The sequence below is a fragment of the Schistocerca nitens genome, chromosome 11, assembly GCF_023898315.1.
Source record: "Schistocerca nitens isolate TAMUIC-IGC-003100 chromosome 11, iqSchNite1.1, whole genome shotgun sequence".
Classification (NCBI taxonomy): domain Eukaryota; kingdom Metazoa; phylum Arthropoda; class Insecta; order Orthoptera; family Acrididae; genus Schistocerca; species Schistocerca nitens.
Window position 1 is genome coordinate 60,655,805 of NC_064624.1, and position 72,089 is coordinate 60,727,893.

Here is a 72,089-nt window from a genome sequence, read left to right on the forward strand (position 1 = left end):
AACGATGTATTATTCAGCAGCAAAATGTCTTTATTGAAACGATTTTCAATGAGTAGGCTGCAATAATTTTTAGCTGACATGTATACTACATGCTGCACAAATACGATACGAAGTAGTTGTCCATATATATGAAATATTGTCAATGAAGTTGGTATGTAAATTACATGTGACAATTTTTAAAGGGCATTGCTATTCATTAAGTTATATGCACAGTCTTATAAACAAATAAAAATAATGAAAATGGAAGGAATTTAAAATTATAATATTATGAGCCATAGTGTCAAAAATAAAAGGATGTGAATTAGCAATATACAGTCTAAAAGCATATAAGCAAAAATTCTAAAAGAGATCGTCAGTCGTAAAATAATGTTTGGTGAAATAAAATTACAATGTAAAGATATAATATTTCCCAAAAGTCTTAATAATCTTAAAAAACCAAGGACAGAAGAGTAAACAGAATAAAGGCAGATCATCGAAAAGCTCAAAGAAATGTTTGTCTTTGAACTGAAGTTGTTCGTTTAAAACAGATAATGGATTACTTTTGTGAAGTGAAAAGATTTCAATTTCTTCTAAAGTATTTAGCAGTGGTCCTTTTGGCACAGTATGTAATATTTTCAAATTGTTAGAAATGCAACCCTCAGAATGATTGTATCCATCAAGATGTTGACCAAATATTGATTTGGTACGTTCTTTGAAACATGTTAGAAAGTTATGGCCACTTTGGCCAATATACTGTTTCTCACAGTCATTACATATTATTTTGTAAGCGCCTGACTTTTGGTATATATTTCAGTCCCCAATTGTGTGTTTCAGCTTCATCTGCAGGGAGTTATTAGTTTTAAATGTTATTGTCACGCTTTGGTTCTTAAATAATTTATTTATTTTATCTGAAATAGGTCCCATGTATGTCATTTTTGTAAATCTCTTCTTCGAATTTATAACAGCATCATTTGTTTCTTGTAATTTTAGATATACCAGATCAACCTGATGTGAATTATAATTGTTAGCAACTGCTATCTGTTTTAATGTATCAATTTCCTCCTGGATTGCATCAGGTTGAAGAAGTAATTTCAGTATCCTATGTATCATAGTTTTAAAAATGCCATTTTGTATCTTAATGGATGGCATGATGTAGCATTTATTGTTATTTCGGTTGATGTGGGTTTTCTATAAATAGAAATATTATGTTTTCCATTCTTGTTTGTAATTGCGAAGTCCAGTAAATTAATACTATTGTTACTTTCGTGTTCTACTGAAAATACAAGTTTTGGGTGTAAAGTATTTAAGTTGTTAGCGAAAGCATCAATTTCTTCCTTAGAACGGTTACATAATAGCAATGTATCATCAACGCATCTTTTGTAGTATATAATTTTATTTGTTATTTCTGGATTATTTTTGAAAAATTGAATTTCAAAATAATTGACGAAGATCTCCGCTATAGTGCTAGCCAGTGAATTCCCCATTGCAAGTCCATCTTCCTGTGTGTATATTTTAATATTATATGAAAAATAATTAAAATCTAGAGTAATTCTTAACAGTTCAATGAATTCTACTATTTCTTTGGGGCTCATGATTTTGTGATACGTTAAGTTAATATAGTATGTTGAATAGGTATATTCGTGTAAAGATTTGTGATGTGTTACATAATTAGGAATCACATGATTCATTAGGCATTGTTTGTTAAAAGAAATTTTGGAATTAAGTTTCATAATTTTAGTGCATAACCCTGTAAACTTCTTGCAATCTCCCAATAGCTGACTTGGCAATAAATTAATTACTTTTGAATACATTATGGGAGAGGCAGTGATCAATGTCTTACAAATATTTACTATTAAAAACAGTCTTGATCACGATTTATTTATCAAGGTGACCAGTTTCGACCACTATTGTGGTCATCTTCAGACCTACAAGTTGTATACAAAGCTTTAATTAGAGGGCTACATACATTAAAGAAAATACATAAAGTTATAAAGCTATAAAACGATGCCTCCATTATATATAGTAATACGTGCATTGGTTTCTCCAGTAGTGATTCTCCAACAGAAAGAGGTTCCTACTCAGTGGTAATTCATCGTTTTATAGCTTTATAACTTTCTGTATTTTCTTTAATGCATGTAGCCCACTAATTAAAGCTTTGTATACAACTTGTAGGTCTGAAGATGACCACAGTAGTGGTCGAAACCGGTCTCCTTGATAAATAAATCGTGATCAAGACTGTTTTTAAAAGTAAAAAATTAACGAATTGTGTTACAGATGTTAAGATGAGTATAATGAATTTTATGATCATAAGATAAAAGTATGTCTTACATTGGTATCTCACACAGACCAGTGAAGTCAAACTTCAAATGATTAATGAAAATTGCTTCATAAATTTTTGTCCATATTTATGTGCAATTACACACACACACACACACACACACACACACACACACACACACACACAGAGGTTATCTCCTCTGTGCTGGTCTTGAAACTCCTAACTCATATTGCACTTCCAGACACTTAGCTAGCTGGAATAAGCAGAAGATGTGCTTTGTTGGTGCTGCACATTTTTCTATATTTAGACTCATCAGCACATTCTGCAATGTTCTTCTGTAGCACGCTAGGGTAGAAGTTGGCACAGAAACAGCTAACTTAAAAACCTGTGCAGTTAGCATGTTTGTTTATATGTAAAAGTAGACATCGGAATTTTCCTTTCTGTGACACTGAAGTGCCGAGTTGAAATTCTAGATTCACATATTTTACTGATCACGTCAGTTAAGCATAATCTATTATTAATTGTATTAATATCCGTTTGTATTTTGGTCTATTGTGAAATTCGAACATTGGCGAGTGTCACAATGAACACCTACTGTTATTGTTAATTCTAGGCTTAAACTCCATTTTGCTCTTATAAGAATTTTGAGAAGAGTAGGCCTATCCTTTTGAAAACAATCTTTCTCTAATTGCATTGTATAATTACTTGAGTAATACTTTACTTATGAGAAATTTCAGTCGCTTACAAAACTATATTTTCGCAATTCACCTGTGCGAGTGTTTTTGGACAACTTATTTCGTAGAAAATCAATGTTTGTTATTCACAGTTACTGCCAAAGAGTAGATCACCCCAAATTTCACTGTATATGGAAGCAAATAAATGCGCATTTTTGAGAATTTTCAGAAGCCACTTGTCCTGTGCATAATCTACCTTGTTGTAAATCAAAGTTTGTGATTTAGGTACTGTAGCAGATATATAATTTTCCATTAAAGAATGTACATATTACCTACATTTTTCATAAATTAACTCCATTTTCAAATTTCCAAGTAGCTATAACTAACCTTAAAAGGTTTACTCTCGTCTTAACAGAAATATCGCTTTCTGTATTTGCTTCAGTTCTTATGGGAAATAGTAGCTTTTTAGCTCAATGGACATAAAAGACAACCAGCTGGCTTAATTTGAAGTTATTTGTTCACTTTCCTGCAATACATTGCGCCAGCCAAAATTGAGCCCTGGAGTGAATGCAGTTCTCAAAAATGGGATGAGCTGGTTGACTTCTGTAGGCAGTTGGAAATCGCCTTCACTACTGTCAAAGGACTGTTAGCTGCTGCGAATCAGTGTGGTGAAGAGTTCCCGAGAGTCATGTACCTGTGGTACCAGTATCAATGGTGACTCAAGTATTGTCCACTCCTGTGGACCCTGTCTCCTCTGAAGAGAGTACGGAATCTCTCATTACTCGTGCACTAGACTAACTGGCGTTTCTGAGGTAGATCCAGGCATCCTCCACAGTGTCAAAAGGGACCATGGAGGTTTAGGGTGCTGTACTGATACCCTAAATATCAATTTCTAGGTGCTGACATTCACTGAAATTGAAACTGAAACTAAGCCAGTGGGACTCACTTCACCTGTTTTTGGGAAACCTGTTTTGTCCGGTGTCAGTAGAAGGTAAACGCAAAAAGGCAGAGGTGTATTAACTGTTGGCGGTTCAATTGTACAGGGAATGATGGTTCCCCTTAGGGAAATGGCAGCAAGGACAGGAAAGGGCACCCTGTGTGTATATCTGGAGGCCTCATTCAACATGTTGAAGAGGCTATTCCAACAGCCATTGAGGGAATGAGGTACAAGCAACTGCAAGCAACCATGTTGGAATAAATGAAGCCTGTTATCTGGGCTAAGAGGTTATACTGGGATCGTTCCAGCAACTGATAGAGAAGGCTGAGAAGACCAGCCTTGTGTACGGTTTCAGCAGACCTCACAATCTGCAGCATTGTCTCCAGAATTCATTGTAGATCATTGGTTCTGCACTGAGTGGAAGCACTGAACCAGAGACTTCGAAAGTTCTGTGACAAGCTAGACTGCTACTTCCTGGACTTGCGCCATTTTGTTGAGAACTGTAGGGTGCCTCTAGATGGGTCAAGTGTGCACTACACATCAGAGGCTGCTGTCCAGGTAGCTGATTGTATGTGGGAGCAAACAAAAGTTTTTTTAGACTAGGCGACCTACTATGCAATCCTGGGAACAAGAGTTGTAGTAAATCCAGAAGTAGTATCAGTGTAACATCGAAACAAATGCCTCCCACAGGTGAGAGCATTAAAATCCTAGTGGTTAACTGCTGAAGCATTCGCAACAAAGTGCCAGACTTCAAAGCACTCGTGAAAAGCAATTAAGCCTCCATAATACTGAAAGCCATTTGAAACCTGACATTAATAGCAATGAGGTTTTGGGGGAAAATTTAAGTGTACATCGAAAGGATAGGCTAATGGGAAATGTAACCAATGTATTTGTCACAGTACACAAAAACTGAAATCCATTGAGATAGAAACTGAAGCTGGATGAGAGACTGATTGGGCAAGACTCTGTATCATTGGTGGACATGAAATGGTAATTGGATCCTCTACTGTCTTCCAAACTCATCTCCTGATGTAACCAGAAACTTCAGAGACATTCTGTGGACTTGAAGTACTCAAAGTAGGTGTCTATGATGCAGTTTGATGTTACAGCAACGGAAATAATGGCAGAACTGAAGTGATGAATAGAGCTGGTATAGATCCTGGTGTGTTTAAAACAAAAGCTTTTTACACCATCGACGAGAGCTGGGTCAAGAAAGCTAATGGATCCATGTCTGACCTGCAAATTTGGGCCAGGGAAATGTAAAGAGACAAGAGAAATCTGGAGGATGTATCAGTATGGACGATTTTAAAACTGAGGTAAGCTTATTATATCTAGAAGTATGAGCAGAAAATTTTGGAACCTCATTTTCTCTGTTTTAGGTTTCTCACGTTATTATGAACATTCAAATTTCTGGCAAAATAATATTCCTGCATATTTTATAATATTTTTCCGTTAAAACACAGCTCCTTTTTTTACACATGCAAGATTTTAGATTTGTACATTAATAAATATGGCTGTAATGATTTTTTAAATAAATGTTTATAGTTTCCATTATATCTCTCCTAAGGTACAGTAAGTATTTTAGAGCCCATGTCTCCTACGCAGTTTTTCTTGTTATGGTACGTACTACTGCCTCTCAAAATATGAAATACTAGTTTCTAAAACACTGTACACATTTGTTTCTGAATTTGTCCCCTTTACTGTATTTTCTTCTTTCATTTAATTCTCTTGTGGACTAACAACTGGCTAATAAATTTTCAAATTTCTACCATTTTTAAACATATTCTAATTTTTGCACAGTATCAGTCTACTCATGGTAAATGTATTGGCACTTTGTACTTCTAATAAATTTTGGTTCACACAGTTAAAATAATTATTGCTTACCACATTTATCCTCAGTATCAACACAGCCTTTTTGTGTTATTATTACTACAGTATTTCTGAAGACTCCTTCCATTACGATTGTCCAAGTGTTTCCAATATTTTCTTTTTCTGAGCATGTTACTTCAACAGTTCTGCCAGATATGGAATATGACAACAACTACCCTAGGTAACCTAATGGCCAGCAAACCTTTTCTTATGGATAGAGATTTTTTTTTATTTCGTTACTGTAATACACTCCTGGAAATGGAAAAAAGAACACATTGACACCGGTGTGTCAGACCCACCATACTTGCTCCGGACACTGCGAGAGGGCTGTACAAGCCATGATCACACGCACGGCACAGCGGACACACCAGGAACCGCGGTGTTGGCCGTCGAATGGCACTAGCTGCGCAGCATTTGTGTACCGCCGCCGTCAGTGTCAGCCAGTTTCCCGTGGCATACGGAGCTCCATCGCAGCCTTTAACACTGGTAGCATGCCGCGACAGCGTGGACGTGAACCGTATGTGCAGTTGACGGACTTAGAGCGAGGGCGTATAGTGGGCATGCGGGAGGCCGGGTGGACGTACCACCGAATTGCTCAACACGTGGGGCGTGAGGTCTCCACAGTACATCGATGTTGTCGCCAGTGGTCGGCGGAAGGTGCACGTGCCCGTCGACCTGGGACCGGACCGCAGCGGCACACGGATGCACGCCAAGACCGTAGGATCCTACGCAGTGCCGTAGGGGACCGCACCACCACTTCCCAGCAAATTAGGGACACTGTTGCTCCTGGGGTATCGGCGAGGACCATTCGCAACCGTCTCCATGAAGCTGGGCTACGGTCCCGCACACCGTTAGGCCGTCTTCCGCTCACGCCCCAACATCGTGCAGCCCGCCTCCAGTGGTGTCGCGACAGGCGTGAATGGAGGGACGAATGGAGATGTGTCGTCTTCAGCGATGAGAGTCGCTTCTGCCTTGGTGCCAATGATGGTCTTATGCATGTTTGGCGCCGTGCAGGTGAGCGCCACAATCAGGACTGCATACGACCGAGGCACACAGGGCCAACACCTGGCATCATGGTGTGGGGAGCGATCTCCTACACTGGCCGTACACCACTGGTGATCGTCGAGGGGACACTGAATAGTGCACGGTACATCCAAACCGTCATCGAACGCATCGTTCTACCATTCCTAGACTGGCAAGGGAACTTGCTGTTCCAACAGGACAATGCACGTCCGCATGTATCCCGTGCCACTCAACGTGCTCTAGAAGGTGTAAGTCACCTACCCTGGCCAGCAAGATCTCCGGATCTGTCCCCCATTGAGCATGTTTGGGACTGGATGAGGCGTCGTCTCACGCGGTCTGCACGTCCAGCACGAATGCTGGTCCAACTGAGGCGCCAGGTGGAAATGGCATGGCAAGCCGTTCCACAGGACTACATCCAGCATCTCTACGATCGTCTCCATGGGAGAATAGCAGCCTGCATTGCTGCGAAAGGTGGATATACACTGTACTAGTGCCGACATTGTGCATGCTCTGTTGCCTGTGTCTACGTGCCTGTGGTTCTGTCAGTGTGATCATGTGATGTATCTGACCTCAAGAATGTGTCAATAAAGTTTCCCCTTCCTGGGACAATGAGTTCACGGTGTTCTTATTTCAATTTCCAGGAGTGTATAAACCAACCTCAGATCTGAACAAATTCTGCTGCCCTGTAATTTTATGTCCATAACAATATCCCTTCACCTATACCCTGGCCTATTCAAAAGGGTGAAAGGTTAAGAATGTACAAATCGGTGTGCTAGTCCAAACAAGGATCCCTAGATAATAATTTTTGTCTTTTCTTTTTTCGTTACAGTTCTACCTTCTGTGCTCAATCATAGCTCGGTGCAAATGCTAGTACAGTGGAGTTGATTTAGTCTGATATGCTTGTGATTTTTTTTATTTACTTGTGGTAAATCAGGCATGGTTTGTGCCATCTACAACAGCCTCACTTGTGTTTTATCTCTGTCAAAAGAGCAGGCAACCCATCCCTGTTGTTATCGAGACTGGTAACTTAATCTTTCCTGGAGGGCCCAATATAAACTAGCACTGCAATAACTGCAGACTTCTCTGACTATGTTCATGACTCTTAATTGGCCCTCAAACAATCATGCAGCCATCAGCTCTATCTTGCCCACAATCCAGCTGGTGTTCTGCACTGCAGCAGCTCCTATATTCCCAGAAATGATGCTGATACAGTTTCATGCTAGGATTTCATTCGTTTCTCTTTTTGCTTAAGCACAACTCTTAGCTGCTACTATCAATCATCCTTTTAGTGTTAGCTAAATTTTCTTACACTGAGTACTAATATTTTCCACCATATCCTTACTTTCCCTGTTCTTGTCAGAAGGAATATCAAACTGTGTTTCTATTAAGTAGGTTGTGCATCTTCGTGCCTGCAAAATGATGAGAGCTAATGCTATGATTGTGGCATTCCATCTAGTTAACCATAAAAAGGATGCAGTGCTGGGTTTAGTTCATTGCTAATATCACTGTACCAAAAGCTGTCTTGTCATGTTTCCTCCACTAACATATGAATAATCTTCTTTTCTCTGGACATTAAAAACAAATGATACAGCTTCTCTTACTGATACTTTTATTATATTACTTATTTATTTGTCATTTCAAAAGTACCGAAATGTCAAAAATATATATAAGTGTTGACACAATTTTACACAACAGAGGACAAAAAATTGGACACTTCAAGTGCATTTGGTGTATCTCTCATGAGGTCTTGCATGGTGCAGGTGGTTGGTGATGAACACAGCAGATTGGTCTTGCATCTCGTTGTTTGTGACCGTAATCTATTGATAGACCTCCATATTGACCACTCCTCCGAATATCCAGAAGGAAGTTCTTCCTTTGGAGCGATCCATTCTCCCAAATACCGACATTTCTCCCGCCATCGCGAGATCCTTGCCACATATGGATTCTCGATGAGAGCCTCAGTAGTTGTCAAGAAGCTCTTTCTTGATTTCTGCCTCATATAGTGGATGGGCGTTCTTCGTTGTGGCCTTACTTTTCTCATATCTCGCAGCTACCTGACGTCTCATTTCAGGAGGATCTTTGCCAGCGAGCCAATGGAGTTTGTCCACAGGAATAGGTCTTAAGCAACCCGTGATACTCTGCCAAGACTCATTTAGAGCCTCATCTGCGTTCCTGGCATGACTGGACTTGTACCATACTGAACATGCATATTCAGCAGTGGAACAACATAGAGCAGGCGTGCTTGAGCTCAAAGTGCATGGATTAGCACACATGACATATGTCTCAATTGTCGCACTGTTTTATTTCTGGCTGCCACTTTCTGTTTGGTGTTTAGGCAATGCTTTTTATATGTTAGCGCGCGATCCAGTGTTACTACAAGATATTTGGGAGTAGGATTATGTTCGAGAGAAATACCTCCCAAGGATATATTTAAGGATCTATTTGCCTGTTTATTCTTGAGGTGGAAAGCGCAGATATGAGTCTTGGCAGGATTAGGTATCAAGTAAGTCCCATAATAGTAAACAGTGAATTCTTCCAAAGATTTTGATGGCGCATCTTCTACAGTCTCAAAACAGTCAGCCTGAGTAGTGATAGTGCAGTCATCAGCATAAATAAAGCTTTGAGCTCCTTCCGGGATAGGTTGATCGTTGGTATAGATGTTGAATAATAGCAGTGCAAGCACATTGCCTTGTCGAAGCCCATTTTTCTGAGTTCTCCACCTACTTTTCTTACCCTAAAATTCCACAAAAAATCTGGAATTGTGGGGAAGGTTTCTAATATTGCACATGCATGTGAAGTCTTTGGTTATGTCATAAACTTTATTCAGAAGGAGCCGATGGATGATCGCATTACAAGCTGTGGATAGATGGATAAATACAGCACCAGTAATGTGCCATTTCTCATATCCATCTTCGATATGTTGCGTTAAGTTTAATATCTGAGATGTGCAGCTCTTCCTTTCTCTGAAAGCTGTTTGCTGTGGTATTAGAAGAGGCTCCGCCTTTTTAATCATTCTCTGGAGAATGAGCCTCTCCAGTATTTTGTGGAGGTGACAGAGTAAAGAGATTGGTCTATAATTTTTGGGATCTTTCTATCCTTTCCATGTTTCAGTATGGCAATTACTCTTGATTTTTCGCCATACTTTAGCGATCTTGCACTCTCGAATACAGTTGCCCATAAATTGCAGTAACCAAAGCATTTTAGCGGAACCAAAATTCTTGATTTGTTCAGCTTTAATGTCATCCAGTCCTGCTGCTTTTCCCTATTTACATTTATTCAGGGCCTAATTCAATTCTTCAACAGAGAAATAAGGAGATAACATACTATTCTCTTGGTCTGTTTGCCTGAATAATTGTTTCCTCTCTATATTTCTGGATTTTGTTGATCTGCCATTAATGGGGAGTTGTTGAGCAATTTGGTCTGGTTTAATATTAAAATATGTGTTGACCTGAGTGTTATCATTACTCAGGCGATGTAATAGCTTCCAGGCCTTTTGACTACTTTTACTCATGTCACAGTGCCATTAATTGTATCCATTCTTCTCTGTTTGCCTCAGATATTGAAGAGAGGGCATTCTGTGCATGAATTGATGTGGCTGCACTAAAAGGATCTTCTTCAAACTTTCTGTAAAGAAGAGTGGTCGTTTCAGGTGTTATACCCTTGATATAGTTCATTCTGCATCCCCTTCGAATTTATGCTCAGGAGGCGGCATTAACGACGTTAACAAAATTTTTATATTGATCTATCACAGGATCTATAGTTACAATTTTCTCATGTAATAACTTCCATAATTTCTGCCAATCAGCCGTTTTGAAGTTGTACCTTCATCTGAAAGTGATTTCTTGAGGGCTTACTTGTGAGAGAACTTGACACATAGTAGGTCGATGTGTATTCGGTATGGGCTTACAGACGGATTTATTGCAGGTATGAAAAATATTTTCACTAATAAAAAGCAGATATGGATTATAGGCAGCGTCCACTGAAGAAATAATGAGGTAGTTGTCATGAAGGAGTGAGAGATGGAAAGTTTCATCCCACAGGAGGACAGCCTCACCATTTTGATCCTCTTGAGTGTACCCCCCAAACATGGCTGTGAATGTTGAAATCACATACCACAATAGAAGCTTTCCCTGTAATAAAATGTTCAGTAGGGGTGAAGAAAAAATCTGTTGCTGGAGGTTTATATGCTGATGTGACTACTGTTACTTACCAATAATAATTTCAATATTGTTATCCTCTGACTGACGAACAATACAGACTTAAAGGTCAGGTCTTATAAGGATGGCGCTTCCATACTGTGCATGTTGTGTTTCAGCAACCAGTTTTATTCCAGGAACTGAAGAACGTCTCTGCTGGGTGTATGTGTGTATTTCTTGAACACACAAAATATCACAGTGCTTAGTGCGGCACGTCTTGCAAGAGTTGTTGCTTGCAGGGATGTATTCCGTCAATATTCATGGATATTATAGACAACACTGGTCCAAAAACGACCACTGACTTAATGTCTCTAATACTTCTGATGTGAAAGGATCAGTCTACTCGTAATTATTCGTAGTAATGCAAATACGTACGAAATGTCTCATAACATGCTTTATGGCAATATTTGTTGAAAATCAACTAACCTGAGTATAACTGAATAGAGTTAGCTAAAGCAACCACCACAGGGGGATACTGGTGTGTCTCAATCTGTTCTTTATGAGACAATGTATGAATTACATATATCTATCTCATATGCCATGTGCTGTAACCTAAGATATGAAACTATGTCGATGTGCAAGTGCATAGCTACAAGTCTTACAAATTTATGGGTATAAATGTATGAGAGAGTTACACCTGCAGTCGCATGTGGCACACTAGTTAACTTCCCCTTAGTAAACGTAGCCACATTAATCTTAAACAATAAAAAATTTTAATAGCACAAATAATTACACACACAAATCCAAATAAGTAGCATCAACCTGCAAACTATTTCCACAATTTTATATTTTAGTGAAAAGTAGCTTTTTTTAGCGTTATATGAAAGCTGTATCGTCTTCCAACAACCTCCATTCAGTCAAGTAATTTCAAACAAAAAGTACTCTAATTCTTCTTATAACAATATTTAGAATCACACTTTCTTGATTTACGTTTCAGTTCGGCCTCAAGTGAACACTAATGTTAGTCTTTTGACAGATGACTAACGGTATAGGTTTTGAAAAGAACCATTTTGGACAGGAGTGGAAGGTAACAATTATCGTTTCAACTGATTTTCCTTAGAACTTTTTGGTTGGCCAATACCACCCGTATTAGCTTGAAGTGATTGGTAATATAATGGCGTGTGACAAGGGCCTCCCGTCGGGTAGACCGCTCACCTGGTGCAAGTCTTTCGAGTTGACGTTACTTCAGCAACTTGTGCGTTGATGGGTATGAAATGATGATGATTAGGACAACAAAACACCCAGTCCCTGAGCGGGGAAAATCTCTCACCCAGGAGGGAACCGAACTCAGGCCCTTAGGATTGACAGTCTGTTGCGCTGACCACTCAGGTACCGGGGGCAGAGCAATGGTGATAATGTGAAGAAAGTCCTTGCAGCCTTTATGGCATTTACCAGATATATTTCAGTACAAAACGTCTGAAAGTGGTCAGGAACATGATATGATGATGGCAGTAATAACCAGTTACTAATAATGACATTTGTTTTGGTGTTATCATATAAATACCACATTATAACAATTAAAATAAAGTACTATTGTCAATATCTCTCGTTCCCTTTGTCATTTGAAATCCGATTTTAACATATCACTGTGGGTTACTTTACTTAATTTCTGTACAGAATCTTCAGAATCAACAAGCTTATTTTCAGTGATGAGACTATTAAAATAGGACAGTTTCAAGTCAGGATTTAAGCTTCATGAGAGTAGCAGTATTGTAAGTTTGTGAATTCAGAGCTCTGTTATTACTTGAATAAAAATAGTAATTATTTTTGTCTCAGCAAGCGTTACTGAGAGAACAAAATATTTTCTGTTATGATTAAAGTAGACCATCCACAAAGAGCACAGTACCAACAGGAACTGTAGTAGAAATATGTAACTAAGTAGCTGGAGAGAATAGTGTAACAACATTACTATAAGGAGAACAACACAATTTAAAATCCATGCAATTTCATTCCAAGTCACAACCAAAATATCTCATCAAGTGTGTGAAGAATGGGAGCCCACAAACTGCAACTAGATCAGCATTCCCTAAATATTTAAAAGCCACTGCAGTATTATAGCCCAGATAGCAGCACACTATTATGTTGCAAGAACCATAATGACAGATACATTCTCATTTCGGTAAAAAGCCGCACAGCTTAAAGTGTTGCAAAACTCAAAAATGCCTATCACTTAAAAACAACTGTCTCAAGTTATTTAAAGTATGACAAAACTTAATAAGCAAACTACCTTACACCAATAAGAAATTGGTGGTAAATCGAAAAAAACTGACCAAAAACAAACATTATTAAGCATAAAGCAAAGCATTAGTAAAGATTTCTGAAAACCTCACATTTACTCAGAGAAATTAAGGAAAATACACACTATGAAATCATGTTTAAAGGAGATAAAAGACAACTAAAAAATCAAATTGAAACAAAGCAATTGGAAAGAAAGTACATTTGATAAATTAACTTATTACAATAAAAATTATGCATTTGGATTAAATTCATAACCTATAAATCACACTGAGCTCTTTCAACTGTCCTTGTGTTTCTCAAACAACTGGAATTATAATCTGATGTTTGTACAGTAGTTACATGATATTTAAAAACAGACAAATAATTAAAAGATTTCATGCATAAAATTAATCTTCATTAACTTAGAATTATGTACAGAGCTTTGTAATACAAAACTTTTTCACAAGAAATACAGCACTTGAACTGGCTATAGTGTATTGACATAAAATTTAACAAAGCAGAAACATTGAATTACTACACAATTTACCAAAAGGCCCTTTTTTGTGAAGATACACTGTTGATCCAAATCATTATACGCACTTCTGTAGGAGGAGTGTTTGCTACCCAGCGGCATTGTGGTTATGTCACGTAGTAATGAATCTATACAAACAGAAATGCGTGGTTATCATTCTAGTGACAGTATGTGAAAAAATGGCATAAATAACTTTGCCAAAGAGCAGATGGTTTTGCCTGGTGCTGGGTAAGTGCATCTCAGAAGCAGCGAATGTGGTTGGCTGTGCAGATGCTTCTATTGTGAGCCTCAATGAAACATTGTTGAAATATGGTGAAACAACAAGTTGATGAAGGTTGTAGGATGCCCATGCAATATCAAGAACAAGCAAATCAGAACCTAGCTGCTCTGTAAAGTGGGATAGATGACAATCTGTGGAGACAGGAGAAAATTCTTGAGCAGGCTCGAGAGTTTCAAGCTAGTAAGCAGACACTTTTGAACATGAGGCCCCAAGTTATATAACAGCTCTGTATTCCCATGTTGATCTAACGATGTTGTCAGTTACAATAGCAATACAAATAGGATAATCGAGATTGGACTGCATACCTAAAAGGAAGTGTCACATGTTGGGATTAATGACATTTCTTTCAGACCAGGTCAATGGTTGTGCTCAGATATGTCATTATCCAGATGAGTAGTAGTTTCATACATGCACCACACAACAGGTGCTGGAAGATGGAGGCAGTGTCATGCTATGGGGGATATTCATATGAGATGGCAAGAAAACAGCTGGTCATAACTGAAAGCACCATGACAGATGTGGAGAACATGAACATTATTGCAAACTTATCACTTAATGCTTGATGTATTTACAGAGAGTGACAACACCTTACAGCATGATAACTGTCCAAATTACAAGGTAAGAATCACACTGTAATGGTTTGAGCAGCATGATGGTTCACACTGTTGTCTTTCCCACCCAGCTCACCTCATTAGATCATGATGAAATGAATCTGGGGTGCTATTGCACACCAACTAGACAGCAACAAACCGATAGCCTACAGTTAATGGGAAAGGAGTGACATGTGTGTAGACTTATAGTGCAATTTGCAACTGAAAAACAAACGAAGAACTAATGAGTCCATACCATAGAGATGCACTGTTGTATTGTGGTCTGTAGGTGAATCAAAACGCTACTAGGCAGATGATTATAATTTTTCCCTTATCTCTGCATACTTGCCACCATCAGTTATTTCCTAATGGATGCAGGTTATTGATCACACAAATAGCATTACTATTAAGGAGGCATACCTCAATAATAGGTTTGCATATTCAAGAGATTTTTGTATCTTTGTCCATTCTTGAGATAAATATCCTACATTATGAATGTGTAATAAACACATTTCTGCTGTCGCCTGGGTAGTGGATACAGCTTCATGAAGATTGAAATGGCAGTTTCTTTCAAATAATTAGCAGCATTCTGGTACATTCTCTTGAAGAATATGGGGTCCTGATAACTGCACAGAACTTCTACTCAAACGAGTAAAAGATATCTCTCAATGCACAAATTTTGGGTAGCCCAATCATTAAAGCATGGACCATTTGCAACAAAAAATCACAATTGTGCGCTGTATATGTTGTATTTAGTATCTAACGTCTTCGAATGTGAAACTGCGGAAATGGATTTGTCATATTTTTTGTGACCTCTCTGTAGCACATGTGAACTATTTTCATAAAACACGTGTGGTCTTCTATGAACATGTGTAGGTCTACAGACCTCAACAATACTTTGAGTGGTGTCTATGTAGTGTGTATTAATTTGTGTTTCCTGTGACTGCCCCAATTAGTAAAAGATTTTCCACAAATACTACATTTGTAGGGTTTCTTTCCACTGTGTATTAACTTGTGGGCCTTGAGATAACTCAATACATTAAATAATTTACCACAAGTAACACATTTGTGGGGTCTCTCTCCTGTGTGTATTAATATGGGGTCTTCAGTTTGCACGACTGAGTAAATGATTTTCCACAGACATCGCAATTGTGTGGTCTCTGTCCAGTGTGTATTAATTCGTGTTTCTTGAGATTGCCCGACAGAGTAAATGATTTTCCACAGACATCGCATTTGTGTGGTCTCTGTCCAGTGTGTAGTAATTTGTGTTTGTTGAGACTGCCCCTTTCAGTAAACGATTTTGCACACACATCGCATTTGTGTGGTCTCTTTCCTGTGTGTTTTAAAATATGGGTCTTGAGACTGCCCGACTGAGTAAATGATTTTCCACAGACATCGCAATTGTGTGGTCTCTGTCCAGTGTGTATTAATTCATGTTGCTTGAGATTGCCGGACTGAGTAAACGATTTTCCACAAACATCGCATTTGTGTGGTCTCTGTCCAGTGTGTATTAATTCGTGTTTCTTAAGACTGCCCCTTTCAGTAAACGATTTTGCACACATATCGCATTTGTGTGGTCTCTTTCCTGTGTGTTTTAAAATATGGGTCTTGAGACTGCCCGACTGAGTAAATGATTTTCCACAGACACCGCATTTGTGTGGTCTCTGTCCAGTGTGTATTAATTCATGTTGCTTGAGATTGCACTTTACAGCAAATGATTTTCCACAAACATCGCATTCGTGGGGTCTTTCTCCCGTGTGTATTAAACCGTGTTTCTTAAGATTGCGTAACTGAGTAAACATTTTACCACAAACATCACATTTGTGATTTCTCTTTGCACTTAGCACAGTGTGGACATGAACATGGTCACTTTTACATAAAATTCCACAGTTATTACATCTTCCGAGTTTCTCTTCAGCTTCTTTCACAGTATGTGTATTACATATGTCTTTAAAGGATTTTTTAAAAGTTTTCCTGGGTACCTTGCACGAAGGGGGCTCCTCAGTCTGTTCCACAATTCCTTCTTGTACACATTCGAAGGAGATATTGTTTTCATGATCACTGCATTCAAGTTTCTCACTGTTGGTAGCAGATAATGCTTGGTCACCCTCCTTCATTCTCAAATGTTCTTTTAAGCAGTCATCAGTGGGCAATACCTCACCACATGACTTACACACAAATGCAGGTGCCTGCACACCATCAATGTGGATGAAAATATGCATTATGAGTCTGTATTTTGAAGGGAAGCTCTGTAGGCAGAAACTACAGTTAAACTTGTGGAATTCCTTTTCCTTGATGCTACAACTTAATCTTGTGCCACATAAGCCATCTTCTTGTGAAGTCTGTATTTTGGTATAGTTGTGAGACACACTGAAATCTGTTGACTTCTCTGCATATATCTCCAGCTTGTCATTGACTACTCCTTGATGTAATGTTTCTTGATATGAAATGTCACAGCTGTCACCAGCACTTTGAATGAAACTGAGGAAGGAGGAAAGACGTGTGAAATGTTGATTTACACAATACAAAATAATATTTCACCATCCACAAAATCGGGGCTTATAAACCAAAAGATAAAAATGTATGGCCATCACAGATAACTTATTCAGTAAATGTAAGTGATTTAAAATTGTCATGACATTCTACCAGAATGATAGAATTTTCCTAATATGAAACATTTTTATACAGCAAATGATCACAGGAAATTGAATAACGCCCTGTCTCATAAAGTGCTGACGAGGTTCCCTTATTCTCTAGTAGATTCTATTATTAAAAGTCTTGCAGTGTTTTTAAAATACTGTTCTACAATCTTTTACACCAAATTATTACATTTATTAGAAATAATATCCTCTAGTTTTGACATAAGAAAATCCACCAAAAGATAAAGGAAAACAAAAAATAAGAGTAATCTATGATTTTAAAATAAAAACCAATCACTCTTTCCATGTGGATTTTTCTTTGTTTTGGAGGACAGTTTAGGCTTTGGGTAGAAATTCTTAAAACCACCAATGATCAATCTATTTCTGAAAGCAATAAAGCATGGCATTTTATTTGACTCCAAATTATTCACCAACTACCACCAACATCACATTTCTTATTGGCTAGGTGGTATGGCCATCAACCATGTGGCCAACACCTGTACATATATAAGAAATAATGTCAGGTCAATAAATGAAGGAACACATACATAAATTTCCAGACTGATGAACAAATGTGAATGACACACACAAATTATTCCAACATTACATGTGTATTGTTAGCAGCACAGTTTACGTGTAGCCCTTTCTAATTGACATACTGTCTGGCAGGGAGGATGCCAATGCAGTTACAGCCTCCCATTCAAAATTATCTTTACAACTACTCAATATCTGGTCCCCTGGAGTTCCAAAACATCCTTGACTGAATCAAACAAATGTATCAATGGTGACATCAGCACGAATCATGTACAGCGAATCCTACCATAGTCTTCTGAGAGCAAGTAATTGCAGTAGGTGCATGGTCCATCCGTGTGATATCTGGGTCCAATCATTCCACCTGCAGCTACCCCATTCCATCACAATGAAAATGGACATCTTTGAGCTTCCCGATGAGGTCATTTGAGTGTGGATATGGCTGTGGGTGGGTAGGAGCATGCACATACTTCTGTGCTATTATTCTATCCTAATTGCTGCTTTTGACTGTTTTGCTTTTTGATGGATATATGGTTTCAAGTAACCAATGACAGTGAGAAATTTCAGTTTGCTTTCATCAAAAACTGTAACTTTGCTGCAGAAGATGTCTGTGCAAAGAAACATACTAAGAAATATTTCAGTCATCAGTTCGGTCATACAGGTTACCCTTAAAAGCTCTGAACAAAATGATCATGATCTCAATTGTGCTGCAGATTGTTGATTGCTGTTTTCTCAGATATACTGCAGATCACATGGTTGTGGTAAGGTTAGTACACGAGTTTGTTTCAATGCTACAAAACGTGTCATCTGCCACATTTTAGTCATAGGTCACTTAAAATCAGCTGTGTTTGTGTGTTGCCTATAACCAAGCAATGTAGCTGGTAGTGGATGTAGCAATATTGCAGTGGCAAGTGACACACATCAGCTATCAAGTAGTTTTAATCAGACTACAGTAAAAGCTATTTTCTATGTGATTAATAAACACCTTTGCAGTTAATCACTACATTGCGTAGAACAGTTATACGCTGTGTCAATAATGCCATACACCAGAAAACGTTCTGTAAGAGAAACTCTCAGTAAAATGGGCTTCTGTCTAAAATCTCCAGACACTAAGTTAATGTAGAATATTATGTCCCACTGACTACAGTACTGTATGCTGATTTTTTTTTTTAAAAAAAAACACCTTTTTGGTATGCCCTATGTAGGTATATTACTTACACAGTTGCTTCCACATAGGCCATATTATAAGAGTAGATGCCTGGTGTGCCCATTATTAAAGTGGCTGGAAACACCTCCCGCTTTCAAAGCTTACAGATGACATAGATTGCAGGCACTGCCTTTGCCCAAACACTCCTATCAACACATATACAAGGAGGACACAGCCAAAATCACACACTGTTCCAACATATTATCTGATTAGGGAAAAGCAGCGTATTCCAGCCATTCACATTCTCAGGATGGAGCAATATCCTTCAAATATACACTGGATGTGAGTGCTCAGTTTCTTGGATTCTACAGACCAGGTATGGCACATGCTGATACAATTTTTCTTGTCATTTGGCTTACTGTTGGTGAGGGCCACCTTACAGTAATTATTGTGCAATGTATCATTTTCCCCTGGGTTCAGTAGAAGAGGCACGATTGCTTTCTCACATAAAGCTGAAATTTTCCTACTAATTCAGCTGTTATGTAGCACTACTTGAAAATAATAAGTCATATCTAGGTTTCTTGTGGCATTACATCAACACTGTCTGAGCTACCTCCTTTTCTTCCCTCTACTGTTTAGGTTTGTTCCTGCCTGATACAGGAGTTTTATGGGCTATTACAACAATAATAAATCCTCCTCATTGTTACTCATATTTTTGTTGAGCCACATTACAAAAGAAACTATGTAGACAGCTGTTCTGTGCTAAACATTCACTGTAGACGAGCAACATTGGAACTATCACCAAGCTTTGCAGATGGTGAATACCGTGGGTTGACACTTACTTCCACAACAGGGCAAGTGCACCAACAGTGTGGTGAATCTACCTTACAATAATCATGGTCTGGCAAGATGTAAGCATTTTTGAGTATCAGCAGATGGTAAGACAATCCTCGGTTTGCTCTATGTGGTACCCACCTCAGTGACCTCCTTTTGACATGCGTATGTGTGTAGGTTACAATTATAATTAAGCAGGATTAGAGATTAGTTGTGAGAAAACAAATAACTGTGCTGAAGTAAATTCTAGCACTTGTATTTAGAAGACATAGCTCATCTCACAACCCACCAGGAGATGCTGGCATTACACCTGCATATCACGGACATTAATATCTCCTACAAATGAAATGGCTGGCAAAATTTTAGGATAATATTAGCAATGCTTCTTGCAAAGATGATCTTGGCAAATCAAAACAAAATCTAATGTTATCATTGAGTAACTCCCCTAAGAATTCATACAGCTAGGGTCTGATCTCAGTCCTCACTTAGCCTCACTTATGCCTCACACACAGCAAAAACACAGGTTGTCCATTCAGCAATCCTTACCCACAGTGGCAACCAGTCAGATACTGTGCCCTGACAGCATGTGAGTATTGAAACATTTACAGAGTGACCCACGTGAAATACTGTGGCCATCTACAAATAAAAAGTTTCATTTACTTCACATGTGCTATCAAACTATGAATGTTCCATTGCAGTATACGAGTAATTAAATCAATGATAAGCTTTTGTGTCATTACTACAATTGATTAGGGAGATGACAATTTTAGGGTTTTCACTGTGGAACTTGGTGGTTCCAACACAAAACCATCAATGTTTGCATCTAGGGGCTGAGTCCACTTGTGATTCATGGGATAGGGTATTTGTACCTGATGCTCTGGAAGCATCAAGTCTCATTATTTTGACAGTTGTTATTTCTTTTTTTTTCTCCAGTGAGTATGGTGGTGGCTTTAGGTTTCAAATATTTTCTATCTTGTTCTGTTGGGATAGAGTAGAACATCAAGAAACACCCCCATCAGCTGCCACAACCCCCTAGTCACCATCAAATGTGTTCTTGAAAACTTTGCTAGTGAAAGCTCCAACACTGAATATACCAAGATGTCTCATTGGAACCACCTTCCCATAACAAAAGTGAGTGACATGCAGGTATCCTAGTCTATTGCTGGACAGTTATGGTTCAAGTTGGTACAACTGTTCCAACACGTATGTTCCTGATTCATATGCAGCTTTCTGGTATTTCTCATGGAGTTCTTGTACCTTAAATGACACAGTACAAAAAAGCTTGTGATATTTGGGACTTGTGGCATCATCTCAAAGCTGATTACATGAGCAGTTACGCATACTGTTAACCCTTATGAATTTAGTTCAATATTATATCTTTTAACTCCAGCTTACCATTTAAGTTATTCATAATTTTCCTCAAGTATGTGTTGCCTCATTTCTACCAGCCAATCCTAATTCCTGTGTAACTTCCAAACAATAACTTATGATAAACAATAACTTACTGAAGTATGTAGTGAGAATATATGATATTAAGTGTACAATTAAAAATTCTATCAGCATCTACATGGCACAATGTCATGATTTCCTAATTTTGTGACTTTTTGGTAATAGGTAAATTATTTCACATGTTTCAGATGTGTGGCACCCACTTACCATATCAAACATTTATCTTGGCAAAGTGAAGTGACATGCATGCCGTTACAAAACAGACAGACACATAAATTACATAAAACTGCAATGGAAGGATATCTAGGGAGGGTCCACACACTAACATGTGGTTAATGAAGATGGATGGCAGGTCTTTCTAGTAGTAAAGGTACCAGCCACCCCCATACCATATGCTAGCTTGCAGAGTATCTATGTAGATGTAAATGCAGAATGGTTTGGATGATTATACAATTTGGTCTTGTACCATTAGCCAACATGACCTTGCTATGTTTGTACTGTGAACAGCTAAAAGCAAGGGGAACTACACCTGTTATAATCACATGCTGCTCTGCTGTATAGTTTAATTATCATGACATCCAAGTGCGTAAAATATTCCAGAAGCAATATAGCCTCCCAATAAGATCTCTGGAAGAGGGCTACACTCGTGGATATCATCAGGTGAAATAAACAATATCACTACAAGTCAGAGTGTGGAATGTGAAGTCCCTTGACTGATTCGGTGAGTCAGAGAACATGAAATGAGAAATAGGTAAGTTGAAGTTTGATATGGTGGGAATTCGTGTGGTGCATGGGAGGAAAAACAACATTTCTAGTCAGGTGAATACAGAGAAAAGAAGGGTAATGCACCAGTAGAAGTTATTATAAATAAGAATATAGAAATGTAGGTAAACTATAATGAACAGTATTGTTGACTCAGATTCATAGCCAAGACAGATAAAAGGCAAAACTATCCACAAATGTACAGGCACATATAATTACTAGCTCTGTCAATTCTAAATAACTTAAAAGAATGTATCAGCCTTTACCTAGATAAAATTTAGAAGTGGTGCAAGGATTGCCCGCTAGCTTCAAACATTACGACTAAAAATAGTGTATTTCACAAAAGGGAGAAATGTAGTATCCTATCACTGCTCTCATATATTCTTGAGTGTAGCAATATGTGGAGATACCAAATGGAATCATCACATTGGTTCAATTGTAGGTACAGCACTCGGTCCATTGCTACGATACCAGAGAATCCATTGCAAGGATACCGCAGAAATCCAATGTTTTCGAAACAACTGTGTGACACCTCAGAACATTGCTGAAGGGTGTGTGATGCTTATCATATAGGCCTAACCAGAGATATTTATCTCTTATTTCACAGTGCTTCGTAAGGAACAGGTTTAGATCTAGACACAGCAGTCACACTCATCTGTGAGCATTTACTAGGTGAAAAACGGTCAATGTTTACCATGGATATACACAGTAAATGCAGAATTGAATTTTTTCCTAAAAATGATTTTGCAACCTCATCAGTCCAGCCTTCCTACACAACAGGTCAAGTGGCTACTACAGTTCAAACACCAAAAAGGCATAGCTACAATTTGGGATGAGAATATCTTGTGACAGGAAAAAAGAGCTTTACTGAGCACAAAGGAAGATCTGATTGTGCACTACAGACAGTATAGCAGAATATTTCACAATCACAGTTTGTTGTCTTCTGAAGTAGATAGAGATCTCTCTACCTTGCACAAGATAATTAAGTCCAAGGAGTTATTCATCTCTTGCTCTTACTTCCAGGCAGTATTGTGGTGGTTTACAGAATAAGAATACTAGGAAAATTATTAACACAAAGTTTAACTGTCCATCCACACTGTGCCCCTTATATACCTACTGATAACATTTGTCCTGTAATTTCCCTCTAATTCTGTGATAACAATAGTTTCCTCCAATGATCTGAGCACAACTGGTCAATATTCATTTTACTGTCATGGTCAGATAAATCACTATCAGTTTTGCTCCCATATCAGCCAAATTTGCAATGTGTGCACTAAGTCCTTTTGGGCAATTGTACTGTGTTAGATTTCCCATATTCAGACATAGGGGATTCTAGGTATCCTTGGTTAGTAGCTTCTCACAAGTCACAAAAGATGACTCACCAGTAAAGTCTTCATGGCCTTACTAAAGCTGACTACAGCTGCTTTATGAAATTTAAGAACATGATGGTGGCCTGTAAACTGTGAATACAACAAGCTTGTTTCCCAATCCACATTGCTGACACAGTAATCAAAGAGTTGTTCACCCCAACATTCATTAAACTGAAGGGGCTGAAACTTGACTCCAGGTTTTGGATATATAAGCACTCACCCTTTCCTCTTACTTGTTCTACATGGTAGGACATTAGCCTGTACCCATCACATTGAATTTGTATGACTTCCATGTCATTTTCAATTACAACAGTAAGCACTATACAGCTGCTGACATCTCACCTGCACTTTTTTATAAAAGAAGTACACTCTTTTATTGAAGAACAGACACACAAACCAGCTGTTTTATGGAATGTGTTACTAACATAACTGCTTTGTAATATTTTTACTTATCAATAATAATGAACCATCATGTATATTTCAAACATCAGGCTTAACATGAACTCACTTAAGGTGAACACTTGCTTAACACCAACAGAATATCAGTAGTGGCAGTGATGTACATGATATTGTACAATGTTTTACTGGTTAACAAATTTCAGTCAGCATGAATTACAAACTGTGTTTTAGTCTGTAGCACCATTACATTTTTCATTAAACCTGAATTGTCAATGCTTTTCTTTTTTCCTAATGTTTCTCTAGCTGACCTTTGTGCATAACATTGCTCAACAATCACCATCAACAAGGAAAACAATTGCGACACAAACAGCGTGGAAAACTAGATTCCATCGACAAGTGCAATTCCATGGTGAGATGTGCTTTTATATTCTTTAAATAGAGCCAGTAGTAGTAACACTGAGTTCCAAGAAGTGAAAGGGTTGTCATGCTGTAGGAAGCACAAAGCATAGATAAGCAAGTGAAACTAAAAATACTGCAGGAAGCAGAATATGGTGTATTGAAAAACAGCACAATTGGAAGAAGGTTTAGACTCAGCAAACCTACATTATCTACACTACTTAAATGAAATGTTCTTAATTCTGCTGCTCTGTGTTCCAGGTGCATGCTGAAGTGTCTTCACAGTGTTATTGGTTGGTTGGTTTGGGGGATCAAAGGGACCAGACTGCTACGGTCATCGGTCCCTTTTTCCAAAGACAAAGAACACTCACAGAGAATAAAAACGAGGAACAGAATAGAACACAGACGATACACAAGAGAAACTGAGACAAAGACAAGACAAAACGAACTAAAACCACACAGAGTGTGAGGGTGGTTGGCCGACCAGAGAAACAAAAAAAAAGGAAAAGCCAACCACTTAGAAACACGTTAAAAAATCAGTTTAAAACCGGAGGCCAAAGGCCAGAATCAACACAAAACAATAAGATAAAATAGAAACACTCAGATTAAATGATAAAAGCCCCCTGCCCGAATAAAACTTAAAACTAAGTCAGCCATAGCCGAGTCATCTGTTAAAAGGGCAGGGAGCGTGTCAGGCAGTGCGAACGACTGCCTGAGCACAGCTAAAAGTGGACAGTCCAATAAAATGTGGACCGCCGTCAAAATGGAGCCGCAGCGACATAAAGGTGGGTCCTCTCGTCGCAATAAGTGTCCGTGCGTCAGCCACGTGTGCCCAATGCGCAGCCGGCAGAGGACAACAGACTCCTTGCGAGAGACCCGCAAGGAGGAGCGCCACACACCGGTAGCCCCCTTGATGGCCCGAAGTTTGTTGGGCATGGGCAGGGCGCGCCATTCAGTGTCCCAAAGGTCCAGAATTTTGCGGCGTAGGAACGCTCGCAAATCTGTCTCCGGGAGGCCAACGTCCAGAGATGGTGCAGTAATCGCCTCTTTCGCCAGCCGGTCAACATTTTCGTTGCCGGGGATCCCAACATGGCCTGGGGTCCACACGAAGACCGCGGAGCGGCCGCAACGCGCAAGAGTATGCAGGGACTCATGGATAGCCATCACCAGACGGGAACGAGGAAAACACTGGTCGAGAGCTCGTAAACTGCTCAGGGAATCGCTACAGATAACGAAGGACTCACCTGAGCAGGAGCGGATATACTCTAGGGCACGAAAGATGGCGACCAGCTCAGCAGTGTAAACGCTGCAGCCATCCGGCAAGGAACGTTGTTCGGAATGGTCCCCTAGAGTTAGCGCATACCCGACACGACCAGCAACCATCGAACCGTCGGTGTAAACAATTCCAGAGCCCTGATACGTGGCCAGGATGGAAGAAAAGCGGCGGCGGAAGGCCTCTGGAGGGACCGAGTCCTTCGAGCCCTGTGACAAGTCGAGCCGAAGGCAAGGGCGAGGACAACACCATGGGGGTGTACGCGAAGTGGCCCGGAAAGGAGGGGGAACAGGGAAAAATCCAAGCCCGGAGAGAAGCTCCTTAACGCGTACGGCGATCGGACAACCCGACCGGGGCCGACGCTCTGGCAGATGGACGACCGACTGTGGGAACAGCACACGGTAATTTGGATGCCCGGGCAAGCTAAAAACATGGGCAGCATAAGCAGCCAGTAATTGTTGACGTCGGAACCGCAGTGGAGGGACACCTGCCTCCACTAGTAAGCTGTCCACAGGGCTGGTGCGGAAAGCACCAGTGGCAAGGCGTATCCCGCTGTGGAGAATTGGGTCCAACACCCGTAACGCAGATGGGGATGCTGAGCCATAAGCCAGGCACCCATAATCCAGGCGGGACTGGATTAACGCCTGGTAGAGCCGTAACAGGGTAGAGCGGTCGGCGCCCCAGCGGGTGTGGCTCAAACAGCGCAGAGCATTGAGATGCCGCCAACACGCCTGTTTGAGCTGCCGGATATGTGGCAGCCAAGTCAACCGGGCATCGAAAACCACCCCCAAAAACCTGTGGGTCTCCACCACAGCAAGCAGTTCGTCGGCAAGATAAAGCTGCGGGTCAGGATGGACTGTTCGGCGCCGGCAGAAATGCATAACGCGGGTCTTGGCTGCCGAAAACTGAAACCCATGCGCTACAGCCCAAGACTGCGCCTTGCGGATAGCGCCCTGTAGCTGACGTTCAACTGCTCTAATGCCAGTAGAGCTGTAATAAAGGCAGAAGTCGTCAGCATACAGGGAAGCGGAGACAGAATTTCCCACGGCCGCAGCAAGCCCGTTAACGGCTATTAAAAACAGACAGACAGTTAAAACAGAACCCTGTGGCACACCGTTCTCCTGGACGTGGGAGGAACTACACGAGGCCGCGACTTGCACGCGGAACGTACGACACGACAGAAAATTGCGGATAAAAATCGGCAGAGGACCCCGAAGACCCCATCCATGAAGCGTAGAAAGGATGTGATGACGCCATGTCGTATCGTACGCCTTCCGCATGTCGAAAAAGACAGCGACCAGGTGCTGACGGCGGGAAAAGGCAGTACGGATGGCCGACTCCAGGCTCACCAGATTGTCGGTGGCGGAGCGGCCTTTACGGAACCCACCCTGAGACGGAGCAAGAAGGCCCCGAGACTCCAGTACCCAATTCAAGCGCCGGCTCACCATCCGTTCAAGCAACTTGCAAAGAACGTTGGTGAGGCTAATGGGACGGTAGCTGTCCACCTCCAGAGGGTTCTTTCCAGGTTTCAAGACGGGGATGACAACGCCGTCCCGCCATTGCGACGGAAACTCCCCCTCGACCCAAAGACGGTTGTAAAGATCGAGAAGGCGCCGCTGGCAGACCACTGAAAGGTGTTTCAGCATCTGACAGTGGATGCCATCCGGCCCAGGAGCGGTATCAGGGCAAGCAGCTAGGGCACTGCGAAATTCCCACTCACTAAATGGAGCATTGTAAGATTCTAGGTGGTTGGTGCGAAACGAAAGGCTCCGACGTTCCATCCGCTCTTTAATGGAGCGGAAGGCCTGGGGGTAATTCGCAGAGGCGGAACTCATAGCAAAATGCTCTGCTAAGCGATTTGCAATGACGTCGGAGTCAGTACAAACTGCTCCATTCAGTGAGAGCGCAGGGACGCTGGCAGGGGTCCGATGGCCGTAGACGCGTCGAATCTTGGCCCAGACCTGCGATGGAGTGACATGGAGGCCAATGGTGGATACATACCGCTCCCAGCACTCCTTCTTGCCTTGGCGGATAAGGAGGCGTGCCCGCGCACGCAGCCGTTTGAAGGCGATAAGGTGGTCGATGGAGGGATGTCGCTTGTGACGCTGGAGCGCCCGCCGGCGATCTTTAATCGCTTCAGCGATCGCAGGCGACCACCAAGGCACAGCCTTCCGCCGAGGGGACCCAGAAGAACGGGGAATGGCAGATTCGGCGGCAGTAACGATGCCGGTGGTGACCGATTGAACCACCGCATCAATGTCATCAGTAGGGAGAGGCTCAAAAGCGGCAGTGGAGGAGAACAAGTCCCAGTCAGCCTTATTCATAGCCCATCTGCTAGGGCGCCCAGAAGAGTGGCGCTGTGGTAGTGACAAAAAGATCGGAAAGTGGTCACTACCACACAGGTCGTCATGCACACTCCATTGGACAGACGGTAAGAGGCTATGGCTACAGAGTGAAAGGTCAATGGCGGAGTAGGTGCCATGCGCCACACTGAAGTGTGTGAAGGCACCATCATTTAACAGCGAGAGATCGAGCTGCGACAATAAACGCTCAACGATGGCGCCTCGACCTGTTGCCACTGACCCACCCCACAGAGGGTTATGGGCGTTGAAGTCGCCCAAGAGCAAGAAAGGTGGCGGCAATTGGGCGACTAGTGCAGCCAGGACATGCTGCGAGACATCACCATCCGGTGGAATGTAAAGGCTGCAGACGGTAACAGCCTGTGGCGTCCACACGCGTACAGCGACAGCCTCTAAAGGCGTCTGGAGAGGGACAGACTCGCTGTGCAGAGTGTGAAGGACATATATGCAGACGCCACCAGACACCCTTTCATAAGCTGCTCGGTTCTTATAGTAACCCCGATAGCCACGGAGGGCGGGGGTTCGCATTGCTGGAAACCAAGTTTCCTGGAGAGCAATGCAGAAGAAAGGGTGAAGGCTGATAAGTTGGCGGAGCTCAGCTAGATGGTGGAAGAAACCGCTGCAGTTCCACTGGAGGATGGTGTGGTCCATGGCTGGGAAAGGCGTGACGGGACTGGGAAGGCAGATTACGCCGCCGGATCACCTGCTGCCTCCGACTGAGCACCCGCGCTAGTGCCATGCATGGCGTCTGAGGGACCGCCGAGATCGAGGTCCTCAGCGGACGCCAGAATCTCCACCTCATCTTCGGACGCAGAGGGAGAAGGTCGCGGTGGGACAGGTGCCACCGCAATTTCAGGATTCTTGGGAGCCTTTTTCTTTGACTGCTTTGCTCGCTGTGCCTTTGGGGGATCTGGCTGGGAGGGCGTCACTGGGTCAGTCTCAGGGACTGAAGACGACCGCGACGCCCGACAACCAGCGACCGGTGGTTTTTTGGCAGACTGGCGAGTGTCCGCTTTGGCACTGGGCAAAGCCTGGGATGGGAGGGCCCCAAGGGACCCCTTCCGGGCGAGAGGAGCCGAAGAAGGCCCACGCTTCTCCGGCTGTGAAGGGGGAACAGATGTCCCCGGTGGTTGGGGTGGTGTTGCTCCTGAAGTAGATGGAGCAGGAGCAACAGGGAGTGAAGTGCCCCCCACAACCGAGGGGGCCGGTGATGGCTGACAGAGCTGAGTTCGAACTGTTGGGGACGACACTGAAGAAGTTCGAACAGGTGTTGCAGCAGCAGCATAGGTGGACGGCATGGGCACAGGATGTAGCCTTTCAAACTTCCGCCGTGCCTCGGTGTAGGTCAGGCGGTCCAGGGTCTTATATTCCATTATCTTCCTTTCCTTCTGGAAGATCCGACAGTCCGGCGAGCAGGGGGAATGGTGTTCTCCGCAGTTAACACAGATAGGAGGCGGGGCACATGGAGTATCGGGATGAGATGGGCGTCCGCAATCTCGACATGTGAGGCTGGAAGTGCAGCGGGAAGACATATGGCCGAACTTCCAGCACTTGAAGCACCGCATCGGGGGAGGGATATAGGGCTTGACGTCACATCGGTAGACCATCACCTTGACCTTTTCCGGTAACGTATCACCCTCGAAGGCCAAGATGAAGGCACCGGTAGCAACCTGGTTGTCCCTCGGACCCCGATGAACGCGCCGGACGAAATGAACGCCTCGTCGTTCGAGGTTGGCGCGCAGCTCGTCATCAGACTGCAAAAGGAGGTCCCTATGGAAAATAACACCCTGGACCATATTTAAACTCTTATGCGGTGTGATCGTAACAGCAACATCCCCCAACTTGTCACAAGCAAGTAACCGCCGTGACTGGGCAGAGGATGCCGTTTGTATCAGGACCGATCCAGAGCGCATTTTTGACAAACCCTCCACCTCCCCAAACTTGTCCTCTAAATGCTCGACGAAGAACTGAGGCTTTGTGGAGAGAAAAGACTCCCCATCAGCCCTCGTACAAACTAAGAATCGGGGCGAATATTTGCTACTGCCATCCTGAGATTTACGTTCCTCCCACGGCGTGGCCAGAGAGGGGAACGTTTTCGGATTGTACTTTTCAGCATTAAATTGAGCCCGAGAACGCTTAGAGACTGCTGGCGGCTGGCCGCCAGCGAGAGAAGAAGTGCCACGCTTCATTGCGTGTCATCCACCCTGATGCCACCTACTCCGACCAAGGGCCCTCCCCACGGGCGCCACCCAGCCACAGCAAAGGCCACCTGGCAGGATGGCCATTGCCGGGAGTCCCGATGCCCCAAGGAGATGGGCATCTACTCCTTGGCATACGTGGGGAGTGAACGGCGCAGGCATCAGTAGAGCGATCCCTGTGTAGTCAGGGGGCTACAACCAAGAGGGTACATGGCGGCCCCACCACAACGGACTGGCTACCGTGCTGGATGTTAGGTGACAAGTGGTCCATGGTCGCCGTCAGTGCAGAAAATGGCCCTGCACAGTGTTTGGCAGAGAGTGTACGCAGGAGCGTATCCATGCCCAAGCGATGGAAAGCGGGCAGGACTGCAACGCAACGACGAAGAAGATGGCGAAAGTTCGGAACACAACATGGACACAAGGCACCAAGTAAGGCGCCCTTCCCCAATTGGCTCGCTCTTCGGAAGAATTTTGAAATATGGAGGTCAAACCCAACAGGGGACCAAAACATAAGGCCGAAACGTGTGAGACTCCTTTTAGTCGCCTCTTACGACAGGCAGGAATACCGCGGGCCTATTCTAACCCCCGAACCCGCAGGGGGGCACAGTGTTATATATGAAGATGCTGAACTTATACTTTTACAGTGCTTCAGCTATATGTGCACCTCCAATGTACCTATAAGTGGAAATATAATTCAGTGAACAACAAATGAGACTGCAGAAAATTTACACATTCAAAACAGACTTCAATTCTTTTGTTTGTTGGCTGTGTAAGTTCCAAAACAAAGGCCTAATTTCATGCTCAGTGATAGGCAATGAAATGAATAAAGTTGACGAAGAAGGGGCAAGCATAGGTTGCATGAATTTGACCAAGTGAGAGAAAAGTTTGCTGTATCTTATGCCAGCAATGTGGACAAAACTAGTATTTCTTTACAACTTCTGCCAAGTCAAACCCACAAAACAAAAGGTGACATGCGGCATCATGGGGCCAGCAGTAAACAACATTCTTGGGTGATCAGTAAATCTGAGAAACTGATATGTTTTAAGAACATAAAATTAATTTTTCACCTTGCATCTACTCTCATTATTGGAAAGCTTGGATTGACAATTAATCATAAATGGCTTTTTTGTTCTGTTTGTGCAGTTATTGCAAACCACTGTTATAAATGGGACTGCTATACCTTGTAATATTTTAAAGCATCTTTTTAATCTGCTGCAATAACAGAATAGTAGATATAGTAGTGTTTTCTCTGATAACATGCATAATTTTGCTGTAGTCAGTATATACTGTATGTATATACTGCAAATGGTTAATATATAGAAAAAATATAACTTTTTAAAAATAACTTATGGCATTTTGGTCCCTAGGGGTTATTGTTTGTTTTCCTTTCACATGGAGTAACTAAAAATTTATACTGCTCAAAAAATTCTGCAGTGCATAATAAAAACGTACCTTAAACTATCAGATGCTTTTCTTATTGAGGCTGCCACCTGAAATAGTACAAAGAATTACTGGTGATCTAAAACTGATGAAACAGTAAATAAATAAAATTGTATTAACACCCACTAACATCTGAATGTTCCAAACAATACTTGGAAATAGTATTATCAAAAAGAGACACTACATAAATGTAACAGTTATTGAAGAAAATTATAGGTAAAAATTAACACTTCATTTCAGCACTTTGTTTTTAGCTGTGTAAGTAACTATAGAAACATTGATTTATTTGAAAACAAATTTCCTACTTGATACTTCAAAATTAAATGCTTGAAATATCTTTCACCTCTCTGGCACACAGTTAGGCAAAGTACCAGAGAAAAATGTAAAAAATCGTCCGATTTTTACTGATGAAACTGGCAAAGGAAAGAACTGAAGAAATATCTATCTGAACTGCTATTAAATGTATTTTTTTCACAACTGCAGCATTCAATATTATGCCATTCTCTTGAGATAGCTCACTGCATGGAACATCAGTTTCATCTACAGAGTAAATTCAGGAGTACAGCTTGACATGAAAGCTATAGGAATTATTACATGAAGTGGTTTTATTTTATAGGCATATAAATGACAAATATTTGTGTAGTATCATAAATAGGAAATAAACAACATGGTCAGCATGAGGACAGTGTTCTCTCCAAATGAAAGAATGTACTTTCATACATTTCACAGCAGGGGACGGATTAATACAACTGCAGATAAATTCAGGTGGCCAGTTATAAACAGCCAGTATACAATGAATAAATATGAAGAAGCAATCAGAATGTGGACAGCTACAATAGCACTAAAACAAGTTTGTTACTGGAGCCTAGCAGAAAACCTTTAACATAAAGGATAATCCAGAAATTCAGTCAGCAAACCCGAAGATGATCACCTAATAAGAAATGTGTCAGAGTAAACAAACTATTTCACAATAACAAGAAAGACCGAGTCATCTCTGACAGTAAGTTGAATTAAGGTAACTATATCAATTAATTGATTTTTAAGAAATAACTGCATTGAAAATGAGTAATAACAAAGACAAGGAAAATGTATTGTGAATTGGAAAAAGAAACCATTTCTTGGTGGTGGTCATGATTTGTTATTCAAATTATGTAATTTAATAAAGCAACACTTTCATGTCATTAATGAGGAATATAATCAGTACAGCAAGGAACTCCACAACACATGAAATTTTGACATAAATAGAAATAACAGAAGGTTTCAAGATAGATGCAAAGGAAACTATCCAGAGAAAAAAATCATTTTTCACCAGGATGGAGCATCACCACACTGGCACCTGCAGGAAAGAGCACTTCTTAACAATAAGCTGCCTTATTGATGTATCAGCCATAAGGGGCATACACATCTCACATTCACCTGCCAACCTTGAGTTATGTCTAATCTCACAGTATGTCATTCTTTTGTCGGGGTTTGTGGAAGGCCCAATCTATTTGCCTTGCCATGCAGTAACTTAAGGTTCACTAAATAAAAAAAAACTTTGAGCACAAGAACTCCAAATGTGTTTCAATAAGTATGGGACAAGTCTATTGCCTCAATGTTTGTTGCGTGTCCAGTTGAAGGAATAGTGAACTTTTGTCAAAAGTGAATGAAAACACTGAACTTAAACCAAATTGTGAAAAGTACCCCATTACACATGCATGCATACAGAAGATGTACTCATGATAAATTGAATGGTTCTTCTGCAAATAAAAGCTTTATAGCTATACATCTGAACATAAAGTTATCCTACATTTGTATATTTATTCGTGTCCAGGATATAACCTTTTTGGAACCGACGCACGATCTGGTTACACAGCTATCACTTCCCTGTCAGTAAAATAGGGTAATATTACTCTGTTTTCTTGTGCTGAATTTATTTCTTCATTTTTTTTATTTCATTAATAAATTTAATTTCTCTTTCAGTGTGAAATCATACTGTAGCCTATATCCTGGTCAGAGAGAGGGTGGGAAGGGTAGTTATTCATTCATTCATTCACTCATTCATTCTTGGATCTACACATTGTTTTCCACAAATCATATTGTCTAGAGGGTTGCAGAATGTGACACATAGCATATTAAAAAGCAGAAGCTGCTACTGCAGATTACTTCTGTGAAGTCTACTGACAATCAGATACCTATGACTATTGCTAATCTCCTCACACTGATAATTATGGGAGATGTTTCCAGATTACTTTATCATTATTACTATTTCATACATTAACTTTTAAGAGATAGATTTTTTTCCTATTCCTACATCCTTCCAAATTTCTTTACATACACAATGTGGATACTTTTGATCAAACACCCCCTAAAACATTGGTTTTTCATATGAGGTGCACTGTGCTGTTACCTACTGCCAGGTACTCCATATCAGTGAACTCGGTAGTCATCAGACATCATGAGAGAGCAGAATGGGGCACTCTGCAGAACCCAAAGACTTCGAACTTGGTCAGGTGATTGGGTATCACTTATGCCAGATTTCCACACTACTAAACGTACTTAGGTCCACTGTTTCCAAAGTGATAGTGAAGTGGAAACGTGGAGGGACACATACAGCACACAAGAGTACAGGCTGATCTTGTTTGTTGACTTACAGAAACTGCTGACCGTTGGAGGGGGCCGTAATGTGTAACAGGGAGACATCTATACAGACCATCACACAGGAATTCCAGACTTCATCATTATTCACTGCAGGTATTATGATTGTTAGGTGGGAGGTGAGAAAACTTATATTTCACCGTCGAGCACCTGCTCATAAGCCACACATGATGCAGGTTAATTCCAAACGATGCCTCGCCTGGTGTAAGGAGCGAAACCACTGCACAATTGAACAGTGGAAAATTGTTCTGTGGAATGAAGAATCACAGTACACGATGTGGTGACCTAATGGCAGGATGTGGGTATAGCAAATACCTGGTGAACATCATCTGCCAGTGTGTGTAGTGCCAACAGTAAAATTCGGAGGTCGTTCTGGTGTTATGGTGTCAATGTTTTTCATGGAGGACGTTTTCACCCCTTGTTGTTTTGTGTGGTGCTATCAGAGCACATGCCTACATTGATGTTTTAAGCACCTTTTTGCTTCCCAATGTTGAAGACCAATTTGGGGATGGCAATTGCAGCTGTCAACAGAATTGAGCACCTGTTCATAATGCATGGGCAATGGCGGAGTGGTTACACGACAATAACATCCCTGTAATGGACTGGCCTGCACAGAGACCTGACCTGAATCCTTTAGAATACCTCTGGGATGTTTTGGAATGCTGACTTCGTGCCAGGCATTACTGACTGACATCGATACCTCTCCTCAGTGCAACACCTGTTAAGAATCGGCTGCCATTCCCCAAGAAACATTCCAGCACCTGATGGAACATATGCTTGCGAGAATGACACCTGTCGCCATGGATAAGGATGGGCCAACACCATATTCAATTTCAGCATTACTGATGGAGGGCGCCACGAATTTTTATGCCATTTTTGAGGCAGTTGTCTGGATACTTTTGATCACATAATGTATGTCCTCTGATCTCTCTTGTGGTCTTCCAACTATTTATATCCATTTCTGTTTTCCAAGTGTTGCTGTTTAAGTATGTTTCATGGTCCTTAACTCATTTCGATTTATTATGTTATCTTGTGAGAGTCCTACTTCTTCTGAAACTATGACCAATTTTGAATTGCTTTTGCAAGTGCTTGCTACCTCAAAGATCTGCCTTGTGAGCCTGTCGACGGTCATCCTGTGATGCATCCACAAAATTTTATTACTTTTTATCTGAAGCTGTCTCTTATTATTTCTGTCTGTCTATAAATCTCTATAAAGGGACTCCATATCCAAATTCGTTCACAGAAAACTGGTCCAAATATTTTCCTGAGAATGTTTCTTTCCTGCTTCCCAATCAGTCATTTTTGTTTGAGCATAAATCACAGTACTTTCTGCAGCAAAGAGTTATTCCAGTAGTAGTTCTCAAATAGATTTTTTGTTATAATGACTCCATATCAGCTGACAAGCTTTTGAGCCAGAAACTCCTGAATTTAGGTTTGACAATAAGCGAGGACCTCACTTTTGAAAGACTGAAGATTTTGAACAGTGTGATCCCCAGACTTCAGCTGCAAAACATGTGGACAAACGATGGCAGGATAATGGTGAAGAACTAAAATAGGAATGATCAGTCTGCAATGCAGATCAACTGGAGTGTCTGGCCTTTAGAAGCTAAAAAATTTGTCAACTCTTATTGCCCTAATTTTTTGTGTTTACTTTCAGGTCGTTATTTTGCAAAGAAACAATTTGTTTTACTAATATTGTATTTAAAACAGTTTCCCCTCTTATTTTTATCTGTTTGTCTAGGATTATTTTTAGTACAAATTTCATGCTCAATTCTCATAACTCCAATACCAATACTATTCATTAATTCACTATTACTTCAATATGCTCACAAGGCTCTGATTCAGATGATAATTTACAGTCTTATTTCTACTTTAATAATTTATCATCATATTGCTGTGGTTACTCATCATTAGGACCAACAATAAGACAGCAGTCTGTCATTCCATTTATCTTGCTTTCAATATTGTTGTGCATAGATTATTCTAGCTCTGTTCAGGAACTTTCTCTTCCGGTCTTCAGTTGTCCATTCACTGACCAGTGCAAAGCATGGTGGCCTTGGCCACAAAACCTCCCTCCTCCTGGAGCTATCTTCCACTTTCACTTCAAGGAACCTTGCTCCCCTACCATAATGCACTCTGGTATGCTTTGTTCTCATAACCTCACTGGCCTAAAGTCACTACTATCTAGTATCTTCATGAGCCTTGTAGCTAAATGCACTAAACTTCATACTGCACACGCATATGTTCGATCTCTGCCACCTCATCATAACAAAGTCTGTCACATATTTCAAGACACGGACCTACATCTGATACTTCCGTCAGAGATGTGGCTCCAACCAAGTATGTCCACTAGGTCTGTAAATTGGGAAGACTACATCTTTTTAAGACAACAGATGTAACTGACAACTGGGTGCTGTAGAGGCATACACATGCTCTGATTTATCATAAAATATACTTACACACATCCAACAATCATGAAGATAAACAAGAGGAATATGTTCATAGAGATCACATCCATTAACCGAAAGTCACCAATGTGTGTCCTCTACAAACTTCCTGAAGTACCCAGGTTTGGCTGCTTTTAACTTGCTCTTTGAACTGACATGGGAGCATATAATTACGCTCCACCCAGATCTTCCTCTTTTCTCAAAATTCTTACAAGGTGAAGGCTGCTTAAATTTCCTTTCCATGGAACTCACTATAGCAGAAAGCTATATTGTACATTTATAAACCCTTTTTATACTTGCCATTATTATTGTTGTCATTACTACTGTTACCACCACCACCACATTAGTGGCAACAGCTGTAATACTACTAGTACTGTCATTATTAAACTTACTAGTTCATAGTCAGTATTACTTACATTGCCACTTGAGACACTAATATTATTTCAATACTGTTTGTCATATTAAAATTGTTGTTTCTTAGGTAACTATGATATATGTGGGAAACCCTGGTCCAATGCAAAAGAGAACCTGATGGCCCTTGTCAGAATAGGATAAATAAATAAATATGTCTTGGTGATAGGATGATCTCTCCTGGATATTTAATGTATTTATCTTGTGACACTTCCTCATACCAAGTTATAATGGAGATATTACCTGTAGGCTTCCTGTCCATTACTGAGTTTTCTCACAGATGATTTGTAGACTAGTTTTCTTTGACATTTTGTGAAGCTTCTCCAGGACAAGTTTGGCTTCTATATAGTATCTTAGAATAGTGAGTGTCTACAAAAGCCATACACCTCATGTTAATTCTCTGCTCTTTTTTAATTTCGATTTGCATTCCCTTATCTCCTTCCCCTATGTCTTCATAACTTTTTCAGAATTATTTTAAATTGGAGTGGATCGTGGATCTCTGGCTGCACACTTGTGCATTTCAAATCTTCTGAAATTTCTCCAATCAGTTTAATGTCTAGTGTTGTACCCATTTATGTCTATTGGATAACTGCCACTGTTTTCCTGTCAATTTTGAATTCCTCTGACATACTCAATCAAGTCTTTTTCTGTCAAATCATAAGCATTTCTGACACTTGGCATAACTTGCCACAGTATTTACACATCGTCATCTTTGCAAAATTGACTTTGGTTCCCATATCTGTTCTCTACACGATTGTGTTTGCAAAATCGTGCCTTATACTCTCCTATTAATAGGCCTACTTGTTCATCGAGTTGCCTTCACAGGGCTTTTTAAGGAATTTTGGACATAACTGGATGCAGTGAAATTCCCTGTAATTATTCAGACCGGTTTTATCTCATTTTTATGAAGAGGATCAATTAATGCACATTTCCACTCATCAGTAATTTTTTCACTTTTACAAATTTTTAACATAATTCTGCCAGTTGTTTGTGTGAGATTACTGTTGCTCAGTATCCGTATCTCCATACTACTTCTGTGAGTTTCTGTCTTCTGCACATGACGTGTTATTTTGGAAAGTACTTATTTCCTTCAGTTCCTCAACAGATGATTTTTAATCAGAATTGTTTTGCTTCCAAAACTAATTGTTCTTTCACAGGCACACAGTCGAGAACTGAGCGAAAGTAATAGACAAAAATTGTTATTTTTATGTTGGTTTCAAGTGACCCAATTTACACTTTTTTACAGGCTTGAACATTCTTTTGTATACTTTTAAGTATTCCTGCCATTTTCTGGGGTTTGTTACCATTTAAAGTTTCCAATGCTTTTTACCTCGCATCTACTAGACCCCGATCATAGGCAATGTTCCACTACCTGTGTTCTCTCTTCCTTTGTGGTTAGCATAATCTGGTTTTCAGTATGTCTGCAAGTTTCTTACAATTCATGGTATATGAATGAATAATTTGTTGAAAAATGGATTAATGATGAGTGATTTATTCATGTGTGTTTCTTTCCTGACAGGTTGAAATCTAGTGTTTATATGCAAGAGACGTTGAAATGACTAAAAAATTCCTCACTTGTTCTTACACTGAGCATTTTTGTATCCTTACTGGTTGTAACAACAGGGTCTATCTGTAACTCACATAAAGCGAAGTTCAGAAAATTCGATTTTTGTAGCTTCTTCGCAGGTTTAAATTGTGTGGTAGTGATTTTGATCTCATTTTCCCTGCTTTATCTCACCATTTTCATATATTCTCTTTTGAACTCCGGTTTTCCAAAATTTTTTTGTTGGAACATACGCATGCTTGACAATGTGACATCCCACCAGTCAGACATTGAAGCAATTCAGTGGCATGCTTCTAGATTTGCTACTATTAGCTTTGATTAGCACACATATGTTATGGATATGGTTCAGATACTGAAACAGGAATCCTTGGAGGGCAGATGACATTCTTTTTGAGTCAATGTTGAGAGAATTTAGGGAACTGGCATTTGAGGCATACTGCAGATGTGAATGTTGATCAGTGTGTATTGTAAAGGAAACATAATGAAAGTTTGTGTGTGTGATTCGTACACTAATATTTGCCTATAATATAATGCATCAAACTTTGTGTGTCCTCTGTAACTGTCAGAGATAGACAGAGCTTTATTTTTCTGTTTACTGTTTTTTCATCTAGTATCTTTGGTTACTTCTGAAATCATCTGTTTGTGTATAATGAAACAGAAAACTATTAATAGGATTTAGTGATTGTAATATTCTAGAAGTCAGAGTTTAGATGTGTATCAATAAATTGTGAGTTTTGCCATAACAATGGGAGGAGATCAATTACGTAAGGATGCTGTTGGGTAGTATACAGTCATGGATGGTGAACTTGTAAACATAGACAAATACTTTTTCCTGGTGCACTGTGGATTGTAAGGATAGTGGACGAAATGGAATTAAAATTTATGCATTCCAGATTAATTTTCCCCACAATAGCACGAAGGCAGCAACATGGAAATGATGCAGAGGCACGTTCACTAATGGAAGGTTTTATGAAGCACAATGCCAACAACTGAGTTAATAGTCCAAGGTGTCATCTACCTCTTATTGTGAACTGATGTAATGTGGGAAAATATCAGAGCAGTGACAGTAAAGGAACACATTTGCTAATTTCAATATTGAACACATTCTCCGAAGTGAATACCATATGCAAAAACTACTATGCCTGTGCCCCTTAGAAAATTATTATTACACCATGCATATACAACAGAATGAAGCCTAACAAACAAATGCTTAATTTGGGAAGAGAAAATGTGATGCAGGAATCAGTTATGCCAGATTCACTCTTTTTTTATATACCATATGCACCGTCCCCAGCATGATAATTTTTTTCCTTGACTGGTATGCTTGCACAATCACCAGACATCAATGTGCCTGAGGGTCCTTTACAGACACCACGAAGACAACAGAAATTAGGGCTTGTATGGAGGCAACAGACAGTTGCCTTTCCCTCGCTCTGCTTGTAAGCGGGAAAGGGAAGGAAATGACTAACAGTGGTGGAACGTACCCACTGCCATGCACCGTACAGTGTCTTGCATAGTAAGTCTTTGGATTTAGGTTTTTCAGTACTCTACCTTATATTCCCCAATATTAGATATGTCTTATTCCTGTGAGAAGTTTATGAATCTAACCATCCACTTTCTCTTAGGCAAAGTGGACAAAATTAATACCACAACATTTTATTTTACTGGATTAAATTTTATGCTTTATACAAGCAGCCCTTATCAAAGCTGTAGGTTGCGCCAAGAAGGTAATTTATTTGGATCTGCTATGACAACTATGGTGAGGTAATACATGGATTTATCTGCATAGGTTCTAGAGTTTTTCTGTGACTGGCAAATCTATAAGTAATTCAACACTTACGATTGAGGTAGCCATACTGCAACTTTTCTAAGATCAATGTAGCAAGGGTGATCTATCACATACAAATAGTATCACACTTCATACCTTTGGCACCTTTGAAAATTTTTGGTTCAAACTGACAAATATCAATGATTCACTGAAAAGATGAATCATGTACAATGTATTCTTCTGCAATCCATGCATCATAAGTTACTGAAAGGAAGAATATTTTTCAAATGATCTGCACTCTCGTGGTTTAAACTTATACAAAATGTTTAGCATCCAGAAGGGCCACTGAAAATATGGTTAAACACATTGTTACAAATTCTGTTCAGATTCTATTCAGAACAATTATCAAATAACAGTTGCTAATCCACATCAAGTCGAATAGCACAACAATAGTGTAAAATTATTAATTGCATTTATCTCAAGAAAACTCATAACCTGTGCCTGTCTCACAGTAATGCATTCCTTACATTAAGCAATTACACAAATACTTTTTTACCACCCTACATGCAATAAATCAGAGATGCAAATGCTTACAGTATTCTCAGTTTTACACACCTCCAAATTTAGTTCAGGATCCTCCTTGATAAAATCATTTGGATGAGAGATTACCAAGTTATCTTCAAGACACTGAAAGAAAGAAAAAAACTCAGTTACAAATGCTTATACCCTTCTGTACTTATGACATGGCTCTCAATATTTCTTTTTTATAAATATGATACAAGTTTGCAGAGATTTGTATCATGTATACACAAAAAATTTTAAAAAATATATTTTAATGAGCAGCTATTCTGCCAACATGCATCTCCATAATTTCACACTGTGCCATATTGCACTAATTTTACACATAATCAGTCATTACATAGCGTACTTCACGGTGCTTACTGAGCCCTATCCTTCCTTTGGTAACCTGACAGTTTGCCCGTAGCAAGAAGAAGAGAGAGTGTGCTTACTCCCTGTGCATTAACATAGTAGGATTGGAAAGGCAGCGAGCCCGAGAACTACAATGAAATGAATACCCATAGCTCCATACAGGCATTGATGTAAGTCAATGGGGACAGCTGAAAATATGTGCCCCGATCAGGACTTGAACCTAGGATCTCCTGCATACATGGCAGATGCTCTATCCATCTGTGCCACCAAGGACACAGATGATAGTGTGACTGCAGGGACTTATCTCTGGCATGCCTACCACGAGACTCACATTCCAAACCTATTGTCCCGCACTATATTCATAGTGTCCCTACCCACTACACTCATTACTCGGCTTTTTGCCAATTCCCATAAGAGTTCGGGCACTGTTTGTCCATCCACATAGAAGAAGATGGTCGAATGGCCAGTTAGCCCTTTCAGACATGTCTGAAAGAACAGGTACCATCTTCATATACCCAAGAACTACGAGTAGCACTGTCACCTGAGACTCAAGCTGACATGTAATTGGGTGGCATTTGTTGCTTCTGTTTGTTTACGGACTTGTGGGTGAATGGTTAACAGTTGAAGGCTGTGATTATAAAGAGGTGTTGAGAGTTATAGTTACTGGTATTTATAGAAGAAAACGAACAAAACATATCCACGTTTTTCGATCCAGTGAACCGATGTGGCTGAAGAGAAACTAAAGGTAAATATTTTGTAGTTCTCCAAAAATTTTCAAAATGGTTGCTAGCAATTCCTCGGAAAGACAATCTGACTCCGAGTTGTTTTGTGTGCGAACAACAAATGTTTATCGTTAGTAAATAGGTTGAAATTGCAAGACAAGGGCGGTTTTTTAAAACCAGAGCAGCTCAGTGGTTCCTCGTGTATTTTCCAGTTTACTGAAATATCTGTCGAAGATATTACACAAAAGAAAATCGTCCATCAAGCACTCGCTAAAGGGAAGCTGTGGAAGGAAGACAGTAAACAAGCTGCAGTTCAATGTCTGCCAGAGCTTCTTCTGCTAAAGGAAAATGTAGGGTGCAGATCAGTACTGAACGGAGTAGTAATCACATGCAAACAATGTTGATGTGCCAGGAACTGGAAATTGTCCGATTACGAGATAAATTAAGGACAGCAAATGCCAAAATCAATCTCTTCCAGAACCAAGTCTCAGGTGAAAAGCATAAGATGGCTCAGTCGAATGTCCTACATCATTGTACACTCAGTAAAAACAGAAAATCATATTTGCCACTATGTTAAAGAAATGCCAATTTAAAAACAGCAAGAGAATGCACTATGTGATGTGACAATGAATTTACTCTGGATAGCATGGCCTTGAAAATTAGAAGCTCAAAGGATATAGACATGGTTTGAGGCATGCATTGTTGCAACAACCTTCTGAAACATCTCCAAAAGTAAATAATCTCAAATGCTCATGTGAAATTAACCAAGAGGCTGTAGAACAATTAAGAATTATTTTCGGAAACAACAAAATGAAAACAAAGACCTGCTGATTTTTGATAACGTAAAGCACAAGAAAAGCTACATTTCAGTAACAATTTGCTCAAAGTTTGTTTCATCAATTTATGGATATATACTTCAGACAATTTTAGTAATAACTTTGCCTATCAATGCTCTGGTGTTCCTATCTGTTGCTCTGATGCATAATCGTATTCACCCTATTTTAGTGTACTCGAGTCACAATGCCACTCCCAGTGATGTCTAGCATATATTGATTCAAGTAATTATCCAGCTAGAGCAAGACAGAATGACACTTGTTGCTTTCACTTCTTATGGCGCAGTACACAACAGAATAAAGAGGTCCAGCAGTGTCTAGGAATTATTGGTGTTGGAATTATGTAATACATTTATATCAGATATGAGAAAGTTCCAGAACATCGTTCTAGAATAAGTTATATCGAGTACGTTCGAGAAGTATCGATTGTGGTGACAGCTATGTTTGTGTATATATGCGTGAGTGATGAGGTGCAATAGATAGTCTTCGTGTGTCTTTTGTAAAGTGAACATATGTATATTTTAATAAAGTATTTTATAAGTAAAAGGTGAACGTGATTCAAAACATGGTAGCAGAGCGTGGTTATTGAAAAGAAAAGTAGAAGTTAAATATTATATTGTGGCCGTCGCGTGCTATTCAGGAAGTTCGACATGGCTGATATAACTATTCCTGTATTTGATGGCGAGGACTATGGGAACTGGAAGCAGCGGATAATCATGTACCTAAAAATGAAGAAATGCCATACAGTGACTACGAGGACAAAAGTGAGCTCAGACAACGAAACGTGGGATGAAGAGGACTTGAAGGCTATCAACTATATTTATGGTGCAATCACAAATAAGCAACTAGAATTCGTGAGTGACAGAGAAGGTGCTTTCGAGATCATGAAGAAATTTGATGAATTATATTCGAAAGAGTCTACAGCCCTTCAAATGTTATGCAGAAACAAGTTGGACAAATTGAGGTTAAGTGATTACAGTGATACGGGGACATTTTTCAGTGCATTTAAAAAAACTGTAAATGAGCTGAAATCTGCAGGCGCTAAAGTAACGGAAAAGGAGAAGTTAAATTATATGCTGCGAACGTTACCAGAGTCATTGAGCTATATTGGGGACTTAGTGGACGTCTTGAAGGAAGAGGACCAGACAGTTGAATACGTTAAAAGTAAGATTCAATTATTGAATTCAAAAACTGGAAATGAAGAGGTAAAATCAAATGCATTTCACACAGAAAGAAAATTGAATTCAAGAAATCAGGAGCAACTATGTTATCGATGCGGCAAAGCAGGTCACTTCAAACGTGATTGTAACCAGGGAAGAACAAGTAACAGAGGCACATGGCATCGCGGAGTACATTTTCAAAGTAGCGACAGAGGTAATGGAAATATGCAGCGTGGAGGCTATAGCAATGAACAGTGTAGAAATTACGGCAACATGCAGCGTGGAGGTTATGGCAGCAGGCAACGTGGTCGAGGAGAGCAGCATGGTTTTAGCAGCGGTCGGCATCACAGCAAGCAAGGTTACCATCAGAGTGATCATGGTATGAGTAGTTTTATAACAGAGGTTAATTCTATGATAGGTCAAAATAGAACAGTAGGGTCAAGTAACAACAATCAAATTCAAAACAATCGGTTATTAGACAGTGGCTGTACTGATCATGTTATTAATAATGAGGAATATTTTTCTAAGAGTATAACTTTAAAACAAGCCTATAAGGGTAAAAATTGCTGATGGGGAAAATTTTGCAAGCTACTAAAGTTGGTAATGTAATTAGTAATTTTCCTGTCTATGATCAAATGGTTCCAATTAATATGCGAGATGTTTTCTTTGTAAAAGACATAGACAAAAACTTGATCAGTTATGCCAAAATTACAGATAATCACAAAATTGTATCGGTAGGGAATAATGCTAAAATTTTTGATAAAGCTAATGGATTGATTGCGATTGCATGGAAAGAGAGTCGGTTGTATAAAATGAGTAGTACTATTAATAAAGGAGAAGTTAATGTTAATGTTATCAGTAAAGACAATAATATGACAACAAAGGAAAAATGGCACCGCATTTTGGGACATGTTAATTTCAATTATCTAAATACTTTATGTAAACATCAATTGTTAGATGGGGTTCCTTCAGAACTAGAATCAGAAATTATGAAATGTAAAATCTGTATCGAAAACAAAATGCATAATGTTCCTTTTAAAAATAATAGAACCAAAGCCAAAGAAATCTTAGAAATTGTTCACACAGATCTAAATGGGCCTCAACTACTGGAATGCTTGGGGGAAGATATTTTCTTTCTTTCATTGATGATTACAGTAAGGCAGCTCGTGTTTACACAATAAAATCTAAAGATCAAGTATACATTTGTTTTGTAGAGTATACTAATGAAGTTGAGAATCTCACTGGGAAAACTGTTAAAAAGATAAGATGTGGCAATGGGAAGGAATATTTAAATGAAAATGTCTATGAATTTGTGAGACAAAAAGGAATTGTATTGAATGCTTGTCCACCTTATGTGCATGAGCTTAATGGTACTGCTGAAAGGTATAACAGATCCATCATGGACATGTCTCTGTGTCTGCTAGCCGAAGCACGAGTAGACACGAGATTTTGGCCTGAAGTGGTTTGTGCAGCAGCATACCTCAAAAACAGAAGTTTAGCTAACACCATTGAAAAGAAAACTCCTTATGAGATATTACTGGGGAAAAGACCTAATGTTAATCATTTGAAGTTGTATGGGAGTAGAGTTTTTGTAAGAGTACCTGAGCAACTGAGGAAGTCGAAATGGGATAGGAAAGCCGATTTGGGGGTTTTAATGGGTTATTGTGAAGTAGGCTACAGAGTGCTAATAAATAATAAGATAGTTGTTGCTCGACATGTGGACATTGTTGAAAGTGGTGTTAAATGTATTGGGTTTAAAGATTATGATTCAGTAAGTGAATATTCTAGTGATTCTGAACACCAAAGTATAGAAAATGAAACTGAACTAATAGGAAAACAGAAGGAAATTGAGAAAAATGAAAAGCTTTCTGATAATCATAAACCAGAGAAAGTACTTGAGTTGAGGAGATCATCTAGAGAAAGAAAACCAAAAATATTAAATGATTATGCTTACAGCAATTTTATTTATGTAAACTTTTGCAGTGCAAATAGTCCGGAAAGCTTTGAGGAGGCGATTAACAGCGCCGAATCAAATTATTGGGGAAAAGCGATGAATAAGGAAATTGATTGTTTGAACAAAAACAAAACATGGAAATTAGTAGATAAACCAGTTGATAAAGAAGCCATTGATGTAAAGTGGGTTTTCACAAAGAAATCAGAAAGTGTTTACAAAGCAAGATTAGTTGTCAGGGGGTTTCAACAAAAAGAAGTCGTTGAGGATATTTATTCTCCAGTAACCAATATGCAAACATTAAAGATTTTGTTGTCATACTGTTGTCAAGAAGGTTTGGTTATAGAACAAATGGACGTAGAGACTGCGTTTCTAAATTGTAAAGTTTTATCTGAAGTTTATGTAAAGCAGCCAAGAGGATATGATGATGGTACGGATAGTGTCTGTAAATTGTATAAAGCATTGTATGGTTTGCGAGAAAGCTCACAAGCTTGGTACAATTGTCTTGACGAGTTTTTAAGAAGTTTAGGTTTTAAAAGGAGTAAATATGATTATTGTCTATATGTATTGCGAGATGGAGATGTCTTGATTTATTTGATTATTTTTGTCGACAATTTGCTCATTTGCTGTGTGAGAAAAGAAAAAATTGTTAAGACTAAGAACTTATTGTAAAAACGATTTAATATGAAAGATTTAGGTGAGGTAAAAAGATATCTTGGCATCGATATTAATTCTGATTGTGAAACAAGAGTTATGAGTTTGAGTCAAGAAAAATATATTGATTCGTTAGCTGCGAAATATAAAATTGAAGATTCGATCTTGTACAAAACTCAAATGGAAGTAAATTTAAAGTTAGAACCAGTGTATGAAGATTGTAATGACGTTAGATATAGAAACTTGATAGGTGCACTCTTGTACGTAACTTCGGGTACTAGACCAGATATTAGCTATAGTGTGAATTACTTGAGCAGATTCCAAACTTGTTACAGTAGTACTCATTTTAAATATGCTTTGAGAATTTTGAAATATTTATATTTAACTAAAGATTTGAAATTAAACTATTGTAGGAATGAAAGTGCTGAAATATTAGATTGTTTTGTGGATTCAGATTGGGCAGGTGGTAGTGTGGATAGAAAGTCAACTTCTGGTTATGTAATTAGATTATTTGGTAATGTTGTATTTTGGAAGTCAAGAAAACAAGCGAGTGTTACAAAGGCTTCAACTTTCGCAGAATATGTAGCATTGTCTGAAGCTGTAAGCGAGGTGAAACTTGTACATGATATTTTAGACATTTTTAATGTTAAATCTGAAGAACCTATAGTCATATATGAAGATAATTCAGAAGCATTAAATATAGCGAAGTTTGGTAATTTTACAAAGAATTCAAAATACATAGAAGTGCATTACCATTTTGTGAATGAGTATTATTTACAGGGACTCATTGATATTGTTAAAGTAGATTCAAATGAAAATGTTGCAGATATATTCACAAAGTCGTTATGTAAAGAAAAATTCATTAAAATTAGGAATATGTTAAACATCGCGATATAAATGTAAGGAGGTGTGTTGGAAGTATGTAATACATTTATATCGGATATGAGAAAGTTCCAGAACATCGTTCTAGAATAAGTTATATCGAGTACGTTCGAGAAGTATCGATTGTGGTGACAGCTATGTTTGTGTATATATGCGTGAGTGATGAGGCGCAATAGATAGTCTTAGTGTGTCTTTTGTAAAGTGAACATATGTATATTTTAATGAAGTATTTTGTAAGTAAAAGTGTGAACGTGATTCAAAACAATTGGCATAAAAACTAAACTTCCTTGCTCAATATCAAGCGCAGTAGACAAGACTGGAAGAATGTGGGCATTTTCGTACACTATTCGTGTCATAAATTGAATAAGAAGTGGTTGATGTGATAAAAGTGATGTACTTTTTAACGATGGCATCATCAACTACAATTATCGACCAGATAGTTCTCCAGGATCATTCATTAGATAGATAAGTAACTTAGTGGACACTTTTATTCTCTTGGTGATGCTTTGCACAAAACGCTCAGGCTCACAAAAAGTTAATGAAATGGGGAGGCATTCTAGCCAATACAGTAAAAGCTTTTGTTCTGAAAGAACACACTGGCGCTAAGAGTAACCACTAATAGTACCTTCGAAATAGCTAAATACTTATGGAAAAAGAGGTTGCATTTCTCTCCCAACAGCAGCAGAGTTGAAAATAGTCACCCATCAATAGGACTACTTCTGCTCGGACAAGTTTCAATTTGCTTGCCAGTACATTTCTGTAGAACTTTCATTGTCTCTTGCAAAAACTAAACATAAATGGGAATTTTCGTTGACGTTGTACGTAAGACAAACACAGATGTTAGCCTGATATTTGCAACAAAAGCACTAATACGGGGTTTTGGAGCAGAAAACTTATTTGAAAAAACCCTCTGTATTCCATATAGTATCTAAGATCCACAATGTAAGTCAGTCTGCTGATTTTTCCGTTGTAACACACACTTCTGTGGGTCACAAGCAGACCAACTGACATCTCAAGGCAGAACTACTGAACTAGGGCAGTCAGCACGTTTCCTCTTCTACTCACTATCGTTTGCCTGCAGTTACAGTGTTGTTTCCTGCATCCACTGAACGACTTGTCCTTAATTTTTAATTAAATCCCCTGTCTATTTCATCCTGTTTGCATTTGTAATGTTAACACATTCTCATGCTCACAGCTCTGGTTTGAATATTTTCTGGCATATGACACTGTTCCAACAATGTCATTTCCAACACTTTTTGTTTTTTCTTTCTGTCCAGACACCAGAGCCTCGGAATGGACCAAAGATGATAGAGATGAGATTTTCTCTCAGTTGTGTTTACAATACTTAAGAACTCTGTTTATAAACCAACCCTGGGGCTGTAACTAATATAAGCCTAAATTCTAGTATTGCTGGACACACTACATTAAGTAACAATCATTTTCATAGTTTCAGATTTTTGAATGTACTAATACTGCCTCATTTAATATCCAGCTGTAAGTTTGTGCCCACACATCAAAAGTTCTCTAGGGTTGTAAATCAAATTCCCAGTTTGCACTGGGTCACTTTGCACCACTCCCGAGGGAAGAGTCAACACATCTGGCTTCTTAGCGTTTTGGACTACAAACCTCACTGATATTTCATGTGCTCTATCAAGTTGGCATCCTTGCTATTTCCATTCATCTGTCAAATATTATGTTGAGCATTCATGGTGACAAGTAGAATCTTGTCCCAAATCAGTACGCACTTTTAATGTACAGGTCATCATCTCTCTCATATCTGTACCTTTGCTCGTGTCCCTGTCTGTCTACTCAGTACACCCACTAACTTTTCTGGATTTCTACACTCCCTCACATTGTTGTGTAACCTCTGTCTGTGACCATTGTCCTGTGATGGAAAAATCTATAAACGCTGAAGAAATGTGTTACATTCCTTGCACTTCTCCCATTGTCTCGTAATATGGGGGCTCATTGAGAAGTAATGCTGCCGAATATTTTTATTCTGTTCTCAATATCCACTGAGGTATTTCTTATCATGCACATTACATGGTCGAGTTCCCATTTCACTGACAAGTTGCAACACTACTATTATGGAGCTTTGAATTGTAGTGTGTAACATTGCAGTGTGTAATGGAAATGTCAATGCATGAGAAATAGTGCGCTCTAATCAAGTTTGTAAAGGTCAAAATGGGCCTTCAATTGAATCCACAGAAGAACGAATGCAGTGAATTGTTTTCACTATATCAACGTCAGTAACGTCGAAACATTCAGTTGTTCACACTCATTATGAAACAGACGGAGCCGCTAATTTCAGCTCAAAGTGGACAGCTGCATAGGGCAACACTTAAAGACATCTTTGAGGAATTCAGTCTCGGAGTGGGGAGCGGGGATGGATGGGGACGGGAAGTGTGAAGGAGTTTCGTCTCTTTTCCACATGTGTTAACACTTCATTAATAATGGTAATAAAAGTAACATATGGACGAACAACTATAACAAAGTACTTCCTTAATAAACTGAAAATAACTCCACTGTACAAACATGAACTCAGTGAAGTTATTTTGTCTACTCACACAAGAGAACTAGACAATAAATGCTGGGGAGGTATAGTCTGTGTAAATTGAAAAGCAAGCAGCACTCATGCTGATGGAATTTCCGCTTCCTACAAGAAGGCTACAACTTCCATACAGGACGACAGAATCAATTTTACCTCTGACAGCATAGAACAGTCTGGAAAGATTTTCAGAGACTGTGTGTGTTTCTTGTGTTAATGTCATTAGTAACTGATATCAGCTTTTCATTAAGTCTTGACGCATTCTGTGGGAAATAAATGGCCTCCAGGCATGTCTGCAGACTGTGGTACTGCGCTCTTCATAGGCACATTGTGGACAGCTGTAATAACTTTGTGACACATCCTTTGGTGACTTCTTGTGACGTAGTGGGGTAGATGGAATGGGGAATCACCACCTATATCTTCGGTTTGCAGACCTGTGAAGGAAGGAAGAGTATTAACATAATCTGGCTATCTATCTGTCCTTTGCTTCTACTCCCAATACCTCGCCATCATCCTGTTGTGCTCCCAGAACACGATTTATCCTGTAATATGGCTGTACTACACTTACATGTGGTACACAAATTTGTTTTTAAACCCTCCATTTAAAGAGAATTAATTTCGTATGGTTAAAACAATATTGTTAATAATCTTGTTTTTCTATTCCCTGAAATGCGGAAGCTATTAGTCATAGATGCAAAAAGAACATTTTTAGCAAATTTCATGTAGTTTGATTCTGTATGGGGAAAGATTTTCAGTCGAAACTCAATTTTTCAGTTACTGAAAATAAATCGTAAAATGTGACCTATAAACATCACTGCCCCATCCCAAGAAACACACCCTACCACTCAGGATTTTTAGCATATTGATCAGGACACTCCATCTTGGCACTGTGCAAAAATTAGTGGCTACACGATTTTTTTCCCCTAATGGAACTTCTTTGGGCTTCACAGGCAATGCTACGAAAAGAGAGTTCAGTAGTCATTAGACAAATGAGCACAGCATGCCTTAGTGTATCACCATAATTTACAGTATTCCGTACTGTTTTCACAATTTCTCGCTCTGTCAAGACACCTGTTCAGTCCATATATTGCATCCTCTATATTTTTAGAGTTTTCTGTAAACTATTGTCATTACTGACAATCTAAAGCTTACAGCCCTTGGATATGAGTGAGTACATGATTTGAAGGTATTTGTTGTAACATTATCACTAGTTTTATAGCGTTACACTCACATAATATTTATATTGCCTTCTTTCACTTTTTCTTTTCCAACTTTTATATGGGGCTGATCTGCAATTCCCATGAGAACTGACCATCTTTATTACAGAAAATAGTGATGCAGATGGTGGTTTCCATTCATTATACCAACGATGATAATGCAATCATGAGGTGCAAACAATTATGAAGAAAGTATTTGATTGATCTGCAACCACTGCCCAGTGACTGAAGTTTCTCACTTCCAGGAGATCACTTGAGATTTTTGTCAGAACTGAAAAAGTATTCCAATATTAAATATATCTTATGACATTCCTAACACATCCCATTGTTTTTCCTCTCATTAATGTGTTGTTAAAATTGTTTTCAAATAACCAAGTGTTTCTCCCTCTCACACATTAATTAAAGGTCTCACTGTGTTAAAAATAATGCACCATTTGTTATAAAATAACTTTTGTTGATGGTGTTTTCATCCAAATGCAAGGAAAAATTAAGTCAATTAAGAAATCATTTTGTTCAGAAAATGAAAGCCACACAACATTCCTGTGCGTATAAAACAAATCGGAATTTTCCTATCTCATAAGGTATCAAATACAGATTTAATTAATTATTTTATAAAAGCCAGGAATTCGAAATTGTTGCTTGCAAGTCATTTGTAATGCTGTTTATATTTTGTCACCCCATACCAGAAAAAGCTGCATGATTGGTCAGTCACATCTGGATAAGAATTCAAAGTTGTGCAGAGATTGTCAACTTGCTGTAAATGTTCAAAAAAATATTTGTGTTTGTGTGTGTGTGTGGGGGGGGGGGGGGGGGGTTCCTAAGTGACCAAACTGCTGAGGTCATCGGTCTGTTCAGAAATTTAAAACTGCACTTATGTAGCACACTTTGGTTCACTGGTAAAATACTGGGTAAATGCAACCAGTACACAAAGGAGACTGCTTATAAAACATTTATACAATCCATACTACAAGCCTGCTCAGGTGTGTGGCACCTGCACCACATATGATTATCACAGAATACTCAACATATACAAAGATGAGCAGCACAATGTTCACAAGTTTGTTTGACCCATGTGACAGTGTCATGCAACTGCTAAGAAATGAGACACACAGATGCTTGAATATAGATGCCAACTATCCTATAAAGGCCTATTTACAGAGATTTAAGACCCAGCTGTAAGTGATGAATCTAGAAATATACTACATCCTATTACCTATCACTTCCCCAGGGAGTGTAAGGACAAGATTTGACTAATTACAGCATGCACAGAGTCATTTTGACAGCAATTATCCTGCACTCAGCACGTGAATGGAATTGAAGAAGCCCTACTTACTGGTGTAGTAGGATGTATTGTCTGCCATATAACTCTCAGCAGATTCTGGAGAATGGATTTTTATGAGGACATGGATGTAGATGCCCTTCACTCTTTCCAGTTTCCCTTCCATTCAACTATAGTAATACAACATCACCGGCTGTGTTAGAATCTACACATCAAGTATACTGAAAGGATGTTTGTTTTACTTGCAATCAGTAGACTGCACTGCTCGCCCACCACCCCTGCAACACCTCTAGACTCAACCTATGCTAGTCCATGTCCTCTATGCATATCCCCTTCCTTGCTCTCACTTCAGCCACACACACACACAAACACAAACACAAACACAAACACACACAAAGTTCCTGTTCCTTCAGAGTAGTGGCATGTGAAGAACTGCTTCGCCAGTAGTCAGTAACAGGAGATACAGGTAGAAGTCTAATTCTACCCCTTGAGACTCCTTTTGTGTGTATGGATGGCCAGAGACTAATCTAGCAGTGGTGAGATTATCTAGGCACATCAGTTAACAATTCCCTTTGTGTATACCCTGCTTCCTCTTATTTTATCATCATTTCTCCTGACGTAGTTTGGTGTCAAAACATACTTTGGCATTCAGAGGAAAAAAGTTGGTGATTGAAATTTTGAGGAAAGAATTCAATACAAAGACAAACGCCTTTCTTCGGTTTGCCACTTCATCTCATAACGTACACATTACACTTTCCCCCCATTTTGCAGTAATACAAAATAAGCTTTCCTCCTTTGAACTTTCTCAGTCCCTTCCATAGTCCTATCTACGAAGGATCCCATACTGTGCAGCAATACTCCAGGAGACAGCAGGCAAGCATGGTGTAGGTACTCTACTAGATTTGTTGCACTTTCTAAGGGGAATGCCAACAAAACACTTCAGTTCAAATTGCCCACAACATTTTTTTATGTGAAGTTAGGGTTTTTGTAATTTTAGCCCCTGGGTGTTTTGTTGAATCTACAATCATTAAATCTGTATGATTTATCACGTAGACCAAAATTTAGTGGAATTCTACAGTTATGGTGTGGGGGACCTCTCACTTTCTATTGTTCAGTGTCAAGTACCACTTTCCACAAACTTCATGGCAACAATCGGCACAGAGCTGTTAACTGACAATTGAATTTAAGTCAAGTGATTACAGACTCCTTGTCAGGCCTTTTTTATTCCAAATATGATGGTATACATCACTACTATTAATTTAAATATTGAGGAAACAAAATAGGATAGAAACAAAGCACTTCATGATCAAGGATTCATACAGAAATCAATACTTTTATTTATTAATAAGTATGAAGAATTGACATTACATTGGTTGGAAGAAATAGGTTTTCAGTGGAAATATAATGATAAAAATAATAAATGTGTATTTAAAGTATTACCTAAAAATGAGGCTTTTATCAATATATGAGCTCTAATGAATTGGAAATGTCAATGTACATAAAAGGGAGAAAATAAAGCCGTATTTTGATATGGGAATGAAGAATGTGCAAAGACAGCTATACAACCATACATACTTGGGGAACAGGAACCAATCAAAGTTAATCATCTTTTTTTTTGGAAAAAGTGTAGCAATGTAATGTAATTAGTGATAATGCCAATCAATAATGTTAGTTTAAGCAGTGAGGAAATAACACAAGATATAAGCAAATCATTTTGTGATCCACAAGGATTGTTAGAGAAATCTATGATGGCATTTAATACTAAGTATGAAGCATGTTTATTATGTACATTTGAATCGACAGGTATCGGTGGGCACTTCATGGTAAAAATAATGAACTGGTACTTACAGTATTATATAAAACAGAGAGGTCTGTCTACATTAACATCTTAATTCTGCAAACCACTGATGTGCATGGCAGAGGCAACGTCCCACAGGCTTTTCCCCATTCTATTCACATATGGAGTGCAGACAGAACGACTGTTTAAATGTGTTCATGAAAGCTGTAATAAATCTAATTTTGACAAGACACCTATGGGAGCTATACATATGGGACTTCAGCACCAAGTGGTTGTAATTAATGAGCAGCTACTTGCGCACGTTCAATGTGGAATTTGATCATCATATCAAAGCAAAACTTGGTAGCTGCATTAATGCGGAATTGGTTTACACTGGAAAAAATCAGTTCCAACTTTGGACACCCCAGTGCAAAATTTGGCACTGTACACTGCTTGTCTGACACTATGACATACATGCTGTCATTTGACAAGCCATAACATGAGTGAATAGTGTGGCTATCAAGTGAGACTGTGGGCTGTTAGTGAAACAGTTTTCTGTGAAGAGCAGGAATTACAGTGCCGCACTGACACAGTAAGGTCTGAGGAGAGGACCAATGTCATTAAATGGTTTAAAGGATATGATAATGAAATTATAAAACGTAAGTGAGCTTGGTGCAGCATCTGGAAGAGGGAGGTATCCTATCTGGATGGAGTAGTTGATTGCTATAACTGACCATGTGGCACATGTCCCAGACAGGGCTAGCATTAGTGTTGTGTCATGAGAACTGTTCATTCCACAGTGTGGTGTGAAGTACCTGTACTGACACTTTTCTTGATCCCTGTGTCATACAGGCTTTTTTTTGTTTTTGCTTTGCTTTGATTGGGTCAGTTTGGCTGGACCACCAGAGCACTCATTTGATGTGCTGCTGCAGATAAGGTGAGTACATCATTTGTTTGCAAATTATATTTACAAGCCTCAAACACGAGCGATTTATTTTCAGTTATATGCGTGGATGCAGTTTACTTCCTAATTTATTGCATGTCTGAATACTTACCAGGCATAGTCTAGTATCGTAATAACTGGGTAGTGTACAGTTTTTCCATCTTTGGTATGAATAGGGACTGACTGCTCTGTCCAGATTTGAGCCTAGTTGGTGACTCCTATCAAACAGCTCCAGGTGGTGTTGGCTTTGGTCAAACAGCTTGAGGCTGTTCCCAATGGGCATCACTATGGAAGACTAGACATCTACTATGTCCCACACATCCACCCAATTGGTCCACTACTGTGGCCCTCCTCTGAACTGCCTGCACTGGAGGTGACCCATCACCTACAGTTGAGTGGTAGGTAGCTCCAGCAAAAGAATGTCTGAGGGGCTGATCAGAGTTCCATCCCAGATAGCACGACAAACAAGTTCTGGGTGCTGTTTGTGGCTGACAAAATCCCTGAGCCAGATGAAGGCACTCTTTTTCCAGAGCAAGCCACTCAGCCCACAAGGTCTGGGCATTCACAGAGAGTGGGTTTACCGGTAGTTGGGAGTTCCAACATTAGGGGATATGACTGCCAAGGATGGGAAGGAATCCATTGTGCACTGTGCACATATAAGGAGGAATTTTGGAAGGCATTATCCTAGATGGGGAATGGGTGCGTCCAGATATCATGAAGAACAAAGGGTGCTGCCAAGTGCCAGTAGTGGCTCATGTTGGAACTAAAAAGATGTGTTGCATTGGATTGGATGAGATTCTCTATGGTTTTGAGTGGGTAGCTGAAGTAGTAAAGACCAAGTCTCGGTTGCAAGATGAAGGCAGAGATCGCCATCTGTAGCATCGTATACATAACTGACTGTGGTCCTTGGGTACAGAGACCAGTGGATGGCTTGAATCAGGGGTCCAGATGGTTCTGCATCCATGTAGGCTGAAGATTCCTTGACTTGCACCATAGGGTGGTGGGTTTCTGGCTTCTGCTTAATAGGTCAGAGGTCCACTATACACAGGAAGTGGCTACACAGGTAGTGGGACCTGTGTGAAAGGAACTGGGCAGTATTTTTAGGTTCCTGTGGAAGGAACATGTTCTTGCAACCTGCTAGTGAGAAAGTTCGGATAACCAGCATATGGGACAGATTGTAGAACGATATATTGCCACCAACATATATCTCAGAAGGTTTATATGGAGCCATATAGCCAGTCAATTCTCCATCATTCCAGTTGCAAGTGGGACAATGTCCATTGGTGGCATAAGGTATCCTCCATCATGCACTGTATGTTGGCTGAAGAAATATATATCTAGTTGTAGATAAATGTGAAGACTTGGGGGCTGTACCAAATAGTGACTAAAAGCATCATATATTGGCTAGCAGGATTGAAGCTAGGTTGGTTTGTAACCCTCTCAAAACTAACTCAAGGGGTCTGCTCCTCAGATTACTCGAAAGGAAATCACTTTTGACATGAGTTGGCATCGACTTGCTCAGAAGTCACCACACATGGCGCAACCAGTTAGGTTTCTGTTAATAACTTGCCTAACAAGATGATTTTACGTAGTTGGCAAGAGGGGATATCTTCATTGCTTGAAGAGCAGCAACTTTATACTTCCAAAAGAAAAGAATATTAATGAACAAAATCAATTTTCCTACACCACTTATTTTGTTGAGTGGTACTTAAGTAAATAAATTAGTGAAATCAAAGTGAAGTAGAAATTAGAAAATAAATGAAAAACTTGGTTTAGTTTAGAGAGTTACATACTGGCAAACAGCGGGCAGAGCAGAAGAGACAATGACCGTGAAGTCAGCAAGTTCAGAAGCCATTGCCCTCCCCACGTAAGCGGACGCTGTCAATTCAGAAGTCAGGGCATCGCCCGACCGTCTCACGTGTTTCTCAGTTGTCATATGTGAGCAAAGGCCCTCGCCTACATTCCAAGAGCCAATGACCGACGTTAAGAAGATTCTTCGAGAAGCTTTTCAACGTGACCGAAGAGGCAATGACCGTTAAGTCGTTCACCTCCAGTGAAGTGAAGTGAATAAATATGTGAGACGCATTGGACCCGACAAAGAGAGCAGCGGTAGTTTTTAGTGAGTTTCGGTGCTGAAGACTGTCATGCAAGAAGAGACTACATCGTACACAGACGCACCAAGTCCGCCACTGCAATAGAATAGCAAGCAGCAACCTCGGCGCCAGAAGACAGGAGTTAAAAGGTATTTGAGGTCTGATTTTTACGTACCTGGGTCACTCGTGAGGACGCGGAGACGGCCTCACATCAGCAGTCACCTGTGAGCTGGGATGAAGATCCGACAGCCGAAGACTGGCAAGCGGGAGTCCGTTGTTCGAGTCTGGGACACTGGCCTTCCCCCGCCGCGCCGCTCCGCTCGCCGACGCACAACATACGCGGCCGCTTAGAGAAGAGAAACACTGGGACGCCACATCCAAGGTATCACCGTCTGATGCATGACTTCGCTCTCAATAATTAAACGGGCCACCTCGCACTGCGCATCTCTAGTCAACTGGGCGAGATGGCGACACGAGATACACACCGCCACGCGTAATCAGACACCGCCACTGCCGCAGCAGAAGGCTTCACAAACGACACAGCTGCCGCTCTCCAAGCCAGAACATCCAGTAAGCAAACAGTTGTACAAAACTTTCAATAAAATTTATCTTTTGAAAAATTGCTGTTTCATTCTACCACATACCTGAGACAAGGAAGAACCCACCCTGCCTACATATTGTTAAGAGAGAAAAATTAATTTATTTAGTATTTTCACCCTGACATAACGCTTTAGAATCAAAGGCTCTTTGCAGTAATGCTAATCCTAACAATTGACTAGCATCAAAAGAGAAAACCCAGTTACATTTAGTGTCGGAACTAATACAATTTATATTTATGACAATGTTCCCCAGTAAACACACAATCTCCAGTGGCTCATGACTCCCATCAATGTGAATGTTTTTTCATGTCTGTCCGCCATAGAAAGATGGTGGTTGGTGCAGACTGGCCTGCTTAAACACACAGGTGTATCACTTGGCACACAACCTGCTGTGGCATGTGGTACACCCCTGTGGCCATTCTGTTTCCCCTCACTTATCTTTCAACTACATGAATACATAGTATAATAATTTTCTAAATCATGGCTGTTTTTATAACCAGATTCTGTTTTCACGTAAGACTCCTTTATTCTGCAAATTGTAAGTTATAATCTTGTTATCAGTATCACTGCAAAAATCTCATCTTATTCCACAACTATGACATTGGAAGTGAGTTACTTGCTCCAGTGTTACATTATTTATAACAACTGTTGATCTGATAGATGATTTTCCCTTGACTACCTTAACACTTAATTTATTAATGGAGATTTTCATGTTACATTCAGAAGCCAACAACTCAAGATGATAGACATCTTTCTGAAGATTCTCTTCATTTTCTTGAATTATTATTGAATCATATGGATATAAGCAGGAACATATGTCCAGAAATGAAGACGTTATGAATGAACTGCAAGTTGGTTCAATGCACAAAAAATAGAAACAGATTGTGGGAACATGTAGATAGAATGCCTGAAAACAACTTCCAAAACTAGTACTTCATTACAAACCACATGATACAAGAAAGAGGTAAAGACGACAGAAGGGACTGCTAGAACATGTTGACCAGCAGAGGTGAAATCACCTAACACATGATGGGAGAAGAACATAAGGAAGAATCATGTAATCCATTGCACACAATCAACATACTTTCTCTTTATAAAAATCTTCTTGACACTATTAATGTTCTGGGCACTCACGTGTATATACATCACGTGACTAAGTAACTTTTCCCCGTCCATCTTCTGTACTGTTTTCATAGTTTTATGTTCATTTTTGTCACTACTAACAAACTACACCTGAGGACATGAATGAGTATATGAAATATTTACGTTATTTACAGTACTGCTGTTTGTATTATTTGTAGTGTCACACCCTTAACTTGTGTTGTTAGGCCTCATTTTTACTTTTCCCAAGTTAGATCTGAAAATGATCTGCTGGTCAGATCAAAACATCTCAATAATTTTGAAAATGGTGATCCAGGTGGTGTTTCCCATTCATTATACCAATGGAGGTAATTCTTTCCTGACACAGGGTGGCAATTACAAAGTGTAACCAGTCCACGTACAGGCATTTTCACATGACTTGCCATGCCAGTTGCCAGTGACTGCAGTTCCTGACTTCCAGGAGATCATGTGGGTTTTTGTAACGACAAACTAACAAATTTTCAATATTGAACATTTATGATTACATTTTAAATGCACATCCATTTACTGTTCTTCCTGTGCTTAACATGTTGATAAAAAATTCTTTTTGCATAGATTTTTTATGAATGGTCTAATTTATAAGCATATTAAAGGTTCCATATGTTACAAAATAAATATTATACATTAATCTTAATGGGACATGACGTTTTCATCCAGTGCTCAGCTGCTGAATATGAAATTTACCTCTATTTATTGATCCAGAATACTGTGCCTTCATTATGGTGTGGTTGATAGGTTTAAATCTTGAAATAAATGTAAGCCTACAAACTGCTTAAGATGTAATTCACTCATTTTTCTGTCTGCCACTCTAGGAGTAAGCACATAATTTAGCCCACATGCAAGGAAAAATGGAAGTACTTACAAACTCGTTTTGTTCAAAAAATTAAATCTGCACTTGTTGTAGGATAAAACATTTTCTTATCCCAGAGCAACACAAGGCTGTTCCCATTTAGTTCTCGTGTTTATATTATGCTGTGTTAAGGCAGAAAAAAAAAACACCACCAGAGAAAAATCAGTGTGGCACAGTTTATTCATTCAATCATAAAGCTAGGAATTTCTTTTTAATTTTATCGATTTTTGCAGCTTCAAACGTGACTGAACTCAATACACTCGAGGTATGTATCTAATACGCATTTAGTCACAATTTATCGCCTTTTATTCAATACACGATGCATTTCGGACCCTGTGGGTCTATCTTCAGGTGTATGTCGTCTTAATCCATGGTTTATTTGTCCTCTTGAAAGAGATTGAACGCATATTCCTGTCATGAAAAGTTTTGATGTTACGTTCCGTAGGCCACATACGGAAAAATGTGCCAAATAGTGGAAAAGATGAATTGTGCAAACTTACCAAGTAATCCACGAAAAGCGTTTTTAACGCTTTAGTAACAGCATAAGTTTTCTTCTCCATCGTTTTCAAGCATATCATTTCATTCAAGGGGCACATCCGCAAACAATGTTTGTAAACACTTCGCAGATGTTTTTCTACATGGTGTGGACCAAGATGCATTTATCATAGTGCTATAGATATAATTATTAAACAATCGACACACGCAGGGAAAAACCATGCATATGCAGGAAAAAATTGACATTCGCAGGAAGTAACGTTAGAACAGATATTTAAAATTACAAAAGAAACTGTTGCTTGCGATATCTGGTTGTTCATTTAACACCAGATCTGGTTTTTGATTTGTTGTTCTGACAGATCTAGGGTCTTACTATTGGCTTTATTATGTAACACTACCAATTTGTTTTCTAGATTGTTGATGACATGGTTCGTTTCCAACATATTTGTGCAATGACTGATTCTTCACATTGGTTGAGCCTGAAAGCGTTTAGATCTTCTTGAAATCGGGTTTTAAAGTTCCTGCTTGTTTTCCTTACATAGTAGACAGAACAACTGGGGCGTGATACCTTGCACATTCTACTGTTTGTTTGCATATTTCATTTTATGTTATGGATGAGTAGGTTTCCTAATTTGTTATTAGTTGAAAATGAAACTTACATTTGTTTCTTTGAAAAGGTTAGTAATCTTTTGTGAGATGGAAAACAGGTATGGGATACCAGCGAATATTTTCTCTTCTTTCATAGTGTTGACATTCATTGTCTTGGTTTTGTGTATTTATCTGTCTAAATTGTCGATACGTTTGGTTGTGTAGCCATTGCTGATGGCAATGCTCTTTATTGTAACTATCGCATTCCTAATTGTGTTTCCTTCTAGGGCAAGGTAGTGTACTCTGTATAGCATGGATCTAAATGTGGTGGGATGAAATGATGAGTTGTCCAGTGTTACATCTCTCTCTCTCTCTCTCTCTCTCTCTCTCTCTCTCTCTCTCTCTCTCTCTCTCTCTCTCTGTGTGTGTGTGTGTGTGTGTGTGTGTGTGTGTGTGTGTGTGTGTGTGTGTGTGTGTGTGTGTGTGTGCGCGCGCGCGCGTTTTCTGTGTATGCTAAACTTATGTTTTTGTTGATGGTTGGTGATTTTAAGAACCAGGAAATTTATGCATTTGTTGTCCTCATGTTCTATTGTGAATTTCACATTTATGTGGAAAGAACTGAATACTGCTAGTAGTTCCTCAACCTCATTTTTTGTTCCATGAAATAGAAGCAAGGTATCATCAACTTACCTCCAGTAATATCTTATTTTACTTTTGAATCTATTGTTTCCATTAAAGAACTTACTTTCAAGATGATTGAGAATTATGTCTGCACGAGCATTTGATAGGCTACTGTCCATGGCAGGACCCTAATCCTGTTGGTGAACTTTCCCATTGAATGTTCAGTAATTGTAAGACAATATTAACTGCAATGTGTCCTTGACTTCTGACATTTCTACAATTGACAATGTTTTATGTATTATTAAGTTTTCAAAAATTGTCTATTGTTTCTTCAGTTGGTACTTTTGCAAATAGGTTAGTTACATCAAAAGAGGCAAAATTTTAGTTGCTAATCCTTTGTGTTCTTAAATAACTATGTTTTATCAAAGGTATAGTACTGTTTCAGGATTTTGTTCAGTAATTGGGAGACTCTTAAGAAGGTGTATTCCCAGAATTAACAATAGGCCTCAATGGAACTTAGGGTTTATGGGTCTTAGGTTGAGCTATCAGTCTTGGAGCTGTGAGATTCATTAAAAAGCATGTTTTTGATTCTTTTTCTGTGAAGAGGAAATTGCATTTATCAATCATTTTTCTGATTTTGTTTTGGAATTTTAGAGTCAGATCTTGCTTGAGCTCTGTTATGTTATTTTCAAAAATGAAACTTAGTGCTTTAGTGATTTATTCATCTTTGTTCATAATTACTACAGAATTGCTTTTGTCAGCTTTCAGAAACGTGGCATTGGTGTTATTGAGTTTCATGTTTATGCTGTTTAATAACTTTCTCTCCAGATAAAGTGTTTTGGGGGTTTCATTATGGTTATTTATGCTTTCCTGAATAACTTTATTTATGTTGTGTGCTAGGACAGTCTGTTCAGTGTTATTAAGATCAGCTAAATCAGCTGCTTTTTAGTGTGTATAATGAGGTGCTTTAGTTTATTAGTACTTAATCTGGGTTCTACGTTGTGCTTTAGCCCTCCCTTGAGAAGATGTTCTTTTTCACTGAAGATGATACCAGTTTGGTTAAAGAATCTTTCGTAGAAGTGTTTTGTTGGATGGTTGGTTGTCCTGCTGCTGATGCAGTTTTAGCTGCATGGTTTCTAATTTCTTTTGGCACCTGTGTGTCATTTCCGTTTGCATTTTGTTTACAATACTTTCTACATACTCATCAGCAGCTTTTAGTTCTAATGGGTGTTGTGTATTAGCTAATTGTAAATACATGTTATACCAGCACTCAACAATACCTTCTTTCTTCATATACTGAGATTGTACTGGTGACTTCATCCCCATTATCTCACATTTCTTTCTGGCAATAGGATGCATCAGGCTTGTTTTTGGTCTTCAGTTTGACATAATTGGCACGAAAATCACACGCTAGACATTCGTCGGTGAACTTAATCCTAGCACTGGTTTGTGTTTCCTGTATGAGTATACTGCTTTCAGTGCCTGGCTGGGTAAATTCAATTTAATTTTATCCATATTCAGCGGCTTCAAACGTGACTGTACTCAACACACTCGAGATATGAATTAAAAACGCCTTCAGTCACAATTTATCATGTTTTATAAAGTACATTATGCATATCAACCCTGTGGGTCCATCTTCTGGTGTAATTCATCTTAATACATGATTTACTTGTTCTCTTGAATGAGATGAAATGCATATTCCTGTCACAAAAAGGTTTGATGTTAGGATACGAATTTTGTAAGCCAGACGTGGAAAATATGTGCGAAATAGTGGAAAAGACAGATGTAACAGTTTCATTCTTAACTAGTATTAAAGTAGGAAACTTACTCATCCATAACATAAAATCAAATACGCGAACATACAAAAAGAGATGAGTTTACAAAGTATCATGAGCCAGTTGTCCTGCCTACTACGTATGGAAAACAAGCAGAAACTTCAAAACCCGTTTTCAAGAAGATGTAAATTCTTTCAGGCTCAGCCAATTTGAAAAAATCAGTCATTGCACAACACATATTGGAAAAGAAACATGCCAACAACAACATAGAAAACAATTTGGTAGTACTGCATAATGTACCCAATGGCAAGACCCTAAAACTGTTCGAACAACTGGAGATACACCTCCACAAAAATCAAGAAACCAGAGTTGATGTTAAATGAACAAAAGTACTTCGCAAGCCACAGTTACTTTTGTAATTTTGAAGATCTATTCTAAAGTTATCTCCTGCACATGTCAATTGTTTAATAATTATATCTTTAGCATTATGAAAATGCACCTTTGATCTCACCATGTACAAAACATCTGTTAAGTGTTCACAAACATGTGCTTGTGGAGGTGCCTCTTCAATGAAATGGTATGCTTGAAACGATAGAACAGAAAACAAATGCTGTTACCAAAGGGTTAAAAACGCTTTTCTTGGATTATTTGGATAAGTCTACACTATTCATCTTTTCCACTATTTCACACATTTTTCCACGTGTGGCTTACGAAATTCGGAACCTAATATCAAACCTTTTCATTACAGGAATATGCAGTTAATCTCATTCAAGAGGACAAATGAAGCATACCACGTTTGAAGCTGCAAAATATGGTTAAAATTAACTTTACCAGCCAGGCACTGAAAGCAGTATACTCATACAGTAATTACAAAATAAAGTTCGTGAAAACCAGTGCTAGTATTAAGTTCATCAAAGAACGTCTAGCGTGTGACTTTCGTCCTAATTATGTCAAAGCGAAGATGAAACAAGTCTGCTGCAGCACAGATTGCCAAGAGGAAATGTGAGATAATGTAGATGAAGTCTCAAGTAAAATCTCAGTACAAAACGAAAGAAGATATTGTTATATGCTGTTGCAACACGTATTTACAATTAGCTAATACACTACACCATTAGAACTAAGAGCTGCTGAGGAGTATGTAGAAAGAACTGTAAATAAAATGCGAACTGAAATCACACACAGGCACCAAAAGAAATTAGAAGCCATGCAGCTAAAACTGCATCAGCAGCAGGACAACCAACCATCCAACAAAACACTTTTATGAACGAGTCATTAACCAAACTGGTATCATCTTCAGTGAAAAAGAACTTCTACTCAAGGGAGGGCTAAAGCACAACGTAGAACCCAGATTAAGTACTAATAAACTAAAGCACCTCATCATACACACTAAAAAGCAGCTGATTTAGCTGATCTTAATAACACTGAACAGACTGTCCTAGCACACAACATAAATAAAGTTATTCAGGAAAGCATAACTAACCATAATGAAACCCCCAAAACACTTTATCCGGAGAGAAAGTTATTAAACAGCATAAACATGAAACTCAATAACACCAATGCCACGTTTCTGAAAGCTGACAAAAGCAATTCTGTAGTAATTATGAACAAAGATGAATAACTCACTAAAACACTAAGTTTCATTTTTGAAAATAACATAACAGAGCTCAAGCAAGATCTGACTCTAAAATTCCAAAACAAAATCAGAAAAATGATTGATAAATGCAATTTCCTCTTCACAGAAAAAGAATCAAAAACATGCCTTTTAATGAATCTCACAGCTCCAAGACTGATAGCTCAACCTAAGACCCATAAACCCTAAGTTCCATTGAGGCCTGTTGTTAATTCTGGGAATACACCTGCTTAAGAGTCTCCCAATTACTGAACAAAATTCTGAAACGGTACTATACCTTTGATAAAACATAGTTATTTAAGAACGCAAAGGGATTAGCAACTAAAATTTTGTCTCTTTTGATGTAACTAACCTATTTACGAAAGTACCAACTGAAGAAACAATAGACAATTTTTGAAAACTTAATAACACACAAAAAATTGTCAATTGTACAAATATCAGAAGTCAAGGACACATTGCAATTAATATTCTCTTCCAATTACTGAACATTCAATGGGAAAGTTCACCAACAGGATTAGGGTCCTGCCATGGACAGTAGCCTATCAAGTGGTCGTGCAGACATAATTCTCAATCATCTTGAAAGTAAGTTCTTTAATGGAAACAATAGATTCGAAAGTAAAGTAAGATATTACTGGAGATAAGTTGATGATACCTTGCTTCTATTTCATGGAATAAAAAATGAGGTTGAGGAACTACTAGCAGTATTCAGTTCTTTCCACATAAACATGAAATTCACAATAGAACATGAGGACAACAAATGCATAAATTTCCTGGTTCTTAAAATCACCAACCATAAACAAAAACATAAGTTCATCATACACAGAAAACACACACACACAGATGTAACACTAGACAACTCATCATGTCATCCCACCGCACAGAAACATGCTGCATTTAGATCCATGCTACACTGAGTACACTCTCTTGATCTAAAAGGGAACATTCTCAAGAATGAGATAGTTACAATAAAGAGCATTGCCATAAGCAATGACTACACAGCCAGAACAATTAACAACTCAGACAGACTAACATACAAAAGCAAGACAATGAACGTCAACACTATGAAAGAAGAGAAAATATTCACCAGTATCCCATACCCGGGCCCAATCTCACAAGAAATAGCTAACCTTTAAACAAAAATGTTTCATTCTCAACTAATAATAAATTACTTACCTTACACATCCATAACATTAATTCAAATATACAAACATACGACAACAGTAGAGTGCATGAAGTATCATGCCCTAGTTGTCCTGCCAACTATGTACGGAAAACAAGCACAAACTTCAAAACCTGTTTTCAAGATCATGTAAATGCTTTCAGGCTTAACCAATTTGAAGAATCAGTCATTGCACAAATATGTTGGAAACGAACCATGTCATTAACAATCTAGAAAACAATTTGATAGTATTACATAATGAAGCCAATAGTAAGACCCTAGATCTGCCAGAACTGGAGATACACCTTCACAAAATAAAAATAAAAAAACCAGAATCAATGTTAAATGAAAAGATTTCGCAAGCCACAGCTATTTCTATAATTTTAAATATCTGTTCTCAAGTTATTTCCTGTATGTGTCAATTGTTTAATAATTATATCTTTAGCACTATGAAAAATGCATCTTTAACCAAATCATGTACAAAAACGTCTGAAGTGTTAACAAACACGTGTTTGTTAAGGTGTCTCTTGAATGGAATTATTTGCTTGAAAACGATGGAGGAAATAACTTATGCCGTTACTAAAACGTTAAAAACGCTTTTCTTGGATTATTTGATAAGTGTACACTGTTCATCTTTACCACTATTTCGCACATATTTTCAACATCAAACCTTTTTGTGACAGGATTATGCATTTCCCCTCATTCAATAGAACAAATAAAGCATGGTGGTGGTGGTGGTTGTTGTGGTGTTTAAGTGGGACTAAACAGCGAAGGTCATCAGTCCCCCATGCCAAAAACAGGCGAGACATAAATTCACAAAGCAGGTAAAACCCCAAGGGGAAGGAGACTCCCCAGGCCCTAAAAGAACACAAATGCGGAAACGAACACTACAGACATGAAGAGTATAGATGAACACCAGACAAAAAGAAACAGAAGAAAAGAAGATGGCCGGAGACCGGTTGACTGACCACGAGAACAAAAAAGGGGAAAGAGTCAACCATCTGACGACACACCAAAACAGCAACAAATATTGAGAGACGCGAGGACAAAAGACACAGAAAGGGAAAGGTGCAGGACCTCCCTAAATGGAACCATAAAAAGGACTACCACGGATAAAATTCAGAACGTCATCAGCCATGGAGGCATCGTCACATAAAACCAAAGGCAAAATGCCTGGGAGATTAAAAGACTGCCGGAGAGTGCACAGTCGAGGACACTCCAACAAAATGTGGGCGACCGTCAGCCAGTACCCACACCGACACGGGGGGGGGGGGATCCTCCTGACGCAAAAGATGGCCGTGCATCAGGTAGGTATGGCCGATGCGGAGCCGACACAGGATGACAGTCCCTGCGAGAAGCCCGCAGGGAGGAGCGCCACACATCGGTCGTCTCCTTGACTGTCCACAGTTTATTCGGGGATGTCATGCCACGCCACTCAGCAGTCCACATCCCAAGCACCTTACGGCGCAACACCAGCTGCTGATCGCGAGCCGTGAGGCCGATCTCCAAAGCTGGGGCGTAAATCACCCCTTTGGCCAGCCTGTCAACACGTTCGTTCCCCAGGATGCCAACGTGACCTGGCGTCCAAACAACTGAACGACCAGAACGGGTAATGGCGGAAACAGACTCCTGAATAGAGGACACCAGAGGAGAAGAGGTATAGCAGCGGTCGATGGCCTGGAGGCTGCTCAGGGAGTCACTGCAGATGACGATGGACGTACCTGAGCAGAAACGCATATGCTAAAGAGCGCGCAATATGGCCACCAGCTCTGCAGTAAAAATACTGCAGCCAGCCGGCAAGGAGCACTGCTCAACATGGGCAGTGTGAGCAAAAGCGTAGGCAGTGCGACCATCAACCAGGGAACCATCAGTGTAGACAGTCTCACAGCCCGAAAAGGAGGCGAGGAGCGCAAGAAAACGGCGACGGAGGGCCACAGGCGGAACCGAGTCCTTGGGTCCCTGTGCCAAGTCCAGACGGACAGACGGCCTGGGCAAACACCAGGGAGGCGTAGGTGCACGGATCCGGAAGGGAGGCAGAAGAGGGAATGACCCCAGTTCCGACAGCAGGGACCAGACGCGGACAGCTATGGAAAGCCCAGACCTAGGTCGCCTTTCGGGCAGATGGAGGACCATGGCAGGGAAAAGCAGGCGACGATTGGGATGGCCCAGTGAGCAATGCACGTGGACAGCATAGTCGGCGAGCAGTCGATGGCAGCGAATCCGCAGTGGGGGAACCCCGGCCTCCACCAGTAGACTATCCACGGGGCTCGTACGAAAAGCGCCAGTTGCAAGGCGAACCCCACAGTGGTGTATGGGGTCTAACAACGTCAACACTGAGGGTGATGCAGACCCATAGGCCAGGCTCCCATAATCAAGCCTGGACTGCACAAGGGCCGTGTATAATCGCAACAGCGTGCAGCGATCCGCACCCCAAGATGTGTGGCTCAGGCAGCGGAGGGCGTTGAGGTGCCGCCAGCACTTTTGCTTCAGCTGAGTAATATGAGGAACCCATGTGAGCCGGGCATCAAAGACAAGTCCTAAGAAGCAGCAAGTGTCCACCACTTCAAGCAGGTGGCCGTCAAGGTAAAGCTCAGGATGAGGGCGGACCGTCCGGCGCCTGCAGAAGTTCATAACTCGAGTCTTGGCTGCAGAGAACTGAAAACCATGAGTCAGAGCCCATGACGCTGCCTTGCGAACGACTACTTGCAGCCTGCGTTCGGCGACTCCCGTAGTCGTGGAGCTAAATGAGATGCAGAAGTCGACGGCATACAAAGAAGGAGACACCGACGACCCCACGGCTGCAGCAAGACCATTAATGGCCACGAGAAAAAGGGAGACGCTCAACACCGAGCCCTGCGGGACCCCATTTTCCTATGTATAAGAGGAACTAGAGGTGGCACCGACTTGCACCCGGAAAGAGCGGTGCAATAAAAAGGTTTGAAGAAAAGGCAGGAGCCGACCACGAAGACCCCACTCATGCAACGTAGCAAGGATGTGATGCCTCCATGTGGTGTCACACGCCTTCCGCAGATCAAAAAATACAGCAACGAGATGCTGACGTCGGGCAAAGGCCGCACGGATAGCAGATTCCAGCCACACCAAATTGTCCGCTGCACACCGGCCCCGACGAAAGCCACCCTGGGATGGAGTGAGGAGACTGCGCGACTCAAGGACCCAACACAAACGACGTTCCAGCATACGTTCGAGCAATTTGCACAAAACGTTGGTGAGGGTAATGGGACGATAGCTGTCCACCGCCAGTGGGTCTGCACCGGGCTTCAAGATGGGGACAATAACACCCTCTCGCCATTGCGACAGGAACACGCCCTCGCTCCAAATGCGGTTAAAGATGGTGAGGATGGTGAGGATGTGTCTCTGGCAGTCCCTGGAGAGATGCTTCAGCATCTGTGCGGGGATGCAGTCTGGTCCTGGTGCCGTATCAGGGCAATCGGCGAGGGCAGCGAGGAATTCCCTCTCGCTGAAAGGAGCATTGTATTTTTCAGAATGACGCATGTGGAATGAGAACGGCGTCTGCTCGGCTCGCTCCTTTAGAGAGCAAAAGGCGGGGGGATAAGTTGCAGTCGCAGAGCTCTTAGCAAAGTGCGCAGCAAGGTGTTCAGCAATGGCGGCAGCGTCCGTGCAGACAGCGCCGTCCAAGGAGATCCCAGGGACACCCATAGGGGTCTGGTATCCATAAATCCGCCGGATCCGGGACCAGACGAGCGAGGGGGAGACACGGGAGCCCAAGGATGAGACATACCTCTCCCAGCACTCCTGCTTACGCCGTGAAATAAGACGACGGGGCAAGGCACGGAGCCTCTTAAAGGCAATGAGGGTCTCTAGAGATGGGTGCCGCCTATGACGCTGGAGGGCCCGCCTACGGTCGCAAATAGCCTCAGCAATCTCCGGCGACCACCAGGGTACAGCCTTCCTCCGAGGGAGTCCAGAAGAGCGGGGGATGGCAGCCTCGGCCGCCGAAATTATTGAGGTGGTTAAGACACGGACCACCTCGTCAATGTCGCCTTGTGGGGGAGACGTGATGGTTGCAGCGGAAGTAAAAGCCGGCCAGTCAGCCCGGTGGAGAGTCCAGCGGGGCAGGCGCCCAGAAGAATGACACTGGGGCAGTGACAAATCGATGGGAAAATGGTCACTACCACAAAGGTCAGGATGCACTCTCCAGTGGAGGGATGGGACAAGTCCGGGGCTGCAAAGAGAGAGATCGATGGCCGAGAACGAGCCATGGGCCACACTGAAATGCGTCGGAGCACTGGTGTTCAAGAGGCTAAGGTCGAGCTGAGCCAACAAATGCTCCACAGCACGACCGCGGTCATCGGAGACAGTCCCACCCCATAGAGGGTTGTGGGCATTGAAATCGCCCAGCAACAAGAAAGGTGGCGGCAATTGGACAATCAGTGCAGCCAGGACAGGCAGCGCGACATCACCATCCGGTGGAAGGTAAAGACTGCAGACGGTAATAGCCTGCAGCGTCCACACCCTAACAGCGACGGCCTCTAAAGCTGTTTGTAGAGGGAGAGACTCGCTGTGAAGAGAGTTAAGGACGTAGATGCAGACGCCACCAGACACCCTGTCATAAGCCGCTCGGTTCTTATAATACCCCGATAGCCACGGAGGGCTGGGGTCCGCATTGCTGGAAACCAAGTTTCCTGCAGAGCAATGCAAAGGAAAGGATGAAGGCTGATAAGTTGGCGGAGCTCAGCTAGATGGTGGAAGAAACCGCTGCAGTTCCACTGGATGATTATGGTATTGGCCATGGATGGGAAAGGCGTGAAGGGACTGGGGAGGCAGATTAAACCTCCTGGGCCCCTGCAGCTACTGAGTCACCACCTGTACAACAGCCATCCATTGCGTCCGATGGACTGGCGAGATCCAGGTCCTCAGCGGACGCCAGAATCTCCACCTCATCTTTGGACGCAGAGTGAGAAGGTTGCAGTGGGACAGGTGCCACCGCAATGTCAGGATGCTTGGGAGCCTTTTTCTTGGACTGCTTTGCGCGCTGTGCCTTAGGTGGTTCTGGCTGGGAGGGCCTCACTGTGTCAGTGTCAGGGACTGAAGACGACCGTGACGCCCTACGACCAGCGACCGGTGGTTGTTTGAGATACTTGCGGGTGTCGGCTTCGGCACTGGGCAAAGCCAAGGGACCCCTTCCGGGCGAGAGGAGCCGACGAAGGCTCACGCTTCTCCAGCTGGGAAGGGGGAACAGATGTCCCCGGTGGTTGGGGCGGTGTTGCTCCTGAAGTAGATGGAGCAGGAGCAACAGGTTGTGAAGTGTGCCCCACAACCAAGGGGCTGGTGGAGGCTGACTGATCTTAGAGCCGATTCGTGATGATGGGAGAACTGTCGTTGCAGCAGCGGCGTAGGTTGACGTCATTGCCACAGGATGGAGCCGCTCATATTTCCGTCTAGCCTCAGGGTAGGTCAGGCGGTCCAGGGTCTTATATTCCATTATCTTCCTTTCTTTCTGGAATATCCTACAGTCCGGCGAGCACAGGGAATGGTGTTCTCCGCAGTTAACACAGATAGGAGGCGGGGCACATGGAGTATCGGGATGCGAAGGACGTCCACAATTCCGACACGTGATGCTGGAAGTACAACGAGATGACATGTGCCCGAACTTCCAGCATTTAAAACATTGCATCGGAGGAGGGATATATGGCTTCACATCACAATGGTAAACCATCACCTTAAACTTTTCGGGTAAGACATCACCCTCAAAGGCCAAGATGAAGGCACTGGTGGCTACCTGATTATTCCTCGGACCCCGATGGACGCGCCGGACGAAGTGAACACCTCGTCCTTCCAGGTTGGCGCGTAGTTCGTCGGACTGCAGAAGAAGATCCCTGTGGAATATAATACTCTGGACCATGTTTAAACTTTTATGGGGAGTGGTGGTGACGGAAACATCACCCAACTTGTCACAAGTGAGCAACCTCCGTGACTGGGCAGAGGATGCTGTTTTGATGAGAACCGACCCAGAGCGCATTTTGGACAAGCCCTCCATCTCCCCGAACTTGTCCTCTAAATG

The 72,089-nt window shown here is 40.4% G+C and overlaps 1 protein-coding gene across 1 annotated transcript; it reads right to left on the bottom strand.

Annotated features, from left to right (window-relative positions):
- Positions 1-11,646: 11,646 nt before the first annotated feature.
- On the bottom strand, positions 11,647-41,086 carry LOC126212622 (zinc finger protein 267-like). Its single transcript, XM_049940051.1, has 5 exons — positions 41,057-41,086; positions 40,816-40,887; positions 31,386-31,423; positions 16,473-17,056; positions 11,647-11,651 (listed from the first exon to the last, which is right to left on the bottom strand). The coding sequence occupies exons 1-5, from the start codon at positions 41,084-41,086 to the stop codon at positions 11,647-11,649; spliced, it is 729 nt and encodes a 242-aa protein (XP_049796008.1).
- Between the last annotated feature and the right edge of the window lie 31,003 nt (positions 41,087-72,089).

Coding starts and splice junctions, on each gene's coding strand:
- LOC126212622 (XM_049940051.1), bottom strand. CDS start 41,086: ATGGCACAGTGTGAAATTATGGAGATGCAT. Junction 40,888..41,056: donor GTGAAATTATGGAGATGCAT/GTTGGCAGAATA, acceptor TCTTTCTTTCAG/TGTCTTGAAGATAACTTGGT. Junction 17,057..31,385: donor AAAGCATCTGATAGTTTAAG/GTACGTTTTTAT, acceptor CTCCTTCCTCAG/TTTCATTCAAAGTGCTGGTG.